General features: G+C 43.5%; 2 protein-coding genes across 2 annotated transcripts; both read right to left on the bottom strand.

Annotated features, from left to right (window-relative positions):
* Positions 1-27,933: 27,933 nt before the first annotated feature.
* On the bottom strand, positions 27,934-47,740 carry LOC110508536 (phospholipid phosphatase 3). The gene is made up of 6 exons (XM_021589105.2): positions 47,230-47,740; positions 36,531-36,688; positions 33,183-33,463; positions 32,879-32,936; positions 32,594-32,770; positions 27,934-28,481 (listed from the first exon to the last, which is right to left on the bottom strand). The coding sequence occupies exons 1-6, from the start codon at positions 47,369-47,371 to the stop codon at positions 28,353-28,355; spliced, it is 945 nt and encodes a 314-aa protein (XP_021444780.1). The 5' UTR covers positions 47,372-47,740; the 3' UTR covers positions 27,934-28,352.
* A 15,124-nt stretch (positions 47,741-62,864) lies between these two features.
* On the bottom strand, positions 62,865-68,877 carry c8b (complement component 8, beta polypeptide; the record flags this gene model as incomplete). The annotated part of the gene is given in 12 exon segments (NM_001124607.1): positions 62,865-63,072; positions 63,211-63,279; positions 63,422-63,575; positions 64,735-64,898; positions 65,035-65,163; positions 65,325-65,565; positions 65,816-66,013; positions 66,777-66,909; positions 67,014-67,155; positions 67,448-67,601; positions 67,944-68,091; positions 68,812-68,877. Coding segments are annotated over 12 exon segments (1,753 nt in total), but the record flags the coding sequence as incomplete, so codon positions are not given.
* Between the last annotated feature and the right edge of the window lie 3,212 nt (positions 68,878-72,089).

The following is a 72,089-nucleotide window of genomic DNA, read 5'->3' as shown; positions in this document are numbered from 1 at the left end:
CACTGTGCTCTTGAAATTGTTTCATACCCTTCCTCGGATATACAGTTTGCTTCATCACAATTCTATCTCAGATATCTACGGCCAGTTCCTTGGACTTCATGGTATAGTTTCTGCCTTGACATGCACTTTCAACTGTGGGACCTTATATAGACAGGTGTGTTTCTTTATAAATCATGTCCAATCAACTGAATTTACCACAGGTGGACTCCAGGCAAGGATGATCAAAGGAAATTGGATGCACCTGAGCTCAATTTGGAGTGTCATAGCAAAGGGGTGTGAATACTTATGTAAATGAGATATTTCTGCATTTCTGCAAACAAGTTTTCACTTTGTCATTGTTGGGTATTGTGTGCAGATCCATTTTGAACTCAGGCTGTAAAACAAAATATTTGGAATATGTCAAGGGTTGTGAATACTTTCTGAAGGCACTGCACATATGAGCAGAAAGCTGAAGTCTACCTATCCATTGATGTAAATATATCCACTGTCTGATTCCCAATTTGTCCACTGGATAGCAGTAGGAGATCACATGACGTCTCTTGGTAACTTGAAACCAGTTTCGTCTGGTTTGGTTAGTGAGTCACTGTGCCAAAACGGCTGAATGGATCTTAATATGACCTTAGCAATCAGGGCTTTCAAGATATGGAATTTGTTATTTTGAAATAAGACACAGACATGTGAGAAAATTCTTAGATTCTTGTGACATTGCCTGGAGTAAGATTCTTGGGGTAGCTTTTCAAAAAGACAAGGGCAGGCCTCCCGAGTGGTGCAGTGGTCTAAGGCACTACATCGCAGTGCTAGCTGTGCGACTAGAGATCCTGGTTTGAGTCCAGGCTCTGTCGTAGCTGACCGCGACCGGGAGACCCATGGGGCAGCATACAACTGGCCCAGCATTCTGGGTTAAGGGAGGGTTTGGCCAGCAGGGATGTCCTTGTCCCATCGCACTCTAGCGACGCTGTCACGGTTGTCAGGTGTATGGTATTTCCTCTGACACATTGGTGTGGCTGGGTTAAGTGGGCATTGTGTCAAGAAGCAGTGCAGCTTGGTTGGGTTGTGGTTCGGAGGATGCACGGCTCTCGACCGTATGGGATTTACAGCGATGAGACAAGACTGTAACTACCAATTGGGAAGAAAAAGGGGTAAAAAAAAAAGGCAAATGATATCTAATTTTCTTGGGAGGGGGGGCCCTCACACTCACTGGACCATGTAAAGGGTCCAAAACAACCACTCAGAGGTTAAAGTACATGATATGGGAAATTATATGGATATGAGGAAGCACTGTGCTTCCCTGTTTATTGACTTATCGAAGGCTTTAGACAGACCACTCTTTATTGATTCAAAGATTGTCTGCAATTGGTATGGATCAGGCGTCATGTAATTAGTTTGAAAATTACTTGACAGACAGGATACAATCTGTTTTTCGTGATATAGTGTTTTTCTTGATCAAGGTTTCCTTGATGTTACGAAAGGTGTCCCATAGGGATCGATTTAAGGCCTGTACTTTTTACTGTCTATAAACAATATGGATCTTTTTGCAATTTTTTCTTTACATACACCTGTATCAGTGGAGGCTCCTGAGGGGAGGACAGCTCATAATAAAGGCTGTCAGATAGAGTCACTGAAATGGTATCAAATACATCAAAGACGTTTCCATGTGGTTGATACCACTCCATTGACTCCATTACAGCCATTATTAGGAGTCATCCTCCCCTCAGCAGCACCCACTGACCTGTGTGCAAATGACACTGTTATGTTTGTTATTGCCCCCATGGTTGACCTGGGCCCGGTTTCCCGATAAAGATGAAACTTAGGCTTACAAGTGTTTTAACGATGCCGCTTTCCTACAACGGCCAAAGTTGTAACATGCCTTTCCCGAAACATCACACACGTTCATTGAGGCCTGTGTTGATATTGATAGGATCTACATCTTACCTTAACATTAGAATTATTCCACAATACTGACCACAGATCAGCACCTAGACCGATATCATCACCTATGGCTAAAAATAGGCGGCTTATTCTAATGTTTACTGCATTAGATTTGGCACGTTACACACCATGAAATATATGAATGCGAAAATTATAGACAGAAGGCTAACGTACAAAAAGCTATATAAAACTAAATTGAATTACCATGAAATTGATTTCAAATCAGTGGAGGCTCCTCGGATGAGGAAGGGGAAGACCATCCTCCTCAGTGAATTTCTGAAAAATGTAAACAGTGAATCATTAAAAAAGTGATCCTTTTTAGATTAAACAATACTAAATATCTTCAAATCACCAAATAATTTAATAAAACACACTGTGTTGCAATGAAGGTCTACAGTAGCCTCAACAGCACTCTGTAGGGTTACCCGGAGGACAGCTAGTTTCCATCCTTCTCTGGATACATTGACTTCAAACCTAGGAGGCTCATTGTTATCATCCCCTTCCATACACTTACACAGTAAATATGACAACTTCTGGAGGATGTCCTCCAACCTATCAGAGCTCTTGCAGCATGAACGGACATGTTGTCCACCAAATCAAAGGATCAGAGAAGGAATCTAGTACTGAAAGCATAAGCTACAGCTAGAGTAGTTGACTCAAAGAGAGAGAAAGACAATAGTTGAACAGTTTGGAACAAATTAATTTCTTTAAAAATTAAGGAGACGCGAGAGAGTGAGAGAACTAGCTATATTTCTAATCAGCATTATAAAAAAAATCCCCAACAAAATCCAACTGTTTAAATTAGATATGTTTTTTTTAATGGGCTGCATCTCAATCCACCTCATAGTTTCTCAAATGACTGCCTTGCCTGGTTCACCAACTACTTTGCAGACAGAGTTCAGTGTGTCAAATTGGAGGGCTTGTTGTCCAGACCTCTGGCAGTCTCCATGGGGATACCACAGGGTTAAATTCTCGGGCCGACTATTTTCTCTGTATATATCAACGATGTCGCTCTTGCCTCGGGTGATTCCCTGATCCACCTCTACGCAGACGAGACCATTCTGTATAAATCTGGCCCTTCTTTGGACACTGTGTTAACTAACCTCCAAACGAGCTTCAATGCCCTACAACACTCGTTCCGTGGCCTCCAACTGCTCTTAAAAGCTAGTAAAACCAAATGCATGCTTTTCAACCGTTCGCTGCCCGCACCCGCCCGACTAGCATCACTACTCTGGACGGTTCTGACCTAGAATACGTGGACAACTAAAAATACCTAGGTGTCTGGCTAGACTGTAAACTCTCCTTCCAGACTCATATCAAACATCTCCAATCCAAAATCAAATCTAGAATCGGCTTTCTATTTCGCAACAAAGCCTCCTTCACTCACGCCGCCAAACTTATCCTGGTAAAACTGACTATCCTATCGATCCTCGACTTCGGCGATGTCATCTACAAAATAGCTTCCAATACTCTACTTAGCATCCAATCACATTAACCGGTACGTTAACCGGACGTCATTTCCGGTCACAACTTGCAGACTTGTTTTCGAGTTGCTGTGCGTTTTGTTGCCAACCTGTTTTGCTACCTGACAACTTTACGTTTTTTACTTTTTAATTACCGTTTATATACAGTGCCTTGCGAAAGTATTCGGCCCCCTTGAACTTTGCGACCTTTTGCCACATTTCAGCCTTCAAACATAAAGATATAAAACTTTATTTTTTTGTGAAGAATCAACAACAAGTGGGACACAATCATGAAGTGGAACGACATTTATTGGATATTTCAAACTTTTTTAACAAATCAAAAACTGAAAAATTGGGCAGACAGAGTTCAGTGTGTCAAATTGGAGGGCTTGTTGTCCAGACCTCTGGCAGTCTCCATGGGGATACCACAGGGTTAAATTCTCGGGCCGACTATTTTCTCTGTATATATCAACGAAAAATTGGGCATGCATAGTGGAGTCTGCCACTAGCACAGTCAGTGTAGTCAGCTCAGCTATCACCATTGAGACCGTGTCTGTGCCTCGACCTAGGTTGGGCAAAACTAAACATGGCGGTGGTCGCATAGCAAAAGACCACCTCCATTCCTGTCATTATTAAAAGAGATCATGATACCTCACATCTCAAAATAAGGCTACTTAATGTTAGATCCCTTACTTCAAAGGCAATTATAGTCAATGAACTAATCACGGATCATAATCATGATGTGATTGGCCTGACTGAAACATGGCTTAAGCCTGATGAATTTACTGTGTTAAATGAGGCCTCACCTCCTGGCTACACTAGTGACCATATCCCCCGTGCATCCCGCAAAGGCGGAGTTGTTGCTAACATTTACGATAGCAAATTTCAATTTACAAAAAAAAAAAATGATGTTTTCGTCTTTTGAGCTTCTAGTCATGAAATCTATGCAGCCTACTCAATCACTTTTTATAGCTACTGTTTACAGGCCTCCTGGGCCATATACAGCGTTCCTCACTGAGTTCCCTGAATTCCTATCGGACCTTGTAGTCATAGCAGATAATATTCTAATCTTTGGTGACTTTAATATTCACATGGAAAAGTCCACAGACCCACTCCAAAGGGCTTTCGGAGCCATCATCGACTCAGTGGGTTTTGTCCAACATGTCTCTGGACCCACTCACTGTCACAGTCATACGCTGGACCTAGTTTTGTCCCATGGAATAAATGTTGTGGATCTTAATGTTTTTCCTCATAATCCTGGACTATCGGACCACCATTTTATTACGTTTGCAATTGCAACAAATAATCTGCAAAGACCCCAACCAAGGAACATCAAAAGTCGTGCTATAAATTCACAGACAACACAAAGATTCCTTGATGTCCTTCCAGATTCCCTCTGTCTACCCAAGGACGCCAGAGGACAAAAATCAGTTAATCACCTAACTGAGGAACTCAATTTAACCTTGCGCAATACCCTAGATGCAGTTGCACCCCTAAAAATTAAAAACATTTCTCATACGAAACTAGCTTCCTGGTACACAGAAAATACCCGAGCTCTGAAGCAAGCTTCCAGAAAATTGGAACGGAAATGGCGCCACACCAAACTGGAAGTCTTCCGACTAGCTTGGAAAGACAGTACTGTGCAGTACCGAAGAGCCCTTACTGCTGCTCGATCATCCTATTTTTCTAACTTAATTGAGGAAAATAAGAACAATCCGAAATTCCTTTTTGATACTGTCGCAAAGCTAACTAAAAAGCAGCATTCCCCAAGAGAGGATGACTTTCACTTTAGCAGTGATAAATTCATGAACTTCTTTGAGGAAAAGATTATGATTATTAGAAAGCAAATTACGGACTCCTCTTTAAATCTGCGTATTCCTTCAAAGCTCAGTTGTCCTGAGTCTGCACAACTCTGCCAGGACCTAGGATCAAGAGAGACGCTCAAGTGTTTTAGTACTATATCTCTTGACACAATGATGAAAATAATCAAGCCTCTAAACCTCCAAGCTGCATACTGGACCCTATTCCAACTAAACTACTGAAAGAGCTGCTTCCTGTGCTTGGCCCTCCTATGTTGAACATAATAAACGGCTCTCTATCCACCGGATGTGTACCAAACTCACTAAAAGTGGCAGTAATAAAGCCTCTCTTGAAAAAGCCAAACCTTGACCCAGAAAATATAAAAAACTATCGGCCTATATCGAATCTTCCATTCCTCTCAAAAATTTTAGAAAAGGCTGTTGCGCAGCAACTCACTGCCTTCCTGAAGACAAACAATGTATACGAAATGCTTCAGTCTGGTTTTAGACCCCATCATAGCACTGAGACGGCACTTGTGAAGGTGGTAAATTACATTTTAATGGCATCGGACCGAGGCTCTGCATCTGTCCTCGTGCTCCTAGACCTTAGTGCTGCTTTTGATACCATCGATCACCACATTCTTTTGGAGAGATTGGAAACCCAAATTGGTCTACACGAACAAGTTCTAGCCTGGTTTAGATCTTATCTGTCGGAAAGATATCAGTTTGTCTCTGTGTAAGGTTTGTCCTCTGACAAATCAACTGTAAATTTCGGTGTTCCTCAAGGTTCCGTTTTAGGACCACTATTGTTTTCACTATATATTTTACCTCTTGGGGATGTCATTCGAAAACATAATGTTAACTTTCACTGCTATGCGGATGACACACAGCTGTACATTTCAATGAAACATGGTGAAGCCCCAAAATTGCCCTTGCTAGAAGCATGTGTTTCAGACATAAGGAAGTGGATGGCTGCAAACTTTCTACTTTTAAACTCGGACAAAACAGAGATGCTTGTTCTAGGTCCCAAGAAACAAAGAGATCTTCTGTTGAATCTGACAATTAATCTTAATGGTTGTACAGTCGTCTCAAATAAAACTGTGAAGGACCTCGGCGTTACTCTGGACCCTGATCTCTCTTTTGAAGAACATATCAAGACCATTTCAAGGACAGCTTTTTTCCATCTGCGTAACATTGCAAAAATCAGAAACTTTCTGTCCAAAAATGATGCAGAAAAATTTATCCATGCTTTTGTCACTTCTAGGTTAGACTACTGCAATGCTCTACTTTCCGGCTACCCGGATAAAGCACTAAATAAACTTCAGTTAGTGCTAAATACGGCTGCTAGAATCCTGACTAGAACCAAAACATTTGATCATATTACTCCAGTGCTAGCCTCTCTACACTGGCTTCCTGTCAAAGCAAGGGCTGATTTCAAGGTTTTACTGCTAACCTACAAAGCATTACATGGGCTTGCTCCTACCTATCTCTCTGATTTGGTCCTGCCGTACACACCTACACATACACAAGGTCACAAGACGCAGGCCTCCTAATTGTCCCTAAAATTTCTAAGCAAACAGCTGGAGGCAGGGCTTTCTCCTATAGAGCTCCATTTTTATGGAACGGTCTGCCTACCCATGTCAGAGACGCAAACTCGGTCTCAACCTTTAAGTCTTTACTGAAGTCTTTACTCTTCAGTGGGTCATATGATTGAGTGTAGTCTGGCCCAGGAGTGGGAAGGTGAACGGAAAGGCTCTGGAGCAACGAACCGCCCTTGCTGTCTCTGCCTGGCCGGTTCCCCTCTTTCCACTGGGATTCTATGCCTCTAACCCTATTACAGGGGCTGAGTCACTGGCTTACTGGGGCTCTCTCATGCCGTCCCTGGAGGGGGTGCGTCACCTGAGTGGGTTGATTCACTGATGTGGTCATCCTGTCTGGGTTGCCCCCCCCCCCCACCCTTGGGTTGTGCCGTGACGGAGGTCTTTGTGGGCTATACTCAGCCTTGTCTCAGGATGGTAAGTTGGTGGTTGAAGTTATCCCTCTAGTGGTGTGGGGGCTGTGCTTTGGCAAAGTGGGTGGGGTTATATCCTTCCTGTTTGGCCCTGTCCGGGGGTGTCCTCGGATGGGGCCACAGTGTCTCCTGACCCCTCCTGTCTCAGCCTCCAGTATTTATGCTGCAGTAGTTTATGTGTCGGGGGGCTAGGGTCAGTTTGTTATATCTGGAGTACTTCTCCTGTCCTATTCGGTGTCCTGTGTGAATCTAAGTGTGCGCTCTCTAATTCTCTCCTTCTCTCTTTCTTTCTCTCTCTCGGAGGACCTGAGCCCTAGGACCATGCCCCAGGACTACCTGACATGATGACTCCTTGCTGTCCCCAGTCCACCTGGCCGTGCTGCTGCTCCAGTTTCAACTGACCTGAGCCCTAGGACCATGCCCCAGGACTACCTGACATGATGACTCCTTGCTGTCCCCAGTCCACCTGACCGTGCTGCTGCTCCAGTTTCAACTGTTCTGCCTTATTATTATTCGACCATGCTGGTCATTTATGAACATTTGAACATCTTGGCCATGTTCTGTTATAATCTCCACCCGGCACAGCCAGAAGAGGACTGGCCACCCCACATAGCCTGGTTCCTCTCTAGGTTTCTTCCTAGGTTTTGGCCTTTCTAGGGAGTTTTTCCTAGCCACCGTGCTTCTACACCTGCATTGCTTGCTGTTTGGGGTTTTAGGCTGGGTTTCTGTACAGCACTTTGAGATATCAGCTGATGTACGAAGGGCTATATAAATACATTTGATTTGATTTTGATTTGATTTACTCTATCATAGTCCCATCCGTTTTGTTACCAAAGCGCACTATACCACCCACCACTGCGACCTGTATGCTCTAGTCGGCTGGCCCTCGCTACATATTCGTGGCCAGACCCACTGGCTCCAGGTCATCTATAAGTCTATGCTAGGTAATGCTCCACCTTATCTCAGCTCACTGGTCACGATAACAACACCCACCCGTAGCACGCGCTCCAGCGGGTATATCACACCTGGTCAAACTGAGCAGTCAGGGGAGAAGAGCCTTGGTCAGGGAGGTGACCATGATCCCGATGGGAACTCTGACAGAGCTCCAAAGTATCTCTCTGTGGAGATGGGAGAACCTTCCAGAAGGACAATAATCTCTGCAGCACTCCACCAATCAGGCCTTAATGGTAGTGTCCAGGCGGAAGCCAATCCTTAGTAAAAGACACGACAGCCCGCTTGGAGTTTGCCAAAAGGCACCTAAAGGACTCTCAGACCATGAGAAACAAGCTTTTCTGGTCTGATGAAACCAAGATTGAACTCTTTGGCCTGAATGCCAAGCGCCACGTCTGGAGGAAACCTGGCACCATCTCTACGGTGCGGCATGGTGGTGGCAGCATCATGCTGTGGGGATGTTTTTCAACTCCAGGGACTGGGAGACTAGTCAGGATTGTGGGAAAGATGAACGGAGCAAAGTATAGAGATCCTTGATGAAAACCTGCTCCAGTGCACACAGGACCTTAGACTGGGATGAAGGTTTACCGTACATCAGGATAACGACCCTAAGCACACAGCCAAGACAATGCAGGAGTGGCTTCAGGACAGGGCTCTGAATGTCCTGGCGTGGCACACCCAAAACCCGGAATTGAAACCGATGGAACATCTCTGGAGAGACCTGAAAATAGCTGTGCAGAAACGTTCCCCATCCAACCTGACAGAGCTTGAGAGGATCTGCTGAGAAGAATGGGAGAAACTCCCCAAATACAGGTGTGCCAAGCTTGTAGCGTCATACCCAAGAAGGCTCAAGGCTGTAATCGCTGCCAAAGGTGCTTCAATAAAGTACTGAGGAAAGGGTCTGAATACTTATGTAACATTTTTTACAACTTTTTGTTATAAATTTGCCAAAAAAACCTAAATACCATTTTTTTCTTATAGGGTATTATTTTGTGTAGATTGAGGTTAATAAAAAAAAACATTTTAGAATAAGGCTGTAACGTAACCAAATGTGGAAAAAGTCAAGGGGTCTGAATACTTTCTCAAATGCACAGTATTTAGTTTAATTTTATCTTAAAAGGATAACTTTTTTAAGGTCTCGCTATTTACATGTTTCTGAAATTCACTGAGGAGGATGGTCCTCCCCTTTCTCCTCTGAAGGGCCTCCACTGATAGATTTTTGAACATTCATTTGATATTGGAGTTATAGGCAATGTTACTGTATGTAACATAAATATGGATCTCTCTCTCCCTCATAAAAATATGCTTACTTTTTATACCTATTTGTTGACCTGTGGTAAGTTCATCATGAATTTTACCCCACTCGGCATCATCTGTAACCATTCGACCCATGCTGACACATTTTAAATCACAATCGTATTTGATCTTACAAGGAGAGTCTGAAACCCATCAATATTCCCACACATATGATGTCCTATTAGCAGCCTCCAGGTGAGGTTTTGGCCAGCGCAGCTCCACACTCCTCAGGTTGAGAATAAGGAAAACATAGTTAGATGACTACTTGCGGTCGCACAGCAACGTGTTGACACAACATTCTTCAAAGATTGAGAGAAAAAGGAGGTTAGTCAGGAGTGGAGTTAGTGGAAATACAAATGAGGTTACTAACGCTACAGGGGGTAGTAAAATATTAGCCTCTCCTTAGGGTCAGCATTACATGAGGTAGATGGTGTCCAATAAAATATTGCACACAGAAAAGGTTATGTTGATTTTTTACGACTCCGGCAGCTGACTTCAACTTTAAGGGAAATCGTTAAGTTAAACAAACAGCAGAAATGCGGTCTAGATGTGGATGTCATTGAAAGGCCACCATTATAAGCAGATAAGGTTTTACTATAGCTGTCAGTGCAATTGACTCTGATTTATTATTTATGAATCATAAAATGGGTGTGTGGGCTATTTGGGGAGTAACCCTAGTTTTCTGCCAACCCAGTTGAGGCATAAAGCAGTGAACTGCTCTGAGAAATGGATATACAATAAAACCACAACCAGAGAGACTCATACCAGTAGGAAGATTAAGATCAGATCTGTTTGGCCTGTTTGGCCTGGACTGGATGCTGGATGCTGTTTGGCCTGGACTGCACACACACTCGGATACTTGCACACTGACACACACACACACACACACACACACACACACACACACACACACACACACACACACACACACACACACACACACACACGTTTGTTTGAATAGATAGAGGAAAAATATTTCGATCCGTGTCCTGTTGAGTCCAAGATGATGTCAAAGCGTGGCATTTTAAGTTTATGTGTTTGCGAGCGGTGAGTCGAGGGTCAGAAAAACACTGTTACAAACGAGGCCACTGGGAAAGGAAGGAAATCCTCCTGGGTCACAGGATTTGTGGAAGGGCCTCGACCACTGAGGTATGGACTTGCAAACAAAAGCCAGTTGGGGGTGGGTGAGAGAGCTTTATGGACTTTTATAGCACAGAATTAGTCAAGAAAACACTTTTTTGTTTTTTTACTCTACAGGCAGTTTAAGTTTCTTGGAGAAAAAAATTAAAACTCAAGTGTTGAGGTCTCAACATATCCATGTCAGAAACTACAGTATCCACAAGGAATTTGAGAATTGCTCAATTCTCCTCAGGGGAAGTTTGGTACACAACTTTAACTGAGGCATAATGGGGAAAGAGGGAAAAATTCAGAGGAGGAAATCAGCAAGGAAAAGCATTGTTTATACATACTGTAGCTCTGCCTCATGCATACTTATTTGGATGACTCAGGCCAGGACCATACAGCTGGTTTCAGTCAGGAGCCTACAGAGAGATTTAAGTGATAGTAAAACCTTAATGGATCACATGTGTAGAGAGAACCTCACATTTGTAATTGTGTTGCGTTCTGAGTCTTTCGCTGCATCATACCATAAAGAGCAGTGGAGGCAGCTGATAGGCACTCCCCAAACAAGATAATTGAGAGGCGAGGTGAGATATGAAAAAGAAGACATGCACTTGTAAATATTTACAGTGGAGCGTACCCAAGATATACCCAAGTCCTCCTGAATATCTAACAAGACATGAGTGCAAGAGCAAAACAATAACCCAAAGACAGCGTGACCATTTTTTGGGTCATCATCAGTTTGCAACAACATCAATGTTAGCCCACCATCTATTCTAGAGCCTTTGATGAGATCTGATGATGTTATGGACAAAGGCATAAAACTATAACGACCATGCCCCTGTCAAACAACCGTCATTCATATAGACTGCACCATAACAGAATCATTTTGCATCAATGATGTTGGTTAAATAGAAGGACCCCAACCAGAGAGATGGTACCTCGTATCGGCTGCCTAATAGGAAAGCCTTAAGGAGCCCTCCTCCATGCCAGGCCACAATAAGGGCCATGAATGCAGATTCTAAGCACATTAACATTCCTGATGAAATAACCCCAGGGAATGTAATTCCGTATGAGATATCTCCAGTCCAGTCCAAAGCCCAAGGTTAGGCGCGAGGACCAGGGGTGAATTCAGATTGCAGACAGACATTGCAGATATAAATGTAACAAATATAATCAACTCACAATGCCATATTCATTTTCAGACCAGCTTATATGTTCTACCCAATGCATTTCTATCTGAATGTTCTGTAACATTGGACTCTCCTGAACAGGAGAGCCGTTAGACAATAGCATTAGCAAACCCTTGCAATTTTAGTTCTTTTTTTTTTTTCATTTTCTGATGGAGAAATGTTGCCATAACTCAACTCAGCCATGTTCAGTTTGAGGTGCAGAGGGTGCAGAGGAGAGCAGTGACAGAATTCCGCTGGATCAGATAGGGATTCTGATAGTACAGCTTGGTCCTCCAGCTTAGTCCTCTCTAGATAGGAGGACATCTCTTTTCTTTCAGCAGCCAAGTCCCCCCCCCCCCCCCCCCCCCCCATCGCCCTATGACTCACACATTCCTGGTGGTGCAAGTCAGTGCCATGGGACCGCTCATGTTTCACAGAGGAGCTCCATGATGAATAGATGAAATATGGCCATAGATGATTGGTCTTTCCCCTCGGCCCTATAAAGTTTGCGTGTGTATGTTTGAGCTTTTCAATATTTGATGATACTCCAGGGGCTCATTGCCTAGGGAACAGTGTTACAGCTTGCTGACTGATGCTGCAGAGAAAAGTGAATGAGGTCACATACCTGTGGGCGTTAGCCAAGAAAAAAACAATGTTTCAGTAGAGAATGAGAGTGGTACTTGAAACTAAAAGTAATCTACGCACTGGGGATATTTTCCCTGTCTTTTCCTTTTCCTTTCCCATTTGTCTGTCTCGGGTCTCTTGTTTCACCCCACTCTGTGCTCTGGTTTCGGGTTCAGAACATGACGGGCCCAACCAGGGGTCATGGTCTCCAAATGTTTAGGGTCTTACCAGTCTTCATTACATAGTCGAGGACGTTCATTTCAATGTTTCTCAACATACGGCGCAGACTTTTGTAACCTTCAAACCTTGTTGTGTACTGAATTCTACATCTGTTGGTGTTTTACTCTCCCTTTGTTTTCTGCTTTGTTAAAGACATTGTTCCCCCACAACGTTCTAAAGAAACCCACACTGACATACCGATCGATGTGCAACTGGAGTCACTGACAACACACATCAGCCTCTCTATCTCAGATGCTGTCTGTAGGCTCAACCTGGTCTCAGAGCATTTTGTATTATTTTATATGTAAATCCGAAACACTCTATTTGGTATGATATGTTAAGAATTACAATTCGTATTATATGTTACGAATTTGCAAAATGTACAATATAATACACATTTGCAAAACGTATGATATCTTACGAATTCTAGCTTGGTGGCTAGCTGGATAACGTTAGCTAGGCTAGAGGTTAGGGTTAAATCAAATCAAATCAAATTTTATTTGTCACATACACATGGTTAGCAGATTTTAATGCGAGTGTAGCGAAATGATTGTGCTTCTAGTTCCGACAATGCAGTAATAACAAGTAATCTAACTAACAATTCCAAAACTACTGTCTTGTACACAGTGTAAGGGGATAAAGAATATGTACATAAGGATATATGAATGAGTGATGGTACAGAGCAGCATAGGCAAGATACAGTAGATGGCATCGAGTACAGTATATACATATGAGATGAGTATGTAAACAAAGTGGCATAGTTAAAGTGGCTAGTGATACATGTATTACATAAGGATACAGTCGATGATATAGAGTACAGTATATACGTATGCATATGAGATGAATAATGTAGGGTAAGTAACATTATATAAGGTAGCATTGTTTAAAGTGGCTAGTGATATATTTACATAATTTCCCATCAATTCCCATTATTAAAGTGGCTGGAGTTGAGTCAGTGTCAGTGTGTTGGCAGCAGCCACTCAATGTTAGTGGTGGCTGTTTAACAGTCTGATGGCCTTGAGATAGAAGCTGTTTTTCAGTCTCTCGGTCCCAGCTTTGATGCACCTGTACTGACCTTGCCTTCTGGATGATAGCGGGGTGAACAGGCAGTGGCTCGGGTGGTTGATGTCCTTGATGATCTTTATGGCCTTCCTGTGACATCGGGTGGTATAGGTGTCCTGGAGGGCAGGTAGTTTGCCCCCGGTGATGCGTTGTGCAGACCTCACTACCCTCTGGAGAGCCTTACGGTTGAGGGCGGAGCAGTTGCCGTACCAGGCGGTGATACAGCCCGCCAGGATGCTCTCGATTGTGCATCTGTAGAAGTTTGTGAGTGCTTTTGGTGTCAAGCCGAATTTCTACAGCCTCCTGAGGTTGAAGAGGCGCTGCTGCGCCTTCTTCACAATGCTGTCTGTGTGAGTGGACCAATTCAGTTTGTCTGTGATGTGTATGCCGAGGAACTTAAAACTTGCTACCCTCTCCACTACTGTTCCATCGATGTGGATAGGGGGGGTGTTTCCTCTGCTGTTTCCTGAAGTCCACAATCATCTCCTTAGTTTTGTTGACGTTGAGTGTGAGGTTATTTTCCTGACACCACACTCCGAGGACCCTCACCTCCTCCCTGTAGGCCGTCTCGTCGTTGTTGGTAATCAAGCCTACCACTGTTGTGTCGTCCGCAAACTTAATGATTGAGTTGGAGGCGTGCGTGGCAACGCAGTCGTGGGTGAACAGGGAGTACAGGAGAGGGCTCAGAACGCACCCTTGTGGGGAGATGTTGTTGCCTACCCTCACCACCTGGGGGCGGCCCGTCAGGAAGTCCAGTACCCAGTTGCACAGGGCGGGGTTGAGACCCAGGGTCTCGAGCTTGATGACGAGCTTGGAGGGTACTATGGTGTTGAATGCCGAGCTGTAGTCGATGAACAGCATTCTCACATAGGTATTCCTCTTCTCCAGATGGGTTAGGGCAGTGTGCAGTGTGGTTGAGATTGCATCGTCTGTGGACCTATTTGGGCGGTAAGCAAATTGGAGTGGGTCTAGGGTGTCAGGTAGGGTGGAGGTGATATGGTCCTTGACTAGTCTCTCAAAGCACTTCATGATGACGGAAGTGAGTGCTACGGGGCGGTAGTCGTTTAGCTCAGTTACCTTAGCTTTCTTGGGAACAGGAACAATGGTGGCCCTCTTGAAGCATGTGGGAACAGCAGACTGGTATAGGGATTGATTGAATATGTCCGTAAACACACCGGCCAGCTGGTCTGCGCATATTCTGGGGGCGCGGCTGGGGATGCCGTCTGGGCCTGCAGCCTTGCGAGGGTTAACAAGTTTAAATGTCTTACTCACCTCGGCTGCAGTGAAGGAGAGACCGCATGTTTTCATTGCAGGCCGTGTCAGTGGCACTGTATTGTCCTCAAAGCGGGCAAAAAAGTTATTTAGTCTGCCTGGGAGCAGGACATCCTGGTCCGTGACTGGGCTGGATTTCTTCCTGTAGTCCGTGATTGACTGTAGACCCTGCCACATGCCTCTTGTGTCTGAGCCGTTGAATTGAGATTCTACTTTGTCTCTGTACTGACGCTTAGCTTGTTTGATAGCCTTGCGGAGGGAATAGATGCACTGTTTGTATTCGGTCATGTTACCAGACACCTTGCCCTGATTAAAAGCAGTGGTTCGCGCTTTCAGTTTCACGCGAATGCTGCCATCAATCCACGGTTTCTGGTTAGGGAATGTTTTAATCGTTGCTATGGGAACGACATCTTCAACGCACGTTCTAATGAACTCGCACACCGAATCAGCGTATTCGTCAATGTTGTTGTCTGACGCAATACGAAACATGTCCCAGTCCACGTGATGGAAGCAGTCTTGGAGTGTGGAGTCAGCTTGGTCGGACCAGCGTTGGACAGACCTCAGCGTGGGAGCCTCTTGTTTTAGTTTCTGTCTGTAGGCAGGGATCAACAAAATGGAGTCGTGGTCAGCTTTTCCGAAAGGGGGGCGGGGCAGGGCCTTATATGCGTCGCGGAAGTTAGAGTAACAATGATCCAAGGTCTTTCCACCCCTGGTTGCTCAATCGATATGCTGATAAAATTTAGGGAGTCTTGTTTTCAGATTAGCCTTGTTAAAATCCCCAGCTACAATGAATGCAGCCTCCGGATAAATAGTTTCCAGTTTGCAAAGAGTCAAATAAAGTTCATTCAGAGCCATCGATGTGTCTGCTTGGGGGGGGGGTATATACGGCTGTGATTATAATCGAAGAGAATTCTCTTGGTAGATAATGCGGTCTACATTTGATTGTGAGGAATTCTAAATCAGGTGAACAGTGATTTGAGTTCCTGTATGTTTCTTTCATCACACCATGTCACGTTAGCCATAAGGCATACGCCCCCGCCCCTCTTCTTACCAGAAAGATGTTTGTTTCTGTCTGCGCGATGCGTGGAGAAGCCCGTTGGCTGCACCGCCTCGGATAGCGTCTCTCCAGTGAGCCACGTTTCCGTGAAGCAAAGAACGTTACAGTCTCTGATGTCCCTCTGGAATGCTACCCTTGCTCGGATTTCATCAACCTTGTTGTCAAGAGACTGGACATTGGCAAGAAGAATGCTAGGGAGTGGTGCACGGTGTGCCCGTCTCCGGAGTCTGACCAGAAGACCGCCTCGTTTCCCTCTTTTTCGGAGTCGTTTTTTTGGGTCGCTGCATGGGATCCGCTCCGTTGTCCTGTTTGTAAGGCAGAACACAGGATTCGCGTCGCGAAAAACATATTCTTGGTCGTACTGATGGTGAGTTGACGCTGATCTTATATTCAGTAGTTCTTCTGGACTGTATGTAATGAAACCTAAGATGACCTGGGGTACTAATGTAAGAAATAACAAGTAAAAAAACAAAAAACTGCATAGTTTCCTAGGAACGCGAAGCGAGGCGTCCATCTCTGTCAGCGCCGGAAGTAGTTAGGGGTTAGGCTTAATGTTATGCTTAAGTTTAGGAGTTAGGTTAAAGGGTTAAGGTTAGGGTTAGGGGCAGGGGCAGCTAACATGTAGATGCCAAGTAGTTAAAAAGTAGGAAATAGCTTAAGTTGCTAATTAGCTAAAATTATAAGGTTGTCGGTGATGAGATTTGAACTCACAACATTTGGGTTGCTAGACATTTGCATTATACGCCCACCCGTCTATCCAGACCAACCTACTTTCATTTTTGCCTTAAGTTGCTAGCTATTTGTCTTATGTAACCATACCAAACATGACATATCATACTAATTTATTTTTGGGGTTTATGTTTACTATGTTATGTCTAGTCTATGAGACCAGTCTGGTAGGCTATGTACAGTTGAAGTCAGAAGTTTACATACACTTAGGTTCTAACAAATTTCTTGTTAACAAACTATAGTTTTGGCAAGTCGGTTAGGACATCTAGTTCGTGCTTGACACAAGTAATTTTTCCAACAATTGTTTACAGACAGATTATTTCACTTATAATTCACTGTATCACAATTCCAGTGGGTCAGAAGTTTACATACACTAAGTTGACTTTAAACAGCTTGGAAAATTCCAGAAAGAAATATCATGGCTTTAGAATCTTCTGATAGGCTAATTGACATAATTTGAGTCAATTGGAGGTGTACCTGTGGATGTATTTCAAGGCCTACCTTCAAACTAAGTGCCTCTTTGCTTGACATCATGGGAAAATCTTAAAAAAATCAGCCAAGACCTCAGAAACAAAGACCACAAGTCTGGTTCATCCTTGGGAGCAATTTCCAAATGCCTGAAGGTACCACGTTCATCTGTACAAACAATAGTACGCAGGTATAAACCCCATGGGACCACGCAGCCGTCATACCGCTCAGGAAGGAGACACGTTCTGTTTCCTAAAGATGGTGCGAAAAGTGAAAATCAATCCCAGAACAGCAGCAAAGGGCCTTGTGAAGACAAAGGGACAAAGATTGTACTTTTTGGAGAAATGTCCCTTGGTCTGATGAAACAAAAATATGACTGTTTAGCCATAATGACCATTGTTATGTTTGGAGGATCAAAGGAAAAAGGAAAGGGATACTTGCAAGCCCAAGAACACCATCTCAACCAGGAAGCACTGGGGGGCAGCATCATGTTGTGGGGATGCTTTGCTGCACAAGGGACTGGTGCACTTCACAAAATAGATGGCATCATGAGGTAGGAAAATGATGTGGATATATTGAAGTAACATCTCAAGACATCAGTCAGCAAATGGGTCTTCCAAATGGACAATGACCCCAAGCATACTTCCAATGTTGTGGCAAAATGGCTTAAGGACAACAAAGTCAAGGTATTGAAGTGGCCATCACATAGCCCTGACCTCAATCCCATAGAACATTTGTGGGCAGAACTGGAAAAGCGTGTGCGAGCAAGGAGGCCTACAAACCTGACTCAGTTACACCAGCTCTGCCAGGAGGAATGGGCCAAAGTTCACCCAACTTATTGTGGGAAACTTGTGGAAGGCTACCCAAAACGTTTGACCCAAGTTTAAATGATTTAAAGGCAATACTACCAAATACTAATTGAGTGTTTGTGAACTTCTGACCCCCTGAGAATGTGACGAAAGAAATAAATGCTGAAATAAATCATTCTCTCTACTATTCGGACATTTCACATTCTTAAAATAAAGTGGTGTTCTTAACTGACCTAAAACAGGGAATTTTTACTCTGATTAAATGTCAGGATGTCACGAACGTTGTAGTAAGGAGACCAAAGCTCAGCGTGATGTGAATCCATTCTTTTAATGTAAGATGAAAATAACACGAAGTACACTAAACAAACAAAACAGAATATCAAAACAAACATGACCGCTATAAACACTGAGTGCAAACATGCAATATCACATAGACAATAACCCACCAAATGCCCCAAAAAGATGGGAACCAAATTTAGGCAGTCAATCAGAGACAACAATAAACAGCTGCCTCTAATTGAGAACCAATCTAGGCAACCATAGACATACATAAACACTTAGATGGTAAACAACCCCATAAACCTACAAAACCCATAGACAGTACAAAAACACATACATCACCCATGTCACACCCTGACCTAACCAAAATATATAAAGGAAACAAAGAATACTCAGTTCAGGGCGTGACAGTACCCCCCCCCCCCCCATAAAGGTGCGGACTCTGGCCGCAAAAACCTAATCAAAAGGGGAGGGTCCGGGTGGGCCTTTTTCACGGCGGCGGCTCGGGTGTGGCCCACTTAGGTGGCGCCTCTGGAGCTGGGACCCTCGCAGCGGGCCCCGGACTGAAGATCATCGTAGAGGGCGCCACTGGACGGGAACGCACCTCTGGACTGAGGAGCGGCTCTGGCAGCTCCGGACAGGAGGGAGATTCCAGCATTGCCGGCGTGACAAGCGGCTCTGGCGGCTCCTGGCTGGTTGGCGGCTCTGGCGGTTCCTGGCTGGCTGGCGGCTCTGGCGGCTCCTGGCTGGCTGGCGGCTCTGCCGGCCCCGGGCTGGCGGGAGACTCTGGCGGCTCCGGGCTGGCAGGAGACTCTGGCGGATCCGGACTGGAGGGAGACTCTGGCAGATCCGGACTGGAGGGAGACTCTGGCGGATCCGGACTGGAGGGAGACTCTGGCGGATCCGGACTGGAGGGAGACTCTGGCGGATCCGGACTGGAGGGAGACTCTGGCGGATCCGGACTGGTAGGTTCCGGACTGCGACCCATCGTGGGAGGTTCCGGTCTGCGGCCCGTCGTAGGAGGTTCCGGTCTGCGGCCCGTCGTAGGAGGTTCTGGTCTGTGGCCCGTCGTAGGAGGTTCCGGTCTGTAGACTGTAGCCGGACACTCTGGACTGGGTACTGTAGCCGGACGCTCTGGACAGGGTACTGTAGCCGGACGCTCTGGACTGGGTACTGTAGCCGGACGCTCTGGACTGGGTACTGTAGCGGACGCTCTGGACTGGGTACTGTAGCCGGACGCTCTGGAATGGGTACTGTAGCCGGACACTCTGGACTGGGTACTGTAGCCGGACGCTCTGGACTGGGTACTGTCGCCGGACGCTCTGGACTGGGTACTGCAGCCGGACGCTCTGGACTGGGTAATGTTGCACTGGTGGTACTGGGTCGACGACACGCACCTCAGGGCGAGTGCGGGGAGGAGGAACAGGGCGTACTGGACTGCCGAGGCGCACTATAGGCCTGGTGCGTGGTACCGGTACTGGTGGTACCGGGCTGAGAACACGCACCTTAGGATGAGTGCAAGAAGCAGGAACAAGACACACTGGGTTGTAAAGGTGTACTGGAGACCTGGTGTGTATAGCCGGCATCAAATCTTCCGGAACTTTAACACAAGTTTCAGGCTGAGTACGAGGAACTGACACAGGTGGCATCGGACAGCTAACACGCTCCTCAGGGCGAATGCCGTGCATACTACGCCAAACCAACAGCTCTCTCTCTTCACTCTCCTCGAATTTCGTCAACAACTCCTCGAATGTCTCATAATCTCCCCTCCGTTCACTCTCCTCCAATCTGTCCAATAACTCCTCGACAATCTCAGACTCACCCCTCAACTTCGCCGACTGCTCCAAGTTCCCCCCCCCCAATACATTTTTGGTGCTCATACCAGCGCCTCTCTGCTTTCGCTGCATCCAGCTCTGCCTTGGGGCGGCAAAATTCCCCTGGTTGTGCCCAGGATCCTCCGCCGTCCAGAATTTCCATGAGTCCTGCGATCGCTGTTGCTGCCTTTTACCACGCTGCTTGGTCCTTTGTTGGTGGGTTATTCTGTCACGAACGTCATAGTAAGGAGACCAAAGCGCAGCGTGATGTGAATCCATTATTTTAATGTAAGACGAAAATAACACGAAGTACACTAAACATTTGTCAGCAATATATTCTTCTTGGCTTCTTCCTTGAGGCTTCTTCACACACATTTGGAGGTAATTTGGGACTTGGGTTTAGAAGTCTCCTAGAGGGGCTAGGGGGAGGTTTGTGTCTCTGGAAGGGTGAGGGGGTACTGTGTGAAATAGTTTCAAAAGGGTAAGAGTGAAATGTTACAGTATACATAGTGAAAGCCGATATAGCTGTTACGGAATGAATAGACTGCATCATCCAATGAAGGGAAAAGTACAACACTGACCAGCACGTATAGTAATGTATCTACTGACATTTATACAGTCATGGTGACCGTATAGAAACCAATGGTGGTCAGGATGGTGACAACCCACCAGAATACATCTTTAGCCAAGCTGTGACATGTGCTTAGTTGGTTTTAGTCACAGTGGTGATTAGTGACAGACAAACCATATGGGGCAGATGGTGTAGAGGTACAGTGTACATTCAATTAGACCTATGGACGGCTCCCCTCCCAACATCCTCCAAGTACGGTAAAGAATGTTTACCATTACAATCAAACCATCTTGATCATGGTTATTCTTCGCTCTCATTGCTCTTTTGGCAGTTTGGCTTTTGAGTACTGGCCTGGGTTAACAATGGGCCTGGAGAGTTCAGATTGCAATGTATGGTGTAGAACAGATATGATTGTCTGTCATGTAGCCTTCCTAAGTTTTTGAGTTAATGCCTAACTTAACCCTAACCGTACACGTTTGGAGTTAATGCGAACGACTTGACCTTAAACACTTAGAAATTTGACATTTGGAAGAACTTCAAAAATGTGATGTATGAGAAAAATGGATGAATGTCTAATTGTGATGTGACTGTGAGAGTTGGTTGGACTTACAGTCCTCCTTGATTTAGAGTTTTAGGACGGCACAAATGAATAATCATGCTGTGCATGGGAGTGAGTGCATAGATAGAGAGGCAGTGTGTGTGTGTGTGTGTGTGTGTGTGTGTGTGTGTGTGTGTGTGTGTACTGTACGTGTGTGTACATGTGCGTGTGTAGATCTGTGAGGGACAGTAAAGACTCTTACATAACTACTTGATCCTTGATTCTCCTCACCCACGTGCCCAGTGTGTGTTCCAGACCTTTCAAATAAAACATTAACAAGGAACAAATGCTCTTGTTAAAACAAGAAGGTTATGAAGATGGAAAGAAGTGTAAAGTAAGTGTGTGTGTGTGTGTGTGTGTGTGTGTGTGTGTGTGTGTGTGTGTGTGTGTGTGTGTGTGTGTGTGTGTGTGTGTGTGTGTGTGTGTGTGTGTGTGAGAGAGAGATAACACATACTGACTATCCTCTCATAGTCTGGTGATGGTTGGTCTCTCATGGGTGAAGGCCTGTGATTCGTGCCAAGTGAAGGACGTGTTTAGTAAAGACCCATGTTGTAATGAGGACCCTTATCAGCTGTGTTTGTGCGTGTCTGCGTGCGGTCGCGCACCATGCCTGAGCGAGGGAGTGTGGGTGTGCCTCGTTTCCTATCAACCCCCAATCTGTCAAGGAAAGGAGGGATGGAGGGATGACTTCGCAGGTTGACGTTTATTGGGATGAGACTTGTCCTTCAGGTAGAGCTGAGCGATTTCCTCTGCGAAGCCAAAAGTTTGTTATGCTCACTATCAGTGGACATGTTACTTCTTCTAATGGTTGCCATGTGTTTTTCCACATTCCACATTTATAAGACCTCACATCAAAAACACAGCCAAAACAACAGCTCAAGTGTTGTAAAAACCAGATCAGAAAAATTGTAGCAGAGCCCCCTCAGCAAATCTCCTAATTTGTTTGTGTGATAAAAACAAGCATTTTAATTGTTAACATTTCTCATTTGGCTCAATGTTGACGTTTCTAGAGCAGAGAGGGCCCTTTTGAATAAACAAACGAGAAAAATAATATGTTCAAATAGGACAACCACAACAGTTCCACAGAGCTAACTGCATGTGGAGAATGCAGTAAGGGCAACACACAACACATAAATGCAACCCTGCACATGATAAGGGTTCAATTGCTGTGGGAAAATAAAAACAACAGATTCATGTTTCAAGACCACATGTCAGTATTAGTATGCAGTACCGGTGATGAAGAAATCATTCTTTCTCTCAATGAAAACAAAACATGGCTCCAAATGAGAATTCCCAGTAATGGCATGTCTGTCATTGCAATATATCGGTCTAAAGAGCAATGTGTATACAACCTCAAACCAAACATTTCATTCCCAATCATTGCAACACATACATTTTACACGAAAACATTCACCAAAAAAAAGGCTTTTATTTACCTTAACTGAAACAATAAAAACAATTGGTCAAAAAAATAGGAAAACCTTTACCATACAACCTCAAGCCAAACATTTCACTCCAAATCATTTCAACACATACATGTTTATCAAACTGGCGCACAGAATGATTTCTGAAACATCTCTACAGGTCTTATAAAGTTGTAGATTGCTCAAAGTAGGGGCTTGTAATAAAACCCTTTATCATCTGACCACAACCAAGGGGTGCAAGAATGCTTCACATCTCATTTCTGAATATCTATTAGACTTGGCCGCTGTCTTCATCAGACAAGGACATTTCTTCATGGAGAAATGGAGTCCAGACTTACTGTAAATGTCTTCAGAATCTTCTCTATAACTATTATGACTGCTATGGCAGTCCTTCAAAAAATATAAGATTAACATGTGACCATGTTGTGCGTCAATAGTGTTTCAACTCTCAGAAGTAAAAAAATCCATGTTTGGTTTGTGAAACTTTTCACCAGCGTTGTTTATCGGAGGACAAAACTGGCTTTGAGGTTTTCAGACGCTGTTAGTGCTCAGGCCTCTCCGTCCTCTGGTGTGCCAAGTATCTACTCAGGAGGACGATGGGAGGGTAAATACCGTAACTGGTAAAGAGGATAGAAATTCCCAACCATGTACACACCAGACTTCTTTAGGGAGTTCTCTCTTTGATACGGGCTTGCTAGACAACGGAAAAAGTCAGGAAATAGTTGTGGTTGAGTCATGACTAGAGTAAGCATGTTTTCCAGCTTATAAGCTCCTTGCTGACACACTGCCAAATCTACAGTTACAGTTTTTTCTCTCAGACATATACAGTACTGTGCAAAGGTTTTAGCCAGGTGTGAAAAAATGCTGTGTAGTAAGAACGCTTTCAAAAATAGAAAGACAAATCTAAATCAAATCCATATTTGGTGTGACCACACACAGCATGAATTCTTGTAGGTACATTTGCACAAAGTCAGGGATTTTGTAGGTATATAGTCAGGTGAATGATTAAACAATTATACCAAACAGGTGCTAATGATCATCAATCCAATCCATGTAGGTTGAAACACAATCATTAACTGAAACAGAAACAGCTGTGTAGGAGGAATAGAAACTGGTTGAGGAACAGCCAAACTCAGCTAACAAGGTGAGGTTGCTACACCATGGTAAGACTTATACTGCATCAGCAAGGTCTCTCCCAGGCAGAAATGTCAAGGCAGACAGGGGTTTCCAGATGTGCCGTCCAAGCTCTTTTGAAGAAGCACAAAGAAACAGGCAAGGTTGAGGACCGTAGAGGCAGTGGTCTGCCAAGGAATCTTACAGCAGCAGATGAAAGACACATCAAGCTCACTTCCCTTTGCAATCAGAAGATGTCCAGCAGTGCCATCAGCTCAGAATTGGCAGAAAACAGTGGGACCCTGGTACACCCATCTACTGTCCGGAGAAGTCTGGTCAGAAGTGTCCTTCATGGAAGACTTGCGGCCAAAAAGCCATACCTCCGACGTGGAAACAAGGCCAAGTGACTCAACTATGCACGAAAACACAGGAACTGGGGTGCAGAAAAATGGCAGCACGTGCTCTGGACTGATGAGTCCAATATTTGGCTGTAGCAGAAGGCAGTTTGTTCGCTGGAGAGTGGTACACGAATGAGTGTCTGCAGGCAACAGTGAAGCATAGTGGAGGTTCCTTGCAAGTTTGGGGCTACATTTCTGCAAATGGAGTTGGGGATTTGGTCAGAATTAATGGTCTCCTCAATGCTGAGAAATACAGGCAGATACTTATCCATCATGCATTACCATCAGGGAGGCATCTGATTGGCCCCAAATGTATTCTGCAGAATGACAACGACCTCAAACATACAGCGAAAGATATTAAGAACTATCTTCAGCGTAAAGAAGAACAAGGAGTCCTGGAAGGGATTGTTCGGCCCCCACAGGGCCCTGATCACAACATCATTGAGTCTGTCTGGGATTACATGAAGAGAAGAGAAGCACCTGAGGCTGCCTAAATCCACAGAGGAACTGTGGTTAGTTCTCCAAGATGTTTGGGCCAACCTATCTGCCGAGTCCCTTCAAAAAATGTGTGCAAGTGTACCTAAAATAATTGATGCTGTTTTGAAGGCAGTTATCACACCAAATATTGATTTGATGTAGATTTTTCTTCTGTTCACTCACTTTGCATTTTGTAAATAGATAAATATAAACTATTAACATGTCTATTTTTGAAAGCATTCTTACTTTACAGCATTTTTTCACACCTGTCTAAAACTTTTGCACAGTAGTGTATATACAGTACCAGTCAAAAGTTTAGACACCTACTCATTCAAGGGTTTTTCTTTATTTGTACTATTTTCTACATTGTAGATTAATAGTGAAGACATCAAAACTATGAAATAACACATATGGAATCATGTAGTAACGAAAAGAGTGTTAAACGGTTTTGCACACCCTTGGCATTCTCACAACCAGCTTCATGAGGTTGTCACCTGAAATACATTTCAATTAACAGGTGTGCTTTGTTAACAGTTCATTTGTGTTATTTCTGTCCTTGTTAATGTGTTTGAGCCAGTCAGTTGTGTTGTGACAAGGTAGGGGTGGTATACAGAAGAAAGGCACCCTAAAAAAATTACTGTTCACTATTCACGATTCAATCAGGATTATCATGTTAGCATCCACATTAATGTAGAGGTGCTTATAAACATATTATAGTCTTATTTACATTATAAGTGACTCCAAAATGACACAATACATGATTTAGCATTAACTTCTATTGGGCACAAAATAATCTGAAACAAAACCAAAACAAACAGGATATGTATGCATCCAACAAATATATAGAGTCACATGCTTGATGTAGTCATTGAATGCTGTGAATATGCGACCAATTCTTAACTTTTTACTACTTTAATACAAATATAAGTGAATTTGTCCCAATACCTTTGGTCCCCTAAAATGGGGGGACTATGTACACAAAGTGCTGTAATTTCTAAACGGTTCACCCGGTATGGATGGAAATACACTCAAATAAAATCTGACAGTCTGCACTTTGACCTCATAGTCATTGTATAATTGCACTCACTGTCGCAATACTTTTGGAACGCACTGTACATTATTCATCCATTCACCATGTTAAATGTGGGGTCCGAAATTGTCAACCTTAATGAAGATGAGCAAAAATGACTGCTCTATTTTGACGTCATCAACAAATGTTAACGCCTGGAGTTTGCTAAACGGCATTGGCACTTGGATTGGAACCTGTGCATTGGTCAGATGACATGAAAATAGAGCTCTATGGCCACACACAGCAGTGATGGGTTTGGCATCGAAATTAGCATGCATAATCACAAAAGAACCCCATGTCTACTGTAAAATATGGTGGTGGTTCTTTGATATTATGAGGATAGTATTCTTCCTCTGGTCCTGGGTCCCTTGTTTAGGTCAAGCATCATGAACTTTACCCAGTACCAAGACATTAAGTCCAAAACCCGGCGAAAGTTGTGATTTTTCAGCCACTCCCGAACCTATGACCAGAAACACCTGAAACTGTTGCGCATTTAGTATGGATTCTTGAAAGATTGAATACTAGCATATGGAACAATCTACAGATGAGGCATATTTTCACTTAATATGAATTGTAATTGTGACATGGAGCTCTATCAGCCCAGCAAAGGGCTAGTCTTCCAAGAGTCACATTCTCATATAGGAATGTACTAATTTGCCACTGGGGCATACTCACCAGGTATGTTCTATATTATTCCAGTATACCACTCGGGATATGGGTAAAAACCTGGAATGCACACTATTTCCCCTTCAGGAAGTAAAGCACAGAACGGAACTCCACCATAGAGTCTAGAACCTACGCCCAGATCTCACCTTCGCACGCAAAGTCAGAGAGAGAGCTGCTCAGCTTCATTATCAACTGCCTGTAAAAAAAATCTATATATTTTATGGCTTTGTCCCAGTCAAAGTGAGGAAGGAAACAAAAAAGCACAAAAACTTTTAAAATAATTAGTTTTTATTATTACAAAGCACATCATCTATAATACATTTACACCATATGGTTTATATTTTCATTGTACAATATACAAAAAAAAGACAATACAAAAATATGAAAAGGTATTTTAATATAAAGCTGTCTTCTTGAAAGCTATTTCACAGAAGTTTGAATACTCACAACACAAATTGTCATTTCACTGAATAACTTTTGTCAATCCCTGCTTATTTAAGCAGCACTTACACAATAGCACATGTATCGACACGTCAACATTCATAGTGGATATTGCATGAAAACGTAGGTAAATGATATTGTACATAATTCTCTGATACAAAAATGTTCTTTACATTACAAAAATAAAACAGATATTGCTGTTTGGTTGCAATGACATGGTAGGACAGAGCATACTATAGTGACACAGGGAAGGGGTTATTTTTTCTGAAGTTGGCACAGTTTATGTGAATCACTAGAAAATGTATCACAACGCTAGTCTATGAAAGTATAATTCCACAGATTTCCTGTTTTTAATATAAACGTCTGTTGAAGCAGCCTTACGTTCCCGGTCTTTAACCTGAAGCACTTATGAAAAACACACACACTCGGATACTTGCACACTGACACACACACACACACACACACACACACACACACACACACACACACACACACACACACACACACACACACACACACACACACACACACACACACACACACACACACACACACACACACACACACACACACACACGCACACACACACGCACACACACACACACACACACGACACTCGGATACTTGCACACTGACATACATACACACACATGCCTAATACTCTGACCTAATACTTGTGAGCAGTCATCTGGCACACATAGTCACTTCATTACAGGGCTCAGTGGAGGCTCGTCCCAACCAGCAAAAAGAGGCCCACATCCCTCTCTCTGTAGTCTCCATCTGCAGTGTATATATTTCTATACAAACTACATTCCAGGAGACCTAAAAGCTGGTTTTAAAACAAAACTTTACAGAAAAGCTTCACTTCAGTTCATTCAAGTGGTGACAATTAAATAAAATATTGAGTTTGGATATAGTGCTATAGCTCAAACTTATAACGAAGGTTATTTATGAAAGAAAAAACATCCTTCCTGTAATCAAGGAATTTGTTCCTGTTCATGAGTTTGTATCTCATATGCACAAAGTATGTGTGTGATGGTATTATTAGCCAGTCTCCATGGTGCCTAAAGCCAAGCGGACATTATCACGTTCCACAGCTGTTCGTTTCCTTCTCTCCTTCCTTCATGATTCTGTCTGTGAAAGTTCCTTGTCTGCAGATAAAGATACAGTTAATCTGCAAAGCACCAGGTTTGATATAGAGACCTTGGGTAATCAAAGCAAAATATGAATTCTCTCCCCAAACTCTTCCACATTCACATGTCAGATGAGATGGTGAGAAACATGGATGTTGCTGGCTGTTCAAGTGCGTGTGTGTGTTGTTTGTGTGTGTGTCTCTCCTCTTCTTTCCAAAGTAAGTTCTCCATAGCTCATTATTTCTCTGTGCCTTGCAGACATGTCGGTCAGCAATCTTGCTGCTTTCGCTGGTTGTTTAACACATCCAGTACAGACCAGTAGGTGAAATAAAGGATGTTTAAAACCTACAGCGGAAGATAGCTGTACAGGTATACTCTACTGGTCTCTACTATGCCATGGTGATGTGGTTGCTCCTCTCTCTGATGTCTGCCATGGGGTTGTTGGGGTTCTTTAATGGGGTCACTGGTAGAGCTGAACTTCTGCCTTTGGGCTTGAACAGGTCAGATACGAAAAACACCTGAGGGATAGGAAAGAAGAAGGAAAAAAAAGGTCAATATTGTCAATAATAAATGATATTGTAACGGTTGTCTTCCTCCTCCTCTGATGAGGAGGAGTAGTAGGAAGGATCGGAGGACCAATGCGCAGCGTGGTAAGCGTCCATCTTTTTAATAAAGTAAATGAACACTGAGCAAAAACAATAAAGTGAACGAACGAAACTGAAACAGTTCTGTCTGATGCAGATACCAACACTCATCAGAAAACAATCACCCACAACTCAAAGGTGAAACCAGGCTACCTAAGTATGGTTCTCAATCAGGGACAATGATTGACAGCTGCCTCTGATTGAGAACCATACCAGGCCAAACACAGAAATCCCAAATTATAGAAAAAAGAACATAGACTGCCCACCCCAACTCACGCCCTGACCATACTAAAACAAAGACAAAACAAAGGAACTAAGGTCAAAACGTGACAGATGTAGTAAAAACAGGTCAGACATGTTAATGATACAGACTGCATAACTGCATTACGCCTGCAGTTCTACACCATGTTTCACAGTGCATCCGGAAAGTATTCAGACCCCTTGATTTTTACAATATTTTGTTATTCTAAAATTGATTAAATAAATAAAATCTACACACAATACCCCATAATAACAAAAGGAAAACAGATTTTTAGACAACTTTGCAAATGTATTAAAACTTAAAAACAGAAATAACTTATTTACATAAGTATTCAGACCCTTTGCTATGAGACTCAAAATTGAGCTAAGGTGCATCCTATTTCCATTGGTCATCCTTGAGATGTTTCTACAACTTGATTGGAGTCCCCCTGTGGTTGTCACGCCCTGATCTGTTTCACCTGTCTTGTGCTTGTCTCCAACCCCCACCAGGTGTCTCCTATTTTCCATTATCCCCTATGTATTTATACCTGCGTTTTCTGTCTGTCTGTTGGCAGTTCGTCTTGTCTCGTCAAGTCGTCCCAGCGTGTTCTTCCTTGTTTTTCCTTCTCTCTAGTTTGTGATCTAGTCTTCCCAGTTCCGACCTGTTTTTGCCTGCCCTGACCCTGAGCCTGTTTGCCATTATACGCCTGCCTGACTCTTATTAGGATTACTGATCTCTGCCTGTCCAGGACCTGCCATTTGCCTACCCCTTGTATACAATACATCTCTGAGACTTAAACCATCTGCCTCTTGTGTCTGCATCTGGGTCTCATCCTGTGTCGTTATAGTGGTAAAATCACTTGATTGGACACCATTTGGAAAGGCACACACCTGTCTATATACATTTGAAGTCAGAAGTTTACATACACCTTAGCCAAATATATTTAAACTCAGTTTTTCCCAATTCCTGACATTTAATCCTAGTAAAAATTCCCTGTCTTAGGTCAGTTAGGATCACCACTTTATTTTAAGAATGTAAAATGTCAGAATAATAGTAGAGAGAATTATTTATTTCAGATTTGATTTCTTTCACCACATTCCCAGTGGGTCAGAAGTTTACATACACTCAATTAGTATTTGGTAGTATTGCCTTTAAATTTGTTTAACTTGGGTCAAACGTTTCGGGTAGCCTTCCACAAGCTTCCCATAAAAAGTTGGGAGAACTTTGGCCCATATCTCTTGACAGAGCTGGTGTAACTGAGTCAGGTTTCTAGGCCTCCTTGCTCGCACACGCTTTTTCAGTTCCCACAAATTTCCTATGTGATTGAGGTCAGGGCTTTGTGACGGCCACTCCAATACCTTGACTTTGTTGTCCTTAAGCCATTTTGCCACAACTTTGGAAGTATGCTTGGGGTCACTGTCCATTTGTATGACCCATTTGTGACCAAGCTTTAACTTCGTGACTGATGTCTTGAGATGTTGCTTCAATATATACACATAATTGTCCTGCCTCATGATGCCATCTATTTTGTGAAGTGCACCAGTCCCTCCTGCAGCAAAGCACCCCCACAACATGATGCTGCCACCCCAGTGCTTCACTGTTGGGATGGTGTTCTTGGGCTTGCAAGCATCCCCCTTTTCCCTCCAAACATAACGATGGTTATTATGGCCAAACAGTTCTATTTTCGTTTCATCAAACAAGAGGACATTTCTCCAAAAATACAATCTTTGCCCCCATGTGCAGTTGCAAACCGTAGTCTGGCTTTTTTTATGGCGGTTTACTAGCAGTGGCTTCTTCCTTGCTGAGCAGCCTTTCAGGTTATGTCAATATAGGACTTGTTTCACTGTGGATATAGTACTTTTGTACCTGTTTCCTCCAGCATCTTCACAAAGTCCTTTGTTGTTGTTCTGGGATTGATTTGCACTTTTCGACCAAAAGTACGTTCATCTTTAGGAGACAGAACACGTCTCCTTCCTGAGCGGTATGATGGCTGCGTGGTCCCATGGTGTTTATACATGCGTACTATTGTTTGTACAGATGAACGTGTTATCTTCAGTCGTTTGGAAATTGGTCCCAAGAATGAACCTTTTTTCTGAGGTTGAACCAGACTTTTGGCGATCTACAATTTATTTTCTGAGGTTTTGGCTGATTTCTTTTGATTTTCCCATGATGTCGAGCAAAGAGGCACTGAGTTTGAAGGTAGGCCTTGAAATACATCCACAGGTGCACCTCCAATTGACTCAACTGATGTCAATTAGCCTATCAGAAGCTTCTAAAGCCATGACATAATTTCCTTGAATTTTCCAAGCTGTTTAAAGGCACAGTCAACTTAGTGTATGTAAACCTCTGACCCACTGGAATTGTGATACAGTGAATTATAAGTGAAATAACCTGTCCATCAACAATTGTTGGAAAAATCACTTGTGTCATGCACAAAGTAAATGTCCTAACCGACTTGCCAAAACTATAGTTTGTTAACAAGAAATTTGTGGAGTGGTTGAAAAATGAGTTTTAATGTCTCCAACCTAAGTATATGTAAACTTCCGACTTCAACTGTAAAGTCCCACAGTTGACAGTGCATGTCAGAGCAAAAACGAAGCCATGTGGTCGAAGACATTGTCCGTAGAGCTCCGAGACAGGATTGTGTCGAGGCATAGATCTGGGGAAGGGTACCAAACCATTTCTGCAGCATTGAAGGTCCGAAAGAACACAGTGGCCTCCATCATTCTTAAATGGAAGAAGTTTGGAACCACCAAGGCCGCCAGGCCAAACCACCAAGACTGCCCGCCTGGCCAAACTGAGCAATCGGTGGAGAAGGGCCGTGGTCAGAGAGGTGACCAAGAATCCAATGGTCACTCTGACAGAGCTCCAGAGTTCCTCTGTGGAGATAGGAGAACCTTCCAGAAGGACTATAGCAAAAAGGCACATAAAGGACTCTCAGACCATGAGAAACAAGATTCTCTGGTCTGATGAAACCAAGATTGAAATCTTTGGCCTGAATGTCAAGTGTCACGTCTGGAGGAAACCTGGCAATATCCTTAAGGTGAAGTATGGTGTTGACAGCATCATACTGTGGGGATGTTTTTCAGCAACAGGGACTGGGAGACTAGTCAGGATTGTGGGAAAGATGAACGGAGCAAAGCACAGAGAAATCCGCGATGAAAATCTGCTCCAGAGTGCTCAGGACCTCAGATTGGGGCGAAGGTTCACCTTACAACAGGACAATGACCCTAAGCACACAGCCAAGACAATGCAGGAGTGGCTTTGGGAGTAGTCTCTGAATGTCCTTGAGTGGCCCAGCCAGAGCCGGGACTGAAGCCCGATCGAACATCTCTGGAGAGACCTGAAAATAGCTGTGTAGTGACGCTCCCCATCCAACCTGACAGGGCTTGTGAAGATCTGCAGAGAAGAATGGGAGAAACTCCCCAAATACAGCTGTGCCAAGCTTGTAGCGTCATACTCAAGAAGATTCAAGGCTGTAATCGCTGCCAAACATTTCTAAAAACCTGTTTTTACTTTGTCATTATGGGATGTAGATTGATGAGGGGAAAAAATGATTTAATACATTTTAAAATAAGGCTGTAACGTAACAAAATGTGGAAAAAGGGGTCTGAATACTTTCCAAATGCACTGTACTATATCATCCTATCTAGTAAATCATAGCTATAGTACATACTATGCATTATATGCAGTAAAGTACTATGTAGTTATGGGGACATAGTAAACACTAAGTCCAAATACTCACTATGCTGTAGGCCACCAGGGCTCCCTGTGCGAAGCCAGCCAGGACGTCGGTGGGGTGGTGCTTGTGGTCGGAGACGCGGGACAGGCCGGTGTAGAAGGACATCATGATGAGGGTGAACTGTGTCAGGGGGCGCAGAAGACGGGCTCCACGCCAGGTGAACCTGGACTGCAGGTAGAACTGGGAGATTGGGAGAGATGGGCAATGAATCAACACAGTGCGACAGCTCGAGTGTGTGTACAGGTGTGTTTGTGTGTGTGAGGTTAAGACACATAAACAGTAACTCACCACCAAATACAGCATGGTGTACATGGAAAAGGATGCATGGCCAGAGAAGAACGACTTCCTGAAAAGGAGAAATACAATGTTGTTACTATAGCAATTAGAAGATTACTGCACAGGTAAGACCAATGCAATGCCTTCCGCCTGGATATTGAACAAAGCATTCACTTTGTATGAAATCAAATATCCGGTACCACTTTAAACAAATGTAACTTATAGGCTACGTTTCTTTATAGAGCCTTCATAAAGTCTTCATAAACACCACATAGATGCTTCACAATCACAATGGAGTAATCTCAGAGTAATGTACCTGGCCTCCTGGACTTTGCTCTCGGGTCCATTACACTGGTAGTCTGTGATGTAGCCCAAAGAACAGTTGATGGCGGACCAGTCGGGCCTACACACGTCCAGGAAGTGGGGTCGCATGCGGCCCACCGATACCTTGGCGATGTCCGTGAACGATTGACTGACGGCGCAGCCAAAGATGAACACGCCCACCTGCTTGTAGAGGGCGGAGATGTAGGGGTTCCCTACGAAGGACTTCGAGCCCTCGTTCAGGTAGTAGATCATGTAGCTCTCACCAATGATGATCTGGTGGGGGAAGGAACAAGGAGAGGACACAGTTATGCCATCTACAGCACAAAGATGGCCACCGTGGCAGTCAAATTGTGATTGGTTCAACCGGAGTCTACAGCGGCCATCTTTATCGATGACATGACTATATCTCTTAGAGATGATGATCTGGCAAGAGGGATAAAGGAGAGGATACAGTCATACAGAAGCAGAAATACACACCTCTATATGTACTGTATATACGGCTCAGTAGTCATGTCATCTACAAGGATGGCCACTGAAATCCTATTGTTACTGTTATGTACTTCCTAATTACTGTCAGAGTCAATATCAGTACTTCATTGTTTCATTGTTGTTATTATGTCTCGTTTCAACAAAACTGAACTGCTTATTCATTTCCGTAATGAGAGAGTATCATAGAATGTCAGACATCTGGTTTTCCAATATATATCTGGAATTCAGTTAAACACATCAGTAAAACAGCGGAGACTGATCAGAGAGTATAGAGCGACAATACTAGGAGTAATCAGAGTGTAATATTACAACGATCCTATGAGTAATCAGAGTGTAATATTACAACGATACTATGAGCTGAGGGAAAAAGTTCCGTACATCAAGGACTTTCAAATATTTGACTCTATTTTGGAGGAGAAAGGTCAATCAAAAACACTCCAGACCTAACCCTTGGTTAGCACCACTAACATCAAAAACAAATTGCATAGCGTTCAGTGTAGCTATGGGAGGGTGAGGGTGAGTGAGTATGTGAGTTGTGGAAGGCACATGCAGAGGTTTTCAGTAAGTGGGTAAATAAACAAACGTATAAAACCAATGATTGACGTGCCGGACATACTTAGGGCCGGGGGGACGTGGACCGGACTCCAATAACTCACTACAGCTGTTCAAGCTCGAATGCCTTTCACTTCCCCACCCCCCTGTAGTCCACCTCCTGGCCACAGATAAATGGGAGAGAGGGAGTGGAGAGAGAAGGCGAAAGAGCTTGAGGTTTTATAGAGGGAGGGAGTGAGAAGAAGAAGGAGGGAGAGTGAAGAGAGAGAGGGAGAAAAAGAGTGAGGGAGAGGAGGGAGAGAAGGAGGGAGGGAGGGAGTCAATGGGGAGAGACAAAGTAGAGAGGGGCAGAGTGAGAGGGAGGAAAAGAGCAAAGGAGAAACGAGAGGGAATGAAAAGGGAGAGAGAAAGGGAGGGATAGCGGGGGGGGGGGGGGGGCAGCACTTCTGGTTTCAACCAGGAGAAACGCTGAGCTAGGCGACATGTCAGATGTTTTGGTGGCCAGACTCTACCAGAGCAGACACACATTGGGGGCACGTTTGTTTTCCACCGCGCCGGCTGACTCGTTTTTTTTTCAAAAGGGCTCTGATTTCACAAGGGGATGTCTGGGTGTTTTCTTGTTAGCATCTCGGGTTTCATTGAGAAATTCTTGTCAGGGCAGAAAAACATCTAATTTCGATAAAAACACATTTGGGGGGGAAAGTCCTATAGGGAGATTGTACAAGCTGATAACGTGTGTTTTTTTTTTTTTCATTTCTCTCTCTCGCCACCATGGAGCCCTTTAGAGCCTGGTTGATCCAACCCAGCTGCTTCATGGGAGAGAAAGAACACATCTGTTTCTCATTGTGCAAGAACTGAGACTATATCAACTATGTGAATGAATGAAACGGCTTTGTATTAACTTTGTGTAACTGTTAAAGGTGTAACCTCAGAGATATTCGAAAGTTGGGGAAGAGGTTGTCTCGTGCCTTGTCTCATAAATGTCTAGTCGTCACACAAATTATACAATTATAAAATGTTAACCCCAACACTCCCAGAGTCTTTTTTTTTCTTGTTGCAGAGATTTATTTTAAGACCCTTGGTCTATGGGGGAACATGGAATTTAGCGTCGCATTCAGAAGAAGAAAAATGGGCCTATAGCTCTTCTCCTGTGCCATCCACCACATTTCTAGCCCTGTGAATTACAGTGTTTGTAATCGTCAAGTCAATAATTCATATATTGGCTTCGTTGATGTGTTGGCTTTATGTTGACAAAAGTCATATTGACTTGTGTTTGGTTGACAATGCAACCCAATCTCAACATTTAAAGGAGATGTATCTATTGGTTGGATAGTTTCATCTCAGGCACTTTAATCCTATTCTTTAACTATTCTTTTTGGTTTAGTTGGAGCTAACAATCAAACATGTCATTTGTTAACTTATCTACAAGTTAATAAGCTATTTACTGTATTGCAAAAGCTATATTAATTTGTGTTTGGTGTGCAATGACACAAAAGATATTTGGTTGCACTGACTTAGTCTGGCTTTAGTTCCAGGTTCTCAAGAAATGTACAATTGATATGTTGGCTTTTCCGTCTCCATCTCAACCAAAAATCTAAGTCAAAGAATAGGACTAAATCAAATCACTTTATTTAGTTTACTTAACTTAGATTTTGAAAAATATATGGCAAATATTAATCTAAAATGGATGGTGTTAAGATATAGATGGGAGGGGTTGACTGGAGCTGAAGGGTGGGACTAATAACAAACAAGAGAACAAATATAAAACATACGGGGTCTGTAAAATGTATAGCACAGTTACAAATAGAAATCAAACTGGAATGGACTTCAGAAACAGAGGAAGGACTAAAAACAAACAAAATATAACTATTGCAAAATAGATTGTGCCTGTAAAATGTGTATAGTATGTATGTATAGTATAGTATGTATGGTTAATAGCATAGTGATAACACATTGGGAATTCAACAAACTTCTGGCTGTCTTTTTGAGTGGGTGAATAAAATCTCACTGATCAACGTCTCAACCAAATATTACCCAAACGTCCATGTTGAAATGATGCCCAGTGGGAACCCCACAACTACCAGGACAGAGGGCAGCGTGTTGTATAATTTAGTCGACACACAGTACAGCAAGTGTTGATGGTGCTGCACATTGCTGAGGTGGAAAGTGAGATGAACATAGCCTGAGTCACAGATCTGTTTGTGCTGGCTTGCCAACTCCTATGGCAACTCATATACATATGAGTTGGCAAGACAGCATAAACTGATCTGGGACTAATCAGTGAGGTATAGTGACTTACAGAAAGGATGGTGATAAGAATGCCAGCAGCAGAAAGCACAGCGTCGCTTATGGTGTCTCCGTGTTTGGCCGGGTACTTGATGGACTCATCGTTGCAGTAAAAGCCTCGGCGGTAGGGCTGTACAGCACTAGTTTCTATGATCAGGAAAGGCAGGCCGGCTATGTACACACAGCAGTGGTGAGGCAGAGAGAGAGAGGGAGAGGGATAGATGAAGAGAGAGAGAGAGAGAGGAGAGAGAGGGTCAATAAGGTGCTCCTAAATGAGTGTCCACAGGTAGACGGCACAGCGATGGCTGGACAGGGAACATGGGGGTCTCACTTTTCACTCACATCTTTCCAGACTTGTTGTCTTCACTCAGATAGTTCTCAACCTAAAACCAATTACTAGGAAATAGTGGTTTAGGTCTCAATTCAGTATTGATGGGTCGAGTAGGAGTTCATTTTGTACCAATAGGGTTTGTATACTAGCCTTGGTGCCTGTCTGTTTCAACTCCTTTGTGGATGTCATACCAACATGTTTGGAAAATGTTTATAGCCAGACCGACACCAAGGCTAATCCCATACTACTCCTAGGTTCATGAACGCAATCAATTGAATGTAGATCACCAACTGCAACATTTGTGAGGTGGCCTCGGCATAAAAGCCACATTCAGTGAATCCCTGGATGGAGTGAATCAGAGTCCCCTGGATGCGTTTCCTGTCCCTCCTGCTGCTGAACCATGCTAAAGATTTACGAAGATGATGGGCACAGGGAACCCCACAACTACCAGGACAGCGGTGGGCAGAGGGGTTGTTCTTATAAGACAGGCTGATGCTGCTGTCTTTGACAGAACAAGCCCCTCCGGTGGGGTGTGATGGGAAAATTGTGCAGAAAGACAGCAAGGAGCATCACTGCATGTAATCTGTAATCTATAATCTGCCCAAGTCATCTGACTGGCATACAAACATACACACATCCCAAACACAACCTGTATTGCTGCAGTTAACCCACAACACCCACACACAGCTCTGGCAAGAACAAACAAACAAACACAGAAAGACACACCCACACACTTACCTGGGGCACTTACCTGGAAGGTGACTGTTATGCAGTTCTCGTCATAACAACATTGACAAACGCTCTTGTCACACAAATCTCAGCTGATAACATGTCATGTTCATGTAATATCATGATACGGTGCTCAAAATTGGTCATGTACCTGTAGCATGTTCAGTTTGTAGGCTACAGCAAATAATCTACCGAATATCCATTGAAGTGATACAGACTCTATTTTTTTGCCATCAGATAACACTGATGTCCGTAATATATCTGCAGTAATTGTGGAAGGATGGTGTTTCACGGTATTACTTACCCACCAGTGTTGTGATTGGCTGTAATATTCGCCTATTGATTTCTCCCTCCGGAGCGGCATCTGTTGTCAAAATGGTGTTTCGGACTTTGTGGCTGTGTTATCTAGTGGAAATCGCTCTGTCATTTCCCGATTGCTAAAATGTTAACCTTTTTAGTTTATGCACTGAATAGTGTGCTGTAGGGAATCAGAATTTTAGCAACCAGGATATGACAGAGCCCTTTCCACTAGATGAAACAGCCACAAAGTCAGAACAGCTTTCCCATTTTGACAACAGATGCCACCGCGGCAGGAGAAATCAATAGGTGAGCATTACTGTGAAACACTACCATTCCACTATTACTGCAGATATATTATGGGCATTTTTCTGAAATCACAATGCAAAAATAAAATAAAAATCATATGCGTAGCACCTTTACAGGGAAAATATCTGCTCAAAAAACTATATTTGTCTTTTTTTCATTAGTCCACCGTTGATTTAGTCCCAAAATGTTTTGCATGTAAGCAGTCAAGTTGTCAAGATATCGGACTTTCAAGAAGCAGTGTCACTGGCCATATCATCAAGACGATGAAAAATGACCCGACTGCTGACATCCTTACATTTTGGGACTGTATCAACAGTCCAAAATGAAAAAAAAAAACTAAATATTGTTTTTTTTGGGTGAATTTTCCTTTTTATGACAGCAACTCCCGACAAATCGAATAAATAAAATGAAGTGCACTGACTTGGCAGCCAAGAAAGGGAAAAAATCTGTCATTGTTAGAATCTGTATCGTCCATCATACTATGAAAAACCAACATCAAAAGGGGGCAGCTAGTACTAAAAGGGCTAAATGGTATCCATCGCAGATAACTGATGTGGAAGGCTGAGACAAATGTGACTGAAGGGTGTTTTTGTCCAATTGAATGAGTGTATTTCACCACTTTTAGAGGTAAAACCACTTGTCTAAAAAAATAACAACAAACATATTGCATGAGAAAATATAATGCAGACCAAGAGGACCAGTCATTTCCCCCAAACTGGAGAGGAACGTTTACAGATAAAGGGAAAAGTAGTACCCAGGAGAGGACTCTCCAACCCCCTGACAGAATTGGAAAGCTTACTCTCTCGATCTCATCCAAGTGAACCTTTAACCTGATATTTGAAGCTTTGAAGTGAACCCCTTGAATGATTTTGAAATGTATGAATACAAAGAAAGTCAAACATTTGCTCTCTCTCTCTCTCTCTCTCTCCCCCATCCATCCCTACCCCCTTTTCTCTCTGGGTAAAGGCTGAGGATGGGGTGAGGGTTGGGAGGAAGAGGTCAAACTGGGGGTGCTGGCCTGGGTACTGGGTACTGCAGAGCTAAGGCAGGGGGTTTGATGTCTTCAAACCCAAATGTCAACACACTCCTTAGTGTGTTTGGCTCCCCTCGCCCTGCTCCCCTGCTCCAAGCTGCCTGGGCTTTGAAAGCCCAGCTGGGAGAGGCTCATGTTACAGGCCAGTCTCTCTGCCTGATGGGAACCCCAGACCAGACCAGACCCTGACCACTCCGCCACTGGCCTCCCTCCCTCAAATCCAAGATTCAACAGTATTCACATTATTATCATTACTGTTTTTACTATTTATATTCAAGCCATTTGAAACTTGGGGTTTTCAGAGGTGTTAGCGCTCTAGTAGAGAGAAAACACACTTTAAGTACCGCCCGATCTTAACTGTGATCTGTCAGCCTTTTTCATTGCCCTTAAGATGGGAGGTAATCAGCAGGCATTCCTCTCACAGCACAGTGCTTGGCAGCTTAGGGCTGCTGCTTGCTGATGTAGGGCAATGGAAAGAAAAGAGGGCCCTGGCCGCTGGGCTCAACACTGCTATGAATGTGAAAAGCATTCATCCCGGGGTTCTGACCTCCCTTGACTGCCTTTATGCACATGAACAGATCCAAGACTCAGGCGGGCCGGAGAGTACAAAAGAGAGGAAGTTAAATACAAGTAAAAGATGGCTGACTCTCTCGCTCTCTCTCTCTCTCTGAGCTCATTAAGGAACAGAAACGCCACAGTCGGGTCCTGACCCCTAACAGGTGACAGAAACAAAAATGGAGTGAGTAATTTAAGATGTTACCAAGTCTGTTCTTCCCATGATTCAGCTGTGTTGTCTTGCCTCTGAGGCCCTCCACACACCCCATGCCACCAGACAGTGCAGCATCAGCATTCTTCAAGGCATCTTGGGATTTCCCGTCTTCCTCCCTTCCCTTCCCGCCTCGCACAAGCGAGGGGAAAACCAGTGCCCCACTAGTTGCCAACAACAACATCAGCCAAGAGGCATACGTCTAATGTATTAGCTACACTGACGCAAAGAAAACATAAAGCACTCCCTAATTGAAAATGGCATGAATGAGCATGTAGGATTTTCTTTTTACCAATATCAACATTTCCCATTTAGCTTACATATCATCGTAGCGATCCCTATAAAGCCCCAGTAAGGTATAACCAAACAACTTCCTCAAAGTGATGAGTTAGTACTCGAACACCTGTCTGCTTTGCTTCCTCTCATGGAAAAATTGGAAGCGAGAAACATTTACCTTGAGCTTATAGGATTATAACAATTCTTAAGCATGCCCATAGGATTAATTAGAGAGTTTCAGTTTGGGGCTTCAATTCCACTATGGAAACCACAATCAATGTCTGGGACAGGCAAATGGCAGCTTGCATTGAATGAATTCAATTCCAGCATAATTTTGGGGCATTTCACATAACACCAGTTGCTGTAGCTAAAATAAACAGATACACATTTTCCACCATTGCTCTCCCGCTGGCCTAGAAATGTAGACGGCTTGTGTGAGGGAGTTGTGCCGCTGTATACACAGATGCAGTTGTGTTTTTACTTATACCCTTGTGTACATGGCAGTCAAGAGCCCCCACACAAACTACTCCCTGTCTGTCTGTCTGGTCGTGGTGCGGTTGCCAAACCCTATTCCTATGCTCTCCTAGTTCCACTGGCTACTGAGAGAGGAGAAGAGGGGAAAAGATCACATTTGCGTTGAATTGTGGTTTGCCAAAAATATTGGTGAAATGCTTAAAGAATCTAAGCTCCATGTAGTCTCAACATGTTACCGATTAAATAAAACAATAAAAAGCCAAAATAGAAATCCCTGTAAAAGTGATTTTGTCCCCCATTTGTCTCATTGAATAGTTAGTGATGTTTAACAGTCACGCTATAGCTGATTAAGCCCCCTTGAGCTTTCTGATGATCTACAGCCAGGCAGTAGCAAATGGGGACATTATAAGGTGATTAGAAAACGTAAAACCCCACCTGCAACGACTTACTGCTCAACTAACCCCATTTAGCTACACACTTAACCCAGGGTTCATCCTTGCACTGGGCCAGTGTTGGCCAAAACACGGTTGATTCAGTTCAATCTACAGGGAATAAAGCTCAAGTTTGGTTACATTTTATAATAGCCAAGTACCTCAACTCTACAATGATTTCATCCATGTATTTGAGCGCAGACTAGACTTTTTTTTTTTTATTCACCTATGACTCCTTCGAGTCGCTATGCAGTCGATACTTAAAAGATTGCCATTCTTAAATCCTATGTACCTATGTTTGTCCTTTGTTGTTGCGTGCCTTTCTTTGTTTATTGAAATCCATACTTTTTGATTAAACGTTAATGTAATACAACTACAGACTGTTTCCTCATTGCTGTTGCTCGAAGATGCTCTACGATGTGCCAATTGAATCTCAACATAGAAACAGTCAGTGGTTGTATTTGAATACCTTTTTTTTGTATGGGATGACAGGCCATCATTGTAAATAAGAATTTGTTCTTAATTGACTCGCCTGGATTTTAAAAAAGTTAAAGAAAAAAATAGCGACTCAAATGACCCAAAAAAATCTCATTGTGGAGTTGAGGCACTTGGCTAACTTTACAATCATTTTGGATGAATAAGCCATTCTAAATACTTTACAAATGCTTTATAAATTATACTTGTTAATGAATAGAATTATGAATTGTTACCTAAAGTCCTGCCTGTTTAAACTAATGCTATTTTTGGCTTTGATAGTCTTGGGGTATGCAAACACTGAGAGCAGGTCTGGACTCCGGCCTGGTCCTATAGTGTATGTATGTGCTGTAGCCAACTCTTTTATTGGTATTACAATAATACAACAACAATAAAAGTGTTGGTTACAGCACATACAGTATGGGACCATGCCAGCACCTTATTGAGATGTTGAGATCTAAATATAAAACTCTGGATAGGCTACTGAGATCTGGGTCTGTAATTGTAAACTGTCTCAGAGTAGGAGTGCTGATCTAGGATCAGGTACCTCCTGTCCGTATAATCTTATTCATTATCATCTAAAAGGCAAAACTGATCTTATATCTGCACTTGTACTCTCGGACACTTCATGAATACGGGCCCTGATTGTAAGCTGAGAGGAAAGTCCTTCTGGTCTGGAGATGCTGGAACTCCAGTCAGAGTCACAGTGAAAATGGAAGCTGGCTTGGCCAGTAATTGCAAGTGTGCTTCCACCATTTCCTCCTTGCGGTCTCTCCCCTCAAACCACATCTTTAGGCAGCTATACACTGTTGGTTTGTTGACAGGCGTTTTCTGTGGGCAGGTACAAACACAGAGTGGGCAAAACTTACCCTCCACCTCGTAAGAAAAAAAGGACATATTTATGCATTTGCAGGGCAATAGAGAGACGGAGAAGTGATAACCTTATCAGAGACTATTTTAAACAAACAGTTGTGGGGTAAGAAGTGGCCATAGATGTCCCATTGGACACAGTCAACTCAAGTCAGTGACCCTGTGGAACTTGAATACATACGTCTTCACCCCAGACTAGTAAATTCCACCTCTTTTCCACCTTCATGTATTATACATTTCAACAGGTCAAAGGATGAATACTTTCAAACTGTCAAGGGAAAATGACTGATCTCTGAAATGCATAAAAATCATATCACGTTATTATTTATTTGTCACATACACTAAGGCGGTGTATGTGTGGGGGGCCTGCTGAGTGATGCAGCAGTCGAAGGCACGACATTGCAGTGCTAGAGGTGTCACTACAGACCGGGTTCGATCCCGGGCTGTATCACAACCAGCCGTGATCGGGAGTCCCATAGGGCGGCGCAAAATTGGCCCAGTGTTGTCCGGGTTAAGGGAAGGTTTTGGCTGAGGGGGGCTCTACAAGTATGCTGTCATTATAATAAGAATTTTGTTCTTATCTGACTTTTTTTTCTCCGGGGCAATACATTTGGGTGAGTTTATTTCTCGCCTGAGTAGCCTCGTTTCACTGCCAAAACCTAAATTTAAACATCCAGTGTTCAGCAAAATAACAACACAATGCCAAATACAGATAGCCAAGTCAAATAAATAACATCCAATCATATTAACAGTTACTCTCTCGCGGGAATTCCACTAACAGTCCATATGTAGCCAAACGTAGCTGCTGCTCATTCCATTTGCTCGAAAATTGATGAATGGTTAAGAAAAGTAAGGCCTGCGTACATAGAGACACTGCTACTACCAGCAGTACTACACCTTCACCTGTTGACGACACAAGTTGTTCTGCTTTCACGAGCACATCCAATGCTAGCATCAGTAATTTGTACATTTGTTGTTAGCCAGCATGGTCACGGACAGTTGTGAATATGATGCAGCCGAAGAGCTACTGCCCCCTTAGCCGGGAAAGCACCGAACAACAGACAGGGACGTTGGAGGCAAATATGATAAGAACTAAGATCGAATCGTACTACACAGGCTCTGACACTCGTCGGATGTGGCAGGGCTTACAAACCATTACAGACTACAAAGGGAAGCACAGCCGAGAGCTCACCAGTGACACGAGCCTACCAGACGAGCTAAACTAGTTCTATGCTCGCTTCGAGGCAAATAACACTGAAACATGCATGAGAGCAGCAGCTGTTCCGGAAGACTGTGTGATCACGCTCTCCGCAGCCAATGTGAGTAAGACCTTTAAACAGGTCAACATTCGGAAGGCTGGCGGGCCAGACGGATTACCAGGACGTGAACTGAGAGCATACGCTGATCAACTGGCAAGTGTCTTCACTGACATTTTCAACCTCTCCCTGTCCAAGTTTGTAATACCAACATGTTTCAAGCAGACCCCCATAGTTCCTGTGCACAAGAACACTAAGGTAACCTGCCAAAATGACTACTGACCCGTAGCACTCACGTCTGTAGCCATGAAGTGCTTTGAAAGGCTGGTCATGGCTCACATCAACACCATTATCCCAGAAACCCTAGACGCACTCCAATTTGCATACCGCCCCAACAGAACCACAGATGATGCAATCTCTATTGCACTCAACACTGCCATGACTCTGTACCGGTACATCCCTGTATATAGTCTCGATATTGTTGTTTTACTGTTGCTCTTTAATTACGCATTACATTTATCTCATATTCTTATCCATATTTTTTTAAACTGCATTGTTGGTTGGGGGCTCATATGTAAGCATTTTGCTGTAAGGTTGTACCTGTTGTATTCGGCGCATGTGACTAATAAAATTGTATTTTTTTTGAGCTACATTGATTTGGGGTTCACTTATATATGGGAGTACTGACTTTCCTTAACCACAGGGTGTTATATGTGCAAAAGTACTATCTCACAACTAAATGAAACACTCACTCTCTCACTCTTGCGCAGACATTCTGAAACAAAACATGCCAATTTGAAAATTAAGCCACAGGAGTTTTTTGAGCGAGAATTAAGACGACTTTCGAGTAGTAAGGCATGTATAAAACCAACAGATACCATTAATAAGAAGGGGCTAGAAGCGTCTCATATGGCGAGCTTCCGAGTGGCTAGGACAGGCAAGCCCCATACTATTGTGGAGGACTTAATTCTTCCTGCTGCCACGGATATGGCTGGGACAATGCTGGGGGAAAAGGCCCAAGTAAAGGCCCAAGTGAAACAAGTACTGCTTCGCATACAAGCCAGTGAATTCTATGCGTTACAGCTGTTTGAGTCAACAGACGTGGCGGGCCTGGCACAGCTCCTACCTTATGTCCGTTATGTTTAGGGGGGGGGGGGGGGGGGGGGGGGGGGGGGGGGGGTCAATTAAGGAAGACAATCCTCTTCTGCAATCACAGGAAACCAGGACGACAGGTGGGGATATTTGTAAAGTACTGGACAGCTTTGTGACATCAAATGGACTTTGGTGGTCAAGATGTGTTGGTATCTGTACTGATGGCGCAAAAGCCATGACAGGGAGACATAGTGGAGTGGTAACGCGCGTGCAAGCAGTTGCTCCCGACGCCATTTGGGTACACTGCAGCATTCACCAAGAGGCTCTTGCTGCCAAGGGAATCCCTAACAGCTTGAAAGACATTTTGAACACTACAGTGAAAATGGTTAACTTTGTTAAAGCAAGGCCCCTGAACTCTCGTGTATTTTCTGCATTATACAATTGTAATGCTTTTACGACATACAGAAGAAGTGCACTGGTTATCAAGGGGCAAAGTATTGACACATTTTTGTAATTGAGAGACGAGCTTAAAGTTTTCTTTGCCGACCATAATTTTCACTTGTCTGACCGCTTGCACGATGACGAGTTTCTCACATGACTGGCCTATCTGGGTGAGTTTTTTTCTCGCCTGAATGATCTGAATCTAGGATTACAGGGACTCTCCGCAACTATATTCAATGTGCGGGACAAAATTGAGGCTATGATTAAGAAGTTATTCTCTGTCTGCATTAACAAGGACAACACACAGGTCTTTCCATTGATTGTTTGTGTACAAATTAACTCAAGCTTAAGGACAATGTCAAATGTGATATAGTGAAGCATCTGAGTGAGTTGGGTGCGCAATTACGCAGATACATTCCCGAAACGGACGACATAAACAACTGGATTCATTATCCCGTTCATGCCCTGCCTCCAGTCCACTTACCGATAAATAAAGTGCAAGATTATTGATTATTATTATTAAATTATTATTTGTGCCTGGTCCTATAAGAGCTCTTTGTCACTTACCATGAGCCGTGACAAAAACTGTGACAAAAACTCACACTCATTCTTATGTTTAATAAATATATCGTATAGTGTGTGTGTGGCAGGCTCACAATGATGGCAAAAAACAACATTTCAGAGTGCGCTGACCCTGGTGCTAGAGGGGGTACGCAGCTGGAGGTTAAATGTTTGAAGGGATACGGGACTATAAAAATTTTGGGAACCACTGCTGTATATCATCACACTATATACTTGTGTTAAGTCAACAGCAGACCAAAGACTATTAGACCTTGGACCAGAATACTTATTAGGGTCTTTGACTTTGATGTCTTTCTTGGAATGACTGATTCAGTCACCTTCAAAACTATTTGACAGTTCACTGCCCTAGTGTTTCTGAGTCTGGTGAGGAATCACTCACTCTAAGCTCAGTCAAAGAGTAAGAGATAAAGAAATAGAGAAATAGAGAGAGACAGAAAGAGAGAGACAGAGGGAGAGACAGAGGGAGAGAGAGAGAGACAAAGAGAGAGAGAGAGAGATGATACTCAGTACATTAGCTGAACATATGGCTGACCTTCTCACCACTTTATTTTAATTACACACACACACACACACACACACACACACACACACACACACACACACACACACACACACACACACACCAAATATATTATGCCAGATGTCACTTCAAGAGAATTCCTGGCTTGATTGCCAGTGTGGGATGTGAGACATTATGGAAAATATTAAAACAGGCCAAATGAGGGCAACAGGAATGGGCGGACACCAAAGAAATATAGCCCTCTTGGAGCAATTGATCAATTGGCTTTTCCCCTTTGCCAGCAGAATATATTGCTGTACTGTGGGCGTGGGGGTTTCACTGGGAACTCTGGCAAAAATATTGTCATGATAAATCCTTGTCTTTCTGAGGAGGAACATCTTTTCAACTATTTTCGCTGTCTTGTATTAAAAATGGACTACGGGGAAATGGAACAAGGAGTCAACATAAAATGACAATAAAAAGAAGAAAAGAAAGAAATGTAAAAGGAAATTAAACAAACCTTTGAATCATCTTTATGTTGACTGACATTGCTCTGATATTGGATTGTATGGATGAATTATTATTATTGTTAGACGGACATTTGCATGAGTAGTTTCTGACCTAATGATAGCATAACACTCTAGCTCATCCAAGATAATAAATAAACCAACAAGTCATATAACATTATGATGCTGGGTTAATCAACATTAATAAAATAATACATTTTATGCAAATGTAAAACTGTGGCCTATTTATATAAGACAAATGTACTGCAGTGTCAGACAATGTGACCTAATAATATAGCCTAATTTCTTGTCCTATCTACAGAATGAAAAGTCCAGAAACACTCACCTAAAAACAAGCAGAAGAGATCCACACCGACCAGGAAGGTTTTCCTGCTGTTGTCTTTACTGTTGTTGTTATTCAGGGAAGAACTTCCTCCGTTCCTTGTTTCTGGTGCCATTGTCTTCTCATAAATTAAACAGCGTTGCATTTATAGGCTACTTACTTAAATGATTTTCCAAATAAACAAGTAAAGAGTGGCGAAGTTGCAGCTTCAGTCGCGTTAAATTCTCGTAAATTGAACTAGAAAGCGAAGCGGAGTGAGTTCAATAGTTAGTTAACCATCAGCTGAGAGATGATTCTGAATATTTACCCATATATTGTGCTGATAAATTCAATTGAGATGTGACGATTGCCTTTAAGTTAACTGCAAGGGTTTGGCTTTTATTTCGTTCCCGTGTATTCTGCTCATTCACCCTGTGACTTTCGTTGTTGACTGTTGAGCAATTTCTAAGTTACTTCTAATAATCATTGAGGAGCACCGAAATTTAGTTGCGCTCCCACCTCCGGTGTCCGCCTCCTAAAGACTCACCTCCCCCTTTAGTCCGGGGCCTTAGCTTAAAAAAAAAAAAACTATATGGAGGCGGATACAAGCATGACATTTGGTAGAGATGCTCTTTGGGATGTTTAAATTGATATTAGAAGCGGTGGCCAAAACATTGGGGCATGGCACTCCTATTATATTATTTTTCTACATAATCCAATATGGCCACCAAAACAGAATCAGGTTTTGGAAAGGTGATATTACTGTTGAATTTTTGTTTCCATATATAGTAAAAACGATTGTGTATTTGTGAGTAGTGGACCAGCCTTCTACGATATTCCATGATATTTCATAAGCGACCAGCCTAAAGTGGCAGAAATGTCCTGGAAACACCAGAAATCAACTTGTAGGCTAACCACTCAAGTTGTGTGGAACTACTACATGAATCACCCCAACAAATGTATTTAAAAGGTTAAAAATGCCATGTTCTAACAGTGTAATAAATACATTTCATATATGCTATCGCACAAATAATATATAGGTCTTATGTAACATTAGAATACGAATAAAAATATATTTCAAATAACACAATAGCATTTTCATTAGTTTATGTTACTACAGGCTAAGTAAAAAGTAAACATAAAATAAAACAAATTCAATCAATTTTATTCGTGGAGTGCCTTTGGTATAACTATGAAACAGAACACATGTGTTGGAACGTGATAACAGCTTCTTATACAGCGACAAAATAAAATACGCCAAACACGCAGCCGCACCGTCGGCAAAACGCGTGTCGGATGTCACATTAACAACGAAAGTTGGTGAGTGCGTTGCTGATTGCTGTTTTTTGCTTAATATGTAGGGCCTGCTCTCTCAGGGATACGTTATGTGATGATAATCTGCCCATAGCATTGTCACCGGCTTGATTATTCAAACAGTGCCATCCCTTCCACTCTCCTGTCTCACTGCGCCCCTACTCAGTGAGCAGGGCTCTTTGCTCTTAGGCCTTTGAAGTGTAGGCTCAGGCTGAGGCTCAGAATCAGAAGAATAGTTATCAGAGATGTCAAGATTAATGTGTACCCCACCATCGGAATAATTTTCATTCAGATTTTGTAGCAACGCTAATACAGCATGTGCATCCATTTGTCTTGGTCTTCTTGCCATTGTAAATTACGCACACTCAATGTGCACTCCAAGTAGGCCAGAGTCGACTGATAAAACTGCTTGGATTCAGTGGACCAATATACAATATTGAGATTATAATTCAAATAGATCAATACAATAGAATGGCCCGCCCTGTTCTTCATTGACCATTAATGATTACACAATTATGCATCGTTCATAAAAAACTGAAAAATCGAACATTTACATAAGTATTCAGACCATTTACTCAGTACTTTGTTGAAGCATCTTTAGCAGTGATTACAGCCTCAAGTCTTCTTGGGTATGACGCTACAAGCTTGGCACACCTGTATTTGAGGAGTTTCTCCCATTCTTCTCTGCAGATCCTCTCAAGCTCTGTCAGGTTGGGTGGGGAGCATAGTAGTACAGATTTTTCAGGTCTCTCTAGAGATGTTAGATCGGGTTCAAGTCCAGGCTCTGGCAGGGCTACTCAAGGACGTTCAGAGACTTGTTCCGAAGCCACTCCAGGGTTGTCTTGTCGGCACAAGTCTGGTTCATCCTTGGGAGCAATTCCCAAATGCCTGAAAGTACCACGTTCATCTGTACAAACAATAGTATGTACAAACACCATGGGACCACACAGCCATCATACTCAGCTCATACTGAGTATGAGCTGAGTATGATGGCAGAAATGTCATCTGGTCTGATGAAACAAAAATAGAATTGTTTGGCCATAATGACCATTGTTATGTTTCGAGGAACACCACCCAACCGGGAACACCACCCAACCGGGAAACACAGGGGTGGCAGCATCATGTTGTGGGGTGATTTGCTACAGGAGGGACTGGTGCACTTCACAAAATATATGGCATCATGAGGCAGGACAATTATGTCAATATATTGAAGCAACATCTGAAGACATCAGTCAGGAAGTTAAAGCTTGGTTGCAAATGGACAATGACCCCAAGCATGCTTCCAAAGTTGTGGCAAAATGGCTTAAGGACAACAAAGTCAAGGTATTGGAGTGGCCATCACAAAGCCCTGACTTCAATCCCATAGAAAATGTGTGGGCAGAACTGAAAAAGTGTGTGCAAGCAAGTAGGCCTACAAACCTGACTCAGTTACACCAGTTCTGTCAGGAGGAATGGGCCAGAATTCACCCAACTTATTATGGGAAGCTTGTGGAAGGCTACCCAAAACATTTGACCCAAGTTAAACAATTTAAAGGCAATACTACCAAATATTAATTGAGCATATGTATACTTCTGACCCACTGGGAATCTGATGAAAGAAATAAAAGCTGAAATAATTCATTCCCTCTACTATTATTCTGACATTTCACATTCTTAAAATAAAGTGGTGATCCTAACTGACCTAAGACAGGGAATTTATACTCTGATTGAATGTTAGGAATTGTGAAAAACTGAGTTTAAAAGTATTTGGCTAAGTTGTATGTAAACTTCCGACTTCAACTGTATGTTCTCTATGACAAGACAACCAGCCTAGATTGTGTTAATGGTCTGAAGAAGGAGCTCTTCTCCAAGAGGTCATTCTCTGCAACATTCAAACCGAACAATGTACCAAACAAGCATTTGGTCACCTTCACCAGAAAGATTTGGATGGGCTAAAACAGTTGATTCCTGGACACACTTGTGGACACTCTTACCAGAGGCTGACAAAGTGAGGTGTGGCTGCAAAAGTAGCCACTTTGTTGTCGGAAGTGTTGATGCAAGGATGCTGGATTGTCATGCATTGCATTATGACATTGTCCTGGCACATGTGAACAAGGGTCCTAAGTCTTTCATTTTCTTCACGAATTACAACGTAAGGAATACATTTGATGCATTTTTACTTGATTTCATGTTTTTTTTATTTATGTAGAAAATGTATATTTATTTGACTATGGATTCATTACATCTCCATTGGCGACCATTTTGAATTCTGCTTTCTGGTTAATTTTGAAATGAGCACCCTTTCTAGGATGTTTTCATATCATCTGAGGAATGTTTGTACCAAATTGCATGCTTTTTATCTGTTGCAATACAGTTCCCATGGTCAAATTACGGCTATTATGGCAGCCATTTAAAATGTAGCAGTAACTCACTTCCTGTTCAATTTTGAAATGGGAACCCCTTCTGGGATGTTTTCATATCACCTGAGGAATGTTTGTACCAAATGTCATGCTTGTAACTGCTTCGTAAAGGGTATTTTCTTCCCCTAAGGCCCTTGACTACTACCTGCTATATAGCCCATTACTCTTGCCAACTCAGAAACAACCCTCTAGCCACTGTAGCTATCCAACAAAGTTTGTTTTCTTCAGCTGGCTGACAGCAGCTGCCCTAATCTATCAACTTTACATTCAGTACAGCCATTGTTACTGTGACAGTTGCATCCTATTAACCGCATTGACAGATGCAAAATGATTCCCATGGATACATTGGGAGAAGTCGGTCTTTAGGTTTCATATTTCATTTGGCAAGTTTTGCAATAGAGTAATAGTGTTTGCACGTGAACAATGGTGCCCCCTACTGAATAAAGTACCCCAATGCACTGTAATAGACAAGAACTACTGTATGACTCATCATTTTATGCTATACAGAAACATATGTGTATTGAACATCAAAAACAGGAAATAACAGATATTTTCAACAACAAAGACAAAACCAGTGTGACGAGCCCAAAAAATATTATTCGTACTTGACCATGGCATCATACACAAAACAATGAAAAGTGCAGACTTGAGTAAGCCTACCTACTTAACCATTTCCATTCAGTACAGTGCAAAGATGATCAATGAAAGGAAACAGTGAATCATTTACATTTTTCATAGTAATAAAGGCAACAAGAAAAACAAAAACAATTTCTCTAATAGCCTAGAATACAGGGGCGGACAGTGATTTGGAGGCCCCTGGCAGAGGTCAGGCAGAGACCGTTTTTTATTTTCACTTCAAAAAGTAGATTACTTTCAGATGTTATTACAAAAAAAATCCAGCATCTGCACTGGAGAACGCATCCAAGGGGTTGGGAGGGGTTCTCCCATTCTTCTCTACAGATCCTCTCAAGCTCTGTCAGATTGGATGGGGACCGTTGCCGCACAGCTATTCTCAGGTTTGTCCAGAGATGTTTGATCGGGTTCAAGTCCGGGCTCTGGCTGGGTCACTCAAGGGCATTCGGAGACTTGTCCCGAAGCCATTCCTGCATTGTCTTGGCTGTGTGCTTAGGGTTGTTGTCCTGTTGGAAGGTGAACCTTCACCCCAGTCTGAGGTCTTGAGTGCTCTGGAGCAGGTTATCGTCAAGGATCTCTCCCTACTTTGCTCCGTTCATCTTTCCCACCATCTCGTCTAGTCTCCCAGTCTCTGCCGCTGAAAAACATCCCCACAGCATGATGCTTCCGCCTCCATGCTTCACTGTAAGGATGGTGCCAGGTTTCTTCCAGGCGTGACACTTGGCATTCAGGCCAAATAGTTCAATCTTGGTTTCATCAGTCCAGAAAATCTTGGGTCAGTGTCCAACGGCCTGGGCTGGGCTGGGCAGAGCGATTCTGACTAGTGGCCTGACACTGGATTTGCTGAGGCAGATGGGGATCAAGGGGTGGCTCAGGTAAGTTGCATTCCCGTGTCTCACAGCCTTGAGGGCTTGAAGAGTAAGGCACCTGATAAGGCCATTAGGGTTGGAGGTCGAGGAGGTGCAGCTAAGTGTTCCACAGGCTCATTCCTTGCACATTGGGGTACAGGTGAGGTGTACGACCTTAGGCAGTTGTAGTGGATTGCTTGGGTCTCGGTAGTCTAGTCCAGCAGTTACCTGATCCTGTAGGTTACACAAGGATCCTCTTCTGTAGATCCAAGGCACTCAGTGTGGTGAAAGCTTGTGACGTGCTGTCATAGGGTTGTTAAGCCACACAAGGTCTCCTGGTTTGTAGGGGATGTGCCTGACATTTTTGTCGTAGTTGTGTTTTTGTTGTAACTGAGCATGTTCTCTGTTCTGTGCAGCAGATCCAAGGGCAGACTGGAGCTTGTGGGTAAATTGACCTACATAATCTGCTGGCGTTGTGGAGGTGTGGAGGCTGTCATTCTCCCTGCTGTCATTCTCCCTTCTCGACCATGTGTCAGAAAGAAGGGTCTGAAACCAGTTGTAGAGTGAGTGCTGCTGTTGTAGGCCAGGGCAACTTGGTTGAGGCACTCGTCCCACTCGCCAGGCTGTTGGGGCAGTGTCTTGGCCAGCTGATTGATAAGTGTCCTATTAAATCTTTCCACCATCCCATCACATAGTGGATGATAGGGGCTGGTCCTGGGGCCTCATTTATAAAATGGGCTTACGATCAATTTTGATCTTAAGTATGACTTATGCAGAAAAGTAGTTATTTATAAAACCTTACTTTGACGTGGAAATGATCTTCTCTCTACGCAAAGTCTAGACTTCACATAAGTGATTTTTCTGCTGGTTATGTAGTGGTATTGCAGTTTGGGACATATGCATCCATGCCTGTGGTGAACTTTGCATTAGCTTTATGAATAATTTGTTAGGAATTATCAATTAAAGTTGTGAGGAATTAATTGCCAGACGCAAGGTGTTTTGAATTAAAAACAGGATGCGATGTTCTATAAATAGTGTGTCAAATTAGAAAAAAGTAACCATGGCTGTTCTTGCGTTATTGGAAGACTTTGAAAACCATGCTTTTAGAAGGGAGAGAGTTTTCGGAGACAGGTGTCACGCCCTGGTCTTAGTATTTTGTGTTTTCGTTATTATTTTGGTCAGGCCAGGGTGTGACATGGGTTTATTTATGTGGTGTGTTTTGTCTTGGGGTTTTCATAGGTATTGGGATTGTGGCTTAGCATAGTCTATGGCTGTCTGGAGTGGTTTTCAATCAGAGGCAGGTGTTTATCGTTATCTCTGATTGGGAACCATATTTAGGCAGCCATATTCTTTGAGTCTGTGTGGGTGATTGTTCCTGCCTCTGTGTTTGTTTGCACCAGATAGGCTGTATAGGTTTTCACGTTGTTGTTGTTGTTGTTGTTGTTGTTGTTGTTGTTGTTGTTGTTGTTGTTGTTGTTGTTGTTGTTGTTGTTCGTTTTTTTTGTCGTCATTAAACATGTATCAAGACTACCACGCTGCATTTTGGTCAGACTCTCCTTCACCTAAAGAAGACCGTAACAACAGGAATGAATTTTTTGCTCATGATGATCCATGGCTTATAGATCGCAATCGTCTCCCAATAAATGTTCTGTTAGATTTATGTGCAGATTTAGCCCCTAATCTGGAAAGGAAGACACGCTGTAATCATGCCATACCCGTATCTGTCCAAGTACTGTCCACTCTGGGATTCCTCGCTACTGGGACATTCCAGAGGGAAATGAGTGACAGGTCGGGTATGTCAGAGCAATCATTCAGCTGCATCCTGCCTCAAGTGATCGAGGCGATTCCACATGAGGGCTTGAAGAGATACATTAGTTTCCCATTTACAGCAGACGAATAGGCGCGAGTCAAAGCCGAGTTTGTCCTCTCATTTAATTTCCCAGGGGTCATAGGTGCAGTTGACTGCACGCATATTGCCATACGCGCACCATCTGTAGATGAACATTTACATGTTAACAAGAAGAATTTCCATTCATTGCATGTTCAGATCATCTGCGATGACCGTATGCAACTACTCAATTTATGCTCCAATTGGCCAGGGTCTACGCACGACTCATTCATTCTGCACCACAGCAGAGTAGACGTGAGGAGGATGGAGGCGGGTGGCTTCTCTGTAATTGTTTTCCAGTGTATAATAGCCTATTAACCGTGCAAAATAATGTAACACAACGGTTTTACCCTATTAGGTGACCAGGGCTATCCACTGAAAACGTGACTTCTCACTCCCTTTGCCGATCCCCAAACAGCAGAGAAAATGCACTACAATTTGGCACACGGCAGAACAAGGTCGGTTGTGGAGTGCACATCGGATTGCTGAAGGGCAGGTGCCTTCAATTTTAAGGTAATTTGAGATTTATAGATCACAGGTGTGTAAGTTACAAACAGGCTTATTAGAAACTACGTAAGCAAGGTTTTTTATGCTCAGTATCTTTTATGAATCGAACGTAAGCACACTGTCGGAAATGAACTTACGACTAAGTTCAAGTATAAATCTAAGAACATTTTTATAAATGAGGCCCCAGGTATTTTTAACTCCCAGCAACTGGCAAAGACTCGTACAATGTCAGCCTTGAACTGACGTTCTTGGTCAGTGTGCAATGTCTCTGGTGTGCTTTGTTTCCTGACAAAGTTCTCGAAAAGACACTTGGCCACAGTTGTAGTGCACTGGTCTTTCATGGCATAGAGGTTGATGTACTTAGAAAAGTAATCCTGTACCACAAGCACGTATCTGTTGCCTCGGCTGGTGAACGGCAGTTCCAGAATGACAGCCGTGACTTTCTGAAATGGCTTGGCTGCTACCACTGTCTTCATAGGTGCTTTCAGGTGTGGTGTAGAAGCCCTGCTGGTGTCACATGGGATGCACTGTTTACACCATTCCCGTATGTCATTCAACATGAAAGGCCTTGTCAGCTGACAGATGGCCTGCCAAAGGGTCCCAGTGAAGGAGTTGAGGTACATCTTACAGTATGGACTGAGGCACAATTACCTGATAGATGACTGACTTTGAGGCAGGGTGGTAGATTTTTCAGCAGAGCTGACCAACGTTGAATATCAGCCTATGGAATTCGTATCAGAGTGCTTTCTATGCTGGCCTGCGATGATTAATCTGCCAATGAGGCGGTTTCTGACCTTTTGTTCTCCAACTGATAACTTCAGCCAGGATGGTGTCATGCTGCTGCTCTTCCCATAGGTCCGTTCCCGTATTGGATCTTTTGTGGACAAAGATAGAGGAAGCTTCCACCTGAGGTGTATCTGGTACTTGGCGGTACACTGGAGAGGCAGGACGGTACTGGCGGTCGTTCAGGTGAGTATTAGGCTTGTGATGGATGTTGAGCTTGACGGCTGGTGAGAAGCCACATGCTCCTCTTGCAGAATTATTGGATGGGATGGAGGTCCTGTTGGCCTAGAAGCCCAATCACTCTGTGAGGTTCTGTTTTTTTCCCCCGTATCTGGCGTACCTCACTCGTCAGGCCATTCACAGTGAGCGTCAGCAGCTCCACAGCATAAAGGAACTTCTCATCCGTGTCATTAGAACGAACCATAGCAACCTGGTCTGGGGCCGGTGCCACTGGTGGGTTCTCAGCATGTAGTTGGAGAGCTGCACGTGCTCTTCCACAGCGACTTGCAACGAGCAGCGCCTCTGATCCATTTTCATGAATTTTCACCTGCAAGGTAAGGTCCAATCCGGCCACAAAGCAGCACAACTTCTCCCCTTGTGCTTTGTGGTCATAGTCTGGGAAGGCCTCCAGAACCAGACAAGTGATGTCAGCACTGTACACATCCAAGCTCTCACCAGGCTTCCTAGGGCGAGCATTCACAAATGTCTGAAAGAATGGAAGAAACTGCCTGGGGCCAAAGACTTCCTTCTGTTTGGTCTTGACAACAGAGATGGTCTTCTGAATGATTGGTGAAAGGCTGTCCCAGTAAAGGAATGCTGCATCAGCTAATCGTGTGGGTAATACTGATGCTAGCACAGAGTCCAACTCCACACCCGGCAGATTGTACATAGCTTGTACACCTACTTCAAGGCGACGAGACCAGCTAGCAAATGACTCAGTGCCATCTCCCTGATTAGCTGGTGGTAGGTCAATTTTCAGGAGCCCTGAGAAGTCTTGTGGGGTTACAGAGTCATTAGCATTGTCCAAAGGTCCAGCTTCATTAGCATTGACCCGAAATTCAGGATCATTGTTAGCATTGTTCAAAGATTCAGTTTCAGAGTCAGACATGCTGTTCCAAGAAATTAGCAAAAAGTTGCAAAAGTGATTTTGTTTGGGGGGGGGTGTTTTTGTGTTTTTTGCTGGTTATTTTTCCATGGACATTGTGGATACCTTCACCAGCTGGCACTAAGATACTCTTCTGGACAGCTGGTGAGAACTAGCTATTTGCTTGTTCTGCGAGATTTTGAGGATTACTGCAGTTTTGTCACGTTTGCCACATTCCAATAAATACCATCGGTGTAAAGTACTTAAGTAAAATTACTTGAAAGTACTACTTAAGTAGTTTTTTGGGGGATATCTGTACTTACTTGACTATTTTTGACAACTTTTATCTTTACTTCACTACATTCTTGAAGAAAATTATGTACTTTTTACTCCATACATTTTCCCAGACACCCAAAATTAAAGTACTTGTTGCATTTTGAATGCTTAGCAGGACAGGACAATTATCTAATTCTCACACTTATCAAGAAAACATCCCTGGTCATCCCTATTGCCTCTGATCTGGCGGAATCACTAAACACAAGCTTCGTTTGTAAACTATGCCTGAGTGTTGGAGCGTGCCCCTGGCTATCTGTAAAAATAAATACAAATAAAAATAATATACACAAGTATATTTAAAACCCAAAACTTTTAGACTTTTTCTCAAGTAGGATTTTCTTGGGTGACTTTCACTTTTACTTGAGTTTCTATCAAGGTATCTTTACTTTTACTCAAGTATGAAAATGGTGTACTTTTTTCACCACTGATAAATATCGAGGGTCTGATTCTGGTGACATGACGATCTATGCTTGACTGCCGTTTGACTGCCGCAGATACATAATAATCTCATCATGTAGAATAAACAACCCGCACAGCATACCCGCACTGTATCTGCGAGCTATTGGCTAGAGGGCAGGTCTCAAGACCAGAGTATGCACATTTGCTATTTATCGCAACAGTTTTTGTAACAAAACTATCAGTAGAGTTGAAAATGCATTGGAAACACATTGAACATTAGATTTGTATTCGGTATATCAAAACTTAAGTGAAAAAGTACATTTTGTGTGCAGTACCTCATCACACAATTATTTTTTATCTGCAACAAGTCCATTCGGTGGAAACATACCAATTGAGAAAATGCTAGAATATTTGCTTGAAAATCTGCTGCCAATTGGATGGAAACCTAGGGGGGGCTCATCTTTGTATCTGCGCCATTATAGCGTCTGTGACGGCATGGGCAGCACCATTGATGTTATCTCGATGGTGCTTCTTCACAGTTGGCTGATCCTCCCCCTGATGACCTGATTGGACATGACTCCAACCGGGTCATCAGGAGGGATCAGCCAATGAAGTTGGAAGTCCCCGCCAGTTGACTACATTAAATGTGTTCTCACTAGTTACCACAGCTAAAGATTCAAATTTGTCTATTTCGTAAAAATTTATGAAAACTAAAATGTGCTTTTTTTAAAAGACCTTGAAAACAACGGTCGGACATCTTGGGCGCATTCACCAGTTCTTATTATACCTGTGGTTCGTGTTTGCCTCTATCTTGCTAGTTACGGTTTTACTTCGACTACTCCATCTGCGCACTACAAGCATGAGCAGCAGGAGGCTTTTGGGCATTCTACCAGTGTTGCAGGGGAAGTGGCTCTGCTTGGCTGCGACTAGTTGTGGGTGTGGAAAAAATCTGTTTTTGCACTACCACCAGTGGGGAGGGGAAATCTGCAGGCACCACTGTGGCCACAACCGCAAGAAACATGAAAAGTAATGTTGTGCGTGCAGCTGTATGCAAGTAACTTGTTGAGGACCAGGGTTTGAATTCAGTTCAGTGAACAGAACCGAAAACATTAAATAACAGGAATGAAAGTGATCCATTCATTTCTCTGTTATTTTACCAGGTAAGTTGACTGAGAACACGTTCTCATTTGCAGCAACGACCTGGGGAATAGTTAAAGGGGAGAGGAGGAACGAGCCAATTATAAACTGGGGATTATTAGGTGACCATGATGGTCAGATTGGGAATTTAGCCAGGACACCGGGGTTAACACCCCTACTCTTACGATAAGTGCCATGGGATCTGCAATGACCTCAGAGAGTCAGGACACCTGTTTAACGTCCCTTCCGAAAGACAGCACCCTACACAGGGCAGTGTCCCCAATCACAATATTATTTTTTTTAGACCAGAGGAAAGCGTGCCTCCTACTGGCCCTCCAACACCACTTCCAGCAGCATCTGGTCTCCCATCCAGGAACTGACCAGGACCAATCCTGCTTAGCTTCAGAAGCAAGCCAACAGTGGTATGCAGGGTGTTTCATACTGTTCCTGAACAGAGCCGTTATTTCAAAGGCATTGGGAACCTGTTAATAACGTTATTTTACGTACCAGGCAAAAAAACGCAACCAAGAGCCTATGCAAAGACCTCCCTCTGTCACTCAGAAACGTATTCCAATGTCTGCCTGCAAACTGGAATTCTTTGATTGTACCTGCCCCTCCCCCTCAGAATCATAGGCTACTGTACTGACATTACAAGTGTGATTCAGAAGATGGGGAGAGAGATGTTGAATTAGCGAGAGAAGAATGGATTAACTTTTTTAATGCTAGTTAAGAATCCTATAGGCCTAGTTATCACGTATTTTTTTTGCCGCTCTGCACACACAAGCTTGTTAGCTAGCTAGCTCAAGCTTGTTAGCTAAAAGGACATTCAAAGTTCTTCAATTGAAGCCGCTCCTCCTAGGTATAATTCTGTGGACCTAATTCAGATAATGCATGTCATAACAAGATGCCCAGAGCTTCAAGCCTCCTCCTCAATCCTCTCCTGCTATCTCCCCACCTAGGGTGAGCATTCGCAAAATTTTGCATCTTGCGCCATAGGCTACACTAATCTGTCCATCACGCATGTAAACAACTAGCTTGCTTGCTCTTTCTGAACTGATTGGTGAAGGAATTGAATGAGATAAATGTAAAAAAAAAACCTGTTGATTTCACTGTTAAACAACAGGTGTAGACTAACAGTGAAATACTAACTTTACGGGTCCTTCCCAACAATGCAGAGCTAAAGAAATAGAAAAGTAAAACGTGTCATAAAAGTAATAATAAATACACAATGATTAATGATAACTTGTAGTTTCTATATACATCACCAACCTCAAGACAAGCATACAATCTGTTGAGTCGTATGTCTCCAAATGTTTAATGTGGTTTTCATGTGGGTTTGTGTGTGTGTGTTTCTGTGTGTGACACTGCTTGTCCTTCTTGGCCTTCTCCAGCTCCTCATACTGCTTGATGTCGTAGATGAGTGTGAAGAGGTCATGCAAGTCAACCATCAGGGGCTCTGCCTGCTAGGGAGAGGGAGGGATGTGAAGGAAGAGGAGCACACGCCTTCATCTTCCAGACGACACACACGCAGTTCACAAACACTTGTGTCGCAATCCCAACTGTGGTGTCCCTCCTTCCCAGAGGCGTAAGCGAAGGCCCGGTGGTAGTCGAAGGCCTGGGTATCCTTGGCAATATAGAAGATCTCATCCACCGAGTGGTGATGCAGCAGAACCTGAACACACAGGGAGGAAGTGACATAAGTTAGAGTTAGGAAGTGATGTAGTAGATCTGCGAAACAGGGAAGAGGAAGTGACAGATCAGGATGAGGAAATGGACTGATTTTATAGTTTAGTTAGATCCGGGAGTTTTTTCAGACATGTGACCTGTCTAGGAAAATTCCTGTCTCGACTCTATACATTTCTATGAATTTCATGAATTCTTGAAATAATGTTTTGTTTCAAAATGAGGGAGTGAACTGGGAATTCACGGTAAGTAGGCAGGCAGACCTTGATGACCGGTCTGATGAGACAGGACAAGTGTTCAACGCTGCTACCCATCCCTGGAGTTGGCAACGGCACTCAGGGGTAAGCAGAGGTCAGGGGTCATCAACAGTCATGATAAGTGAGAACAACAGGATGCATCTGACACACACAGACACACAAAATAAAAGTTGTTATTGTTTGTGCTGCACACACATACACACACACTGAAGAGAGCCTCAGGAAAGGTGGGTGTAACAGAGTGCTATTATTGGTAATTACTTATATCTGTCATCAGATGACAGTAAGTGCAACACCTTACTACAGTAACTGTGCGTGGGTTAGTACACTACATGACCAAATGTATGTGGACACCTGCTTGTCTAACAGCTCATTCCAAAATCATGGCATTAATATGGAGTTGGTTCCCCCTTTGCTGCTTTAACAGCCTCCACTCTTCTGGGAAGGCTTTCCACTAGCTTTTGGAACATTGCTGAGGGGACTTGCTTCCATTCAGCCACAAGAGCATTAGTGAGGTCGGGCACTGATGTTGGGCGATTAAGACTGGCTCGCAGTCGGCGTTCCAATTCATCCCAAAGGTGTTCGATGGGGTTGAGGTCAGGGCTCTGTGCAGGCCAGTCAAGTTCTTCCACACCGATCTCAACAAAAAAAATTCTGTATGTACCTAGCTGAAACAGGAAAGGGACATCCCCAAGCTGCTGCTACTAAGTTGGAAGCACAGAATCGTCTAGAATGTCATTGTATACTGTAGCTTTAAGATTTCCCTTCACTAGAACTAAGGGGTCTATCCTGAACCATGAAAATCAGCCCCAGACCATAATTCCTCCTCCACCAAACTGTACAATTGGCACTATGCATTGGGGCAGGTAGCGTTCTCCTGGCATAAGCCAGAACCAGTTTTGTCCGTCGGACTGCCAGATGGTGAAGCATGATTCATCACTCCAGAAAATGCATTTCCACTGCACCAGAGTCCAATGGCTGCAAGCTTTACACCACTACAACAGACACTTGGGATTGTGCATGGTGATCTTAGTCTTGTGTGCATGCGGCTGTACGGCCATGGAAACCCATTTCATGAAGCTCCTGACGAACAGTTCTTGTGCTGACGTTTCTTACAGAGGCAGTTTGGAACACGGTAGTGAGTGTTGCAACCAAGGTCAGACGATTTTTACGCACTTCAGCACTCGGCAGTCCCTTTCTGTGAGCTTGTGTGGCCTACCACTTCACTGCTGAGCTGTTGTTGCTACTAGATGTTTACACATCACAATAACAGTACTTACAGTTGACCGGGGCAGCTCTAACAGGGCAGAAATTTGAAGAACTGACTCTCCACCCGGCCACCCCTCATAGCCTGGTTCCTCTCTAGGTTTCTTCCTAGGTTCTGGCCTTTCTAGGGAGTTTTTCCTAGCCACCGTGCTTCTACACCTGCATTGCTTGCTGTTTGGGGTTTTATGCTGGGTTTCTGTACAGCACTTTGAGATATCAGCTGATGTAAGAAGGGCTATATAAATAAATTTGATTTGATTAGTTGGAACAGTGGCATCCTATGACAGTGCCACATTGAATGTCACTGAACTCTTCAGTAAGGCCATCCTACCACCAATGTTTGTCTATGGAGATTGCATGGCTACATGCTCGACTTTATACACCTGTCAGCAACGCGTGAGGCTGAAATAGCCGAATCCACTAATTTGTAGTGGTGTTCACATAGTTTTATGTGTATAGTGTATGTGTTGAGACTTCGATGAGTGAAGAGCAATAGCAGGGTGGGTGAGACAGAGCCTGCCATACTGTTGTCTGATAGGTTCCACGACGGACAGACCTGGAGTTGCTGGAGCGTGTGGTCTTCCTGTCAGTCAGGAAGTAATGCATGCAGACGGCGATGTGATAACCCCCGGCCAGACAGGGGCTCCGTCTGCCTTGGCTCCTCCTCTCAGAAACAACGCTGCTGATGTCATAAGAAAGACGGGACACAACCAATTTCAACACGACAGCAGGAAGTGGGAGTCAATACCAACGATGTATGTTTAAGGGGTAAAGGATGTTACCAAATCTTCTGATCTGATGAGAAAGATGGCCAAAATGTTTGTGTTTAGAAATAAAAACAAAGTCATTCTCTGTTATGCTTGATCACCTCAATTGGCTTACACACATTTGTGTAATACAATTTGCAAATTAATTAATTAAAAATCCTACAATGTGATTTTCTGGATTTTTTTTCTCATTTTGTCTGTCATATTTGAAGTGTACCTATGATGAAAATTACAGGCCTCTCTCATCTTTTTTAAGTGGGAGAACTTGCACAATTGGTGGCTGACTAATTACTTTTTTGCCCCACTGTAGATTATTTTGTCATAAGAGAGTCAAGAATGCAAACATATCACAGGCACATTTCCAAGGGTGACATGAATTATCTTTATTTCAATCAAGAGTCCGGGACAATATCAGAAACAATCAGTAGTTTCCATCTGGAGTCCTCTGCAGGCTATGCCTCCGCTGCTAGGTGCAGGGTTGTTACACTGGCGGCTCCGTGTCTTAGACCGCTCCGCGCAGGGTGACCACGAACCCCAGCAGCTCCAGCTGCCGTCTATGCCTATATCTATTTGGGACAAAGCTCAAAAGGTTAAACCTCCCCAACAGCATGGAAATGGCAATATTGTGGAAATGAAATAGAGATGTCAAAGCTACAGGTGAAGGCTTTTATCGTGTAGGTTTGTGTTTTAATTAAGAGAATGACCTGGTCTTTGGGTGATCTCACAACCCAGTCCACTGTAGCCAGATGGACACACACACTCACACCTGGTGCCTGGGGGGGGGGGGGGGGGGGGGGAAGACATCATCCTCATCATCACTATCATCATCATCTTTCGTAGTTTCATAAATCTACAAAGTATAGCTGGATCGGGGAGGAAGTCCTTTAAGCAGGGGGCTGGAGGGAGGGTGTTTACCTTTGAGAACAGCCAGTCCGTTGTTGCGGCAGGGGGCACAGCGGCAAGAGCTGCTCTCCTCCAGGTATTCAGCCAGGGCTCTCCTCAGGTTCTTCTTCAGCGAGTTAGCACTGGAGAAGTCTCTGGCGGTCACCAGCTCATATAGCGGCCGCGTCTGTCACACAGACAACAACAACAATACTTTAACATCATCACAACCAGCTCAGGGCTGGAGTTTGACAGACTGGTAGAAGACACCTATAGAGGAACCTTTGGGAAATCTGAATGAGAGAGAGAGAGAGAGAGAGAGAGAGAGAGAGAGAAAACGAGAGGTGCATGAAGAGAGTGATAAAATAAAGAGTAAAATAGTGGGTGAGATAAATAGAAAGGACAAGTCCCAGGTTGCTAAAGAGAAGTGAAAGAGAATAGAAAAAAATACTAAAGTGTACTAGAGAATACTACAGTACTTTCTATAGAATTCTGTAGTAAACTGCAGTATTTTGTAGAACTATACTACACACTACATTAATTACTGTAGTATATACTACACGACAGTATTACATTTGCATATAGCCTGTCCATTCCCCTCCCCCATATCCCAATTTGTGCCACCGTAAGTGAAAAACCTAAGTATAGACAATATACTGTGTTCCCTACAGGTTATAAAAAAGATTAGCTCTGAATTAGCTCTATCCATTTAGACCTCAGTTCTACCTACTTACTTACTTACTTACCTACCTACTTCCTATATATCTACTTACAGATTATGGAAAATTTGCTCTTTCAGTAGTTTTCTTTAAGGACAAAACCCCCACAGTTTTGCCAAAGATAATACAAAGAAAAAACTCTAGTAAATACTATAGTAATGTCTGCAAAAACCCTACAATAAATACTACTGTACAGTATAAACCCTACAATAAATACTACTGTACAGTATAAACCCTACAATAAATACTACTGTACAGTATAAACACTACAATAAATACTACTGTTTAGTATAAACACTACAGTAAATACTATAGCACATACTAAAGTTTTTTTTCCTACAGTATTTACAGTATACAGTAAACTGTAAAAACCACAGTATACTACAGTCATGTCTGCAACACTGCAGTAAATACTATAGCATTAACTGTCGTGTTTTTGCAGACTTTAGACTAAAGTCTGCCAAAAACACTACAGTGAACACTACAGCAAAGTCTTCAAAAACACTACAGTGAATACTATAGTATTTAACCATAGTATACTATAGTATTTTTTCATGTGGGTGTAGAATGAGAGGGAGTGTATACAAAAGAGACTGAGATAAATGGAGAGAGAGACAGCGTTCCCACCACGCTGCGGATGAAGTCAGGGTTGTAATGCACCGCTTCTCCCCACAGTCTCATCAGTTGTGGCGTGGGCAGCTTCTTGGCAGCCAGCCAGGTGATGGACTCACTGTCACCCCCCCGAACCACCGCGACAAAGTCCTCCACCATGCTGCCTTTCACTGTGTCCTCTAGAGGAGGAGGGAGACGGCGCGGAGAGAGAGGAAGATAGAGACAGTTAAAGAGGAGGAGGAAATGGCTATTTGTTCTACAGTACGAGACAGAAAGAGAGACCCGTATTGCCGGTGATCTAGATCCACTCCTCACCTCCCATTTCATTGAGCAGACCATCACAACCACCTCCCTCGACCCCCACAGTCACATACACTCCCTTGATGTTGGCCCCCACCTTCAGACCTATCTGCACACAGTTCTTGTAGGCTTCCAGAGAATAACCTAAAATGGGAGTGGAGATATAGTAGAGTATTACTACTGCCATTGTGATATGGTACTTTATTTAATTTGTCCATGGGTAGCTGCTGTGAAGTGAAATGTCACCCTAAGGCCCCGCAGTGCACTAGCCTCTTTGCATGGAATAGCAAAGCATCGTCGGTCACCTGTCTTCTCCAGCTTCTCCTTGTCCAGGATGACCGTGTACTCGTAGTCTCCTCCCAGGGTCGCCTCTGTGATGTAATGGGTGCCATAGTCTCTGTAGATCTGTCTGTACTCCCCGTAGTTGTAGGACTGGGGCAAGGCACGAAGACGCAGGAAGAACTCCGGGTGCAGCATCAGATCCTCTGACTTCAGGATGTATCGGGCCAGTTGCAGCTCTGCCTTGGCCTGGACAAAGCTGTTTTCCTGTGGAGGGGTGGCGGGCAAAGGGGCGTGTCAGGAGGGCTTGGTTACTGAATGTGAATGACCCAAAACGTTGATTTTGGGGTGAATTGTGCCTTTGTGTTGTTCAGAACACTGCAGATAGAAATGTAATAAATAGAGCCGGCTCAGTTCCCTACTTTACAAGACAGACAATCATATCTGTTCTACACAATACATTTATATCGGGAACATTCTGTAATGATGCTCTCTTCTGAACAGACCGGTGTCTCACCTTCCTAGAGGCGCGGCGTATTTTCTTCTCTGACTTGGAGTATTTGGAGTCAGCGTAGTTGAAGCCGAACTCGGCCACGCCCGGCACGGCAAAGCCAATGGACACCGTGGTCTTGGAAGAGCGCTCCGTCATGGTGTAATAGACAAACTCAGAGTATGACTCGAAAGACTGCAGCTTGAAGTCGTATGTGCCTTTGGTCTGTGGCATACAAGAGAGAAGTAATGTTTACATTCACTACAGGTCACAGTCACACACGTACTGTAGCAGCAACCCAGTTATGAATAAATGTATCCTCTATACTGCTCTTAAAATACCTGAAATCATGAAGCATATTGCTGAGACAACATGTCTGTATTGTCCAGTTATATTAATCATTACAAATGTGGTAGTGTAGAAGAAGGAAGGATGCATTTTGGATGCATTCGATTAGGGCCTTTGCTAATGCTATAGGTTATAAGGCTTCCTACCTCCAGTGTGTACTGCTGTAGGTTATAAGGCTTCCTACCTCCAGTGTGTACTGCTGTAGGTTATAAGGCATCCTACCTCCAGTGTGTACTGCTGTAGGTTATAAGGCTTCCTACCTCCAGTGTGTACTGCTGTAGGTTATAAGGCATCCTACCTCCAGTGTGTACTGCTGTAGGTTATAAGGCTTCCTACCTCCAGTGTGTACTGCTGTAGGTTATAAGGCTTCCTACCTCCAGTGTGTACTGCTGTAGGTTATAAGGCTTCCTACCTCCAGTGTGTACTGCTGTAGGTTATAAGGCTTCCTACCTCCAGTGTGTACTGCTGTAGGTTATAAGGCATCCTACCTCCAGTGTGTACAGCTGCAGGTTATAAGGCATCCTACCTCCAGTGTGTACTGCTGTAGGTTATAAGGCTTCCTACCTCCAGTGTGTACTGCTGTAGGTTATAAGGCATCCTACCTCCAGTGTGTACTGCTGCAGGTTATAAGGCATCCTACCTCCAGTGTGTACTGCTGCAGGTTATAAGGCTTCCTGAACCTGACGTCCTGGATGTAGTGAGGCAAGCAACTGCCTGCGTAGTATCTGTTGTCAATGACCACTCCCTCTAAGTTACTGTTCAGTATGTTGATTCTACAGGAGAGAGAAAGGGATTCACTTTCACATAATTCCAGCGCTGATGTCAATGTGTACGCCGAGCTCAAGTTTTTACTCGGCCCACAGTGAACATGCCTCACCCTTTGGCCAGGTTCTCGATGCCATGGTACTCCTGTGCCTCCTGCTTGCAGGCCTTGTTCACCTTCTGACAGCCCTTCTCATCTGACCAGTCCCCACAGTCATCATCCCCATTACAGCGCAGGTCTATAGGCACACAGCGCCCTGGGAAGACACACAGGTCACATCTCAAATCACACCACATTCCCTATGTGGTCCTCTAGTTTTGTTTCAGAGCCCTATACTGGCAGTGCACTTTGTGGAGTAAAACTTTTCATTTGATATACAGCACTTTTTAAAATTCCACACAGACATCTAGAAGACATGCATGGGACTAAGCCGTGTAAAAATAGCAGGCATATAGTTCTGAGATCAGAGGAGAGAATACCAGTGGTTAGGATTATTAAAATCAGGCTTAACGTTCGGGTTAAGTTGGTGGATTGTGTGGAAAGAATACCTGTGTAAGTACAGAGGAAGCCTTCACACAGAGGTGTTTCATCATGTGTACAGTCGTAGCGAGATGGAGGGCTACAGGGCTCCACCTCTTTGCCCTGGACATGACAGGGCTCCCCGCCAAACTGAGATGGCTGGACAAGCTTAGCATAACGATACTGGGGGAATGGCGATGGAGAGGGGAGGGTGAGAGAGAATAAAAGACAATTGAAAACAATTTGAATGCTACAGTACAACACCTAAGTGCCCACTTACTGTACAGCTATTAGTCACAGAAAGGTTGCATTACCCAGTCTGTGCACAGAATGTGAAATACATCCCATGTCCGTTATGATATCAGAACTATCTTTTCACTCTCTCTTTATCCGTGTCAAGTGGATTACAGACAGCAACCTGTGCCACTTACGCTATACTCTCCACTAACAGGTTTTATCTACCATCCTCCTCCTCATCATCATCATCATCATCATCCATTTATTCCTCCTCCTGCTAATATTCACCCTCTTCTTCCTGCAGACATCGCAGCGCGTCCAGGAGGACCACTCTGATTGTACACAGTCCACCGGCTGCACGGCGACCTGAGTCCCCACAGACCGAGCCTCACGGACGCCACTGGGCTCCTCGCCACTGCCGGCTATGGCAACATCACTGAAACATAGGTCACCATAACTCACAGCTCACCGCACTGCATCAGCCTATTATATTAGTCAAGCAGGGTACGACGGGAGGAATCATCTGTGTGTTGATGTGATAGAAAATCATTATGGTTTCAAAAAGGTGGACTTCTTTGAAGAAATATGCACACACACACACACACACACACACACGCACACGCACACACACACACCTTGTGGGGACACACAATTCAGCCACATTCAAAATCATATATTCCCTAAACCGAACTTAACCTTAAACAATACCCTAGCTCCTAACCACAACCCTAAAACTAACCCTAGCTCCTAACCCTGATTCTAACTTTAACCATAAACCCCCTAAAAATAGCATTTGACCTTGTGGGAACTAACAAAATGTCCCCAGTTGGTCAAATGTTTGTTAGTTTACTATTCTTGTGGGGACTTCTGCACGCACACACACCATTTTCTATTCTCAATGGACTTTTGCGTTGATTTAAACAACCAACAATTTAAATCCAGAATAATGTTCCCTCCCGTTGTACAAGGCCTCCATCTAAAACCTTACCCATAAAACCTTACCCATAAAACCTTACCCATTCATTGCAGTACACCCATAAGTGTACTGCAATGAACCTCACATTAAGTCATACAATGTCTGGTATTGACGCTTGTCGAGGACAGCCATTGCCCTTGAATCTCTATCTTCCACACACAGACTGAATTAAGGTCTTACCGGAGTAGGAGCAAGCACAATGCAGCACAGAGGAGGCAGTAGCCTAGGCCAACGGTAGGCTTCAACAAGGACACAGAGAGCATGGTAGTTGTGGTGGATCTGAAAAATCTACAATAAGACGGACGCACAGACCTGACGAGACAACAGTGTGTTCAGCTGTGTGTGTGTGCGTGTGTGTGTGTGTGTGTGTGCGTGCACTTATGCATGTGTGTGTGTGTACATGTGTGTTTGTCCGTGCGTGCGTGTGTGTTCAGGTATTTCTGTCTGTGTGTAAACACACACTGATCAATACAAGCGGGGGCATGGACTCAATGTTAGGTTCAGACCGTGAGTCTGTTACGGGAATGTCGACTTTCATAAGTCAGGTATTAGGAAACTCAAAGCACACAGATCATGTTTGGTGTACAGTACATTATGTTGGTCTGGAGATCTCCCAGACTGTTTGTTTACCTTCTTTGACCTTCATCAAATGACCCTTGACAGAAACATCAGCTCCACTCCACACAACATGTAGTGATTGCTTATAAATGTAAAAACAAAAAGCTATATTTGAAATAGATTGAGGTCAACTTCAGTTAAAATGCTTCATGTAGGTTTGTGTTGGTGGATATATGCCATTAACAACACACAATTACAGAGTCATGTACGGTTGGCAGAGACATGGTAGAACACCTTTTAAAATGGAGGAGGTACTATCTCAACAGCATTAAGAATGACCTCGTTTCCATTCTCCATTTCAAAAAGCTTTCTTCTGCATGTGCTGACTGGACAGGGCCCAGGTAATAGCAAGAACACAGCCCCCTCTGTTGGATCCATTGAGTTGGAACAAAATACATGCAGGACTTATTTCAGGGTCGCTGAAATGACCAGGTGTTTTCTTAGAAAGCACACCGTGAAATGGTAATTCGACAGCAATATACTATGAATGACCATTTTTTTTGTTGCGTTACCCAGTGTTACAAATGGCTGACGCAACATACAAAGTTCAGGAGAAAACGGTGAATCACATGATCTTTTATTTGTGACTGAACAGTGGGCATGAGTAGCACAGTAGATGGGACGAAATATACGTACAAAAAGTCCTCTTTCTCTTTTCAAGACCGTTCGGGGATTCATAAATAAAATGGGACCATTTCCCTTAGCTTTTTCTTAGACGAGCAGGGTTACAGTTATTATCATCATAGTCTAGAAGTAAATAGTAATCATATTTATATTATTTCATAGCCGTATAAAGTCTCCACGTTTCGGCCATTTGTAACTCTGTGAAGCGGACAGACCTACAATATGCCCCAAACCCTCAGTTGCATCAATGAATTGTGTTGCTGAAATACAATGACAGGACGATGTAACAGTGACAGGACAACAAAACCTGTCCAACTGATAGTAATAAGGCATAGTAATGCACTCTGGAGTCTGCAGCTGGATGGGCCATCTCAACTAGCCTATTAGTTTTGTTTCCTGGAAACCACCTAGATATGTCTAGCAGAGCTGGGTTCAAATACCATTTGAGATCATTGCAAATTGTTTAGCTGTGCGTGATTGAGCTTGCCTGTTGCAATGGGGCCAACAGGAAATTCCCAAAATGCAAACCTCTGGAAGCAGTAGAGTAGATCAACATTGAGTTGGAAAGCAAAACATTGAAGTGTGAGTAGTACACCTGTCTGGAAGTCTAAAACAGCTAAGAAACAAGGTTATGCAGGAGATCCCCCCCCCCCACCCCGCCCCCTTCCTCCCCTTCCCCCCCTTCCCTCTCCCCCAGGTAAAAGTGACAGTGACTTTATTAAGAAATTAGCCTGTGGATATTTTGTTGTTGTTGTGTGACTTCATTTTCAAAAGAGTGAGTTACGTCACACGTAGGAAACAGGCATCATCGCTTTGATTCAATGGCTAAGTAACACAGATGCACAGTTCATATGTCACAGACCGACCAAACCCAACAGAGAAACAGAAAGAACAAAAAAAGAACAAGAAAGAAATTGCCAACAAAAGCAAAGCAAACGTCCAGATGATACAGACAGAGGTGCTGGTAGGGCATTGCTTTAGAGTTGAGAGCCACAGGTAGGCAGTGTCAGAGAGGCAGATGACGGACCTATCTTATGGCACAGAGATGCAGGTGTACAGTCGGGGCCTTGATGAAATCTTATTTACAAAATAGAAGTTTGGCAAACAGGATTTATATTTCGGCCGATGCCTCAAACATTTTTTTTGTTACCCTAAAAACTCTCAGACGCATCAACTCGGTAGTCGCAGCTTACAAATGGCAAATTATATTTTTTTATATTTTAGCTTTGAAAAGGGAGCTACAGAGAACAGTTGTCTCGCAGTCGCTGTTGCGTTTGGCTGGATCCACAATACAAAGTCTGTTCATGCAAATGGAACAAGTCAGTTCTTTGAAAACATTTGGGAAATCCATCTGTTCTGCACAATGAGTCCTTGCAGGGTACAACCCCAAAGGACACCATTCCTCATCAAAATACCTAAAAAATCATCAGAATCCATAGAACCCAATCCTCTTTCTGAACTTGCAGTGTGATTGGTTCTTCCAGGTCACATGATAGATTGGACGTCTCCTCCCACTGACCTGTGGCAGAATGTTGTCACGACAACGGCCTGCTGCTACAGTTTCAAAGGTCACTTCCTGGGAGAAAAACCTTCCAATTGGCAAAGGGAGAAAAAAGACAAGGTTTGTCCATTGTGAGGAGTGTGTTGTGTTGTCCGTCTCAAGAGAGAAGCCAGTCCTATGGTACTGCTACTTTAGACTGCCAATATTAATAGTCCCCAGAACAAAACAGTGATCAGTGTAATCCAGCTATGTGGAGAGACACAGGAGTCTAGAGTCTCTCCTCTCCCTCTCAGTCTGCTGTTCTCCTCCTCCTCTCCTCTCTTCTCATTTCCTCTTGTTGGTCATATCTCTGGGCATAGAGAGGGTTCTTCTCCTGGAGAGGGAGGGAGCCGCATTAGAACACATACACTCGTGTGAAATATGTGCAATTATGAGCCTATGGACAGCAGGTGGCAGTATTGTTCCTTACTTTGATCATACTTTATCAATGCAGCAATGTTCCATTTTACAACGTACTACAGAGCCATAATAAAATAAACCTTTAAACGAAAATCACGGCTCTTCCATAATTGGCTGAGGACCATTTAGCTGCAAGGACACAGAGAGAGAGAGAGAGAGAGACTAAAAGACAAACAAGAGATCTGTGCCTCTGAAAACACACCAGACAGACAGGCAATAAGAGCTGAGCGGTAGAGTGTTGTTAGACCAATCAATA

The sequence above is a fragment of the Oncorhynchus mykiss genome, chromosome 28 (genome assembly GCF_013265735.2).
Source record: "Oncorhynchus mykiss isolate Arlee chromosome 28, USDA_OmykA_1.1, whole genome shotgun sequence".
NCBI lineage: Eukaryota > Metazoa > Chordata > Actinopteri > Salmoniformes > Salmonidae > Oncorhynchus > Oncorhynchus mykiss.
This window is presented reverse-complemented; position numbering and strand designations above follow the sequence as displayed.

What these genes read in the sequence shown, in the direction of transcription:
- LOC110508536 (XM_021589105.2), bottom strand. Translation starts at nt 47,371, where the DNA reads ATGCAACGCTGTTTAATTTATGAGAAGACAATGGCACCAGAAACAAGG. An exon ending in TCTCTTCTGCTTGTTTTTAG is followed by an intron (nt 36,689 to 47,229) that starts GTGAGTGTTTCT and finishes GTGTGTACATAG; the next exon opens with CCGGCCTGCCTTTCCTGATC. An exon ending in ACACCATGCTGTATTTGGTG is followed by an intron (nt 32,771 to 32,878) that starts GTGAGTTACTGT and finishes CCAATCTCCCAG; the next exon opens with TTCTACCTGCAGTCCAGGTT.